This window comes from Phytophthora infestans, genomic scaffold (assembly GCF_000142945.1).
Source record: "Phytophthora infestans T30-4 supercont1.3 genomic scaffold, whole genome shotgun sequence".
Taxonomy (NCBI): Eukaryota; Oomycota; class Peronosporomycetes; order Peronosporales; family Peronosporaceae; genus Phytophthora; species Phytophthora infestans.
In genome coordinates, this window is record NW_003303756.1 from 4,346,209 (window position 1) to 4,415,818 (window position 69,610).

The window sequence follows — 69,610 nt, forward strand, 5'->3', positions numbered from 1 at the left end:
ATCCGGAAGTAACCGTCTGAATATTATCCCCTTTTTTCATTCACATGTTTTTTTTCTGTGCTTTTTTTAGAGCCCGTTATTAACCTACCAAATGAAGCGTCGGATTTTTTTGTCGGGCTCTGTGGGTTTTCTTTTACTATGATTGGATGCTATTCAGTGGTGTCGGATTTCTCCGTCATTGTCTGTACTAACTTTCAGAGAGATTTCGGACAGTTACCTTACCCTTCACTTAAATTTAAGTCATACTAAGTTCGCCCTCACATGCGGTTGTGTGAGCTGCAGCTCATCATGTGGCTGCGTTCTCTTTCTTCTTATTGAAGGTCTTAGCTGCTAGATTGCAAAACACAACGAGTGCTTCGTAGACTTCGCGATCACGAGCACCACTCAGCAGCAGAGCATTGCTTTGCCCTTCCACTGCGCTGGTTGTTCTTTCGCTGAGCAGAGCACATGCTGCACCGTACGCTTCTACCTCATTCCACTCAGCGGATGCTGTGGCATTTTTATTTGGTGTGATCAAGCTTTTGTCAAAAAAAGGTTCAGCTTATTGGATGGATTTTACGCAATATTGAGCAGCCGGCTGGGATTCCAGTTTTCCGTGGACTGTTCGTGTGCGAACACCGGGAAATTGGTCCTAAATCTCGGATAGCATATCTTCATACTCAAGTAGTGTTGGTGATACTTGCAGCTGAAAGACGAGACCTTTGATACTGTCGATTTTTGGCTCGACTAGCCGCATGTGTTAAAAATGTGCAAAGCGCAGAACTTGAAATTTATTTTATTGCCGCGGTTGCTCAGTCGAACTTGAGCATCTCTATGCTTTCCTCTATCTGTAAACGTTGCTTGACCGTGTATCTGTAATGGGCCCTCCCAAGTTACATATGTAGGTAGTTTTATAGATTCTTTGTAGTGGTTCACACCATTACATAAGTAGGTAGATTTGCATTACAAAAGTAGGTGCAGCAGCACACGTGTAGCGTGTGCTGAACTGCCGTCACCTTATTGGTTGAAATATGGGAAGCCAGACCCATAATCAACCAATAAGGAGTTGACGTGTATTTGAGTGGTCAGGGCAAGCTGCCCTGGACCTAAATAAAAACAGAGTTGATTTTTTTTCAGACTAAGCACTTGGTTTCAGTATCACTGGACTTGTACGCTTCCTCATCACTACGTGTAAGCAAGTAACGGACGCCCCAGGCCCGTTACACCTGGTAGCACTTTGTAGTCCTTCCCATGACCAAGTTCACGATGAGCCAAGGCATGACGTCTGAAACTCCAGGGCCGACCCTGGAACATGCTGCTTTCCCTCATCTCACTCGTGTTGAGTGGGAAGCCCTTCACCGCCTCGCGGCGGTGTCTGGTGAGGCTGTAATCGCGTCGCTGCTGAGCTCAGCGACGTCCGACCAACAACGCCAAGCAGCCCAAGAGTTCATGGAACGCGAGCTAGCCGATGCGAATCGGCGAGCAACAACTCCCGCGCGTTCCTCGAAAAATGATGTCGTGAAGCTAGAGACGTCTACCTATTCCGGTGAAGGAGCGAATCGCCTCCCGCCGAACCGGTGGTTTCGCGAGATCGACATCGCGATTGCTTCGAAAATGATCGAAGCGCAAGGGTCAAAGGTCAATTTCTTATTGTCCCGGTTGTCCGGGAAGGCCAAGGAATGGGCCCTCGGTAAACTTGTCGTTGATCACGACGCATTCCCCACTCTGGAGTCTCTCCGGAAAGATCTCAGGCTCGCGTTCGAGCCACCTCAAGACGAATCCCGCGTGCGTGCCGAGTTCTTCGCCCTTCGTCAAGGTAAAATGACTATGCGCGACTACGTTCAAAACACTCGCCACCTCGCGTCATGCATCGTGACAAATCCGATTGACACAGCATCGCAGGTCCATGTATTCGCATTCGGCATGCGTGAAGGCATGACACGGTACTGCCTGACCCGAGCGGAACCTTCCTCTCTCGAGGAAGCATTCTCCCTCGCATTACGCGAAGACTACGTTGTGGCGGCGTCTTACGCGCGCGCGATGTCAACGGCAGCTCGTGAGTCAGCCCCCGAGCCCATGGAGATCGACGCGATTGACGCGTCGAATAGTCACCGTCAGTCGACCTCTCGTAGTCCCAACGGCCGTCCTAATCGCCCGCTCACTTGCTTCCGCTGCCGGAAGATCGGTCATCGCGCGGCGGAATGCCGCGCGCCAGCGCCGGTACTCGCGCACACTGCCGAAGTCTCACCTGCCGTTCAGTCAAAAAACGGTCAGGGCCAGTAGGTGCGGGGCGCCCTACTGGCTGGAATGGAGGTCCGGGTCCCCCGGTGGCTACCCAACCTTCTAGCCCTCCTGTGCTACACGCACACTTTAATGCCACCACCACGTCGGGCGACTCGAGGCTGATCATCGTCAGTCTTCATGTCGCCGGCGCCCGGCGACCACTTCGCGCACTCCTGGACTCAGGAGCGTCGAATAACTTCTTTCGCAAATCGTGCTTATTGATGCTTCCAAGAGAGATCGCAGTCCGTAATGGTCGAGGTCAGGTCGTCGTCAAACTTGCTGACGGAAAACCACGCCGCGTTGCGCGGCGCGAGATCACGTTGCCGTACACATTCGACGGCTTCCGCAGCAACGACGACTTCGTCGTGATTGAGATGAACTACGCGTTCGACTGCATCTTGGTATCCCGAGGTTGTCACGATATCAACCAGAGATTGACTGGTTGGCTCGGTCGGTTAAACACCGCTCTGGCTTCGATGTGAGTGAGGTGTTCACACACCTCCTGGTTGCCCAGAAGGACTGGCCCCATGTCAGAGTCGTGGACCGGTTGTCCACAATGCAGGTTGAGCAGAGAGCGAGCGATGGCCCTCTCTGTATGTCTTGCACAGCGCTGTTGCGCGAAAACCCCTCGCTGCGAAGCGAGATGTTAACACTTTGACGGTAGAGCAGGGGCTCCCGCAATCCGAGCAGCGGTCGACCATGAGTTCCCGTCACGCAACACGTCGTCGAGCATGAGTTCCCGTCACGCAACACGACGGTCGAGCATGAGTTCCCGTCACGCAACACGACGTCGAGCATGAGCTCCCGTCACGCAACACGGCGGTCGAGCATGAGTTCCCGTCACGCAACACGACGGTCGAGCATGGGTTCCCGTCACGCAACACGGCGGTCGAGCATGAGTTCCCGCAACACAACAAGGCGGTTGAGCATGGGTTCCTGCAAAACACTCTAGCGGTTGAGCAGAGGTTCCCGCAACGCGATTCGGCGGTCGAGCAGTTGGAGCTCCCGTCATCCACAGCGGTGGTCGAGCAGTTGACACTCCCACCGGCTACGACGGCGATCGAGCAGGGGCTCTCGCCTGTCGATGGCGCGGTCGAGTATCGAGAGCTCCCGCGTACTACCGACACGGTTGATGGTGCCCCTCCGTGTCTAGAGGGGAGTGATCCCTCGTCCAGCGATAGCGAGTCTTCTGTCTCGAGCAGCGGTTCGAGACGCCACAAGAAGAAATCCAAGCGACGCCCACCTTAGGCGACGTGGTCAGCCCCACCGCCGATATCGCAGTGAATGAGTCCATACACGTCCTGGAACACGTAGAAGGAGGCGCCGTTCGCTCACGCACACTTGACATTGAGAGCCCACCTCGCGAAGCTTCTTCCATCACACGCCTTCCGGGTCTTTCCTGGAAGCATTTTCTGCGCGATCTGAAGTCAGGAGACATCGAGCAGGTCTGCTTGATCACCGAGTCTGCCTCGGCGGAAGAGATCCACACGGTCGCTACCGACAATCTTCCACTTCGTCCAAAGAACGCTGAGCCGAAGTCGGCGCGCGAAGAGCGCTTCGCTGCCCAGTCGTGGGAGTCACTCCGCGACTCGGGCAATCCAGTATACAACACCGTCCGCGAGTTTGCGGATGTTTTTCCCGACAAGATTCCAGCTGAGCTCCCTGCTGACAGAGGCATTCGCCATGAGATTGATCTCACGCCGGGGTTCAAGTACTGTGTGACGCGACAGTGGCCCCTCCCACGCGATCAGGTTAAAGCCATTGACGACTTCTTCGAGAGCCGCCGCAAAGCGGGTCACGTGCGCGAGAGTACCTCGCCACACTCGAGTCCGACGTTCTGTGTGAGGAAGGCCACGGGTGGTTGGCGCATTGTTCACGCTTTTAACAAGCTACGCCACCATTCCAGCACACACGCCGATCCCTCGGAAGGATATGGTACTTGACACCATGGGCCGCAGTGTTATTTTCAGCACCATCGACCTGACCGATGGCTTCTATCAGATCTTGATGCGACTCAGCGACGTCCCGCTCACAGCGGTGAGCACTCCCAGCGGGATGCTGTGGGAGTGGCTTGTCATGCCGCAGGGCCTGAAAAACGCACCAGCCACGTTCAATCGCATGGTTTCCCACGTTCTGCGCCCACTTCGCGACTTCGCTCCGAGCTACTTCGATGACATCTTCGCTCACAGCCTCGCTGAGGGCGATCTCAGCGCCACAGAAGTTCACTTAAATCACTTACGACAAGTGTTCCAAGTCCTGCGCGAAAACAAACTGTACGCGAGCTTGAAGAAGTGCATCTTCTGTGCCCCGAAGATTCCGGTGCTTGGCTGTTATGTGAGCAAAAATGGTGTCCGAGCGGATCCTGAGAAGGTCTCGTCCATCTGTGCGTGGCCCACGCCGCAGAATCAGACTGAATTGCGTCAGTGGCTTGGCCTCGCAAATTATCTCCACAAGTACACGAAAAATTATGCTGGTCTGATCCAGCCATTGTCTTCATTGCTGAAGAAAGACATCACGTGGTCGTGGACTCCCGAACATCAGTCAGCCTTTAATGCAGTGAAGAAAAGCTTGGCGGAGGCCCCAATCCTGTCGCTTCCAGATGACGCAAAGCCATTCCACGTTGTTTGCGACGCGAGCGACTTCGCCATCGGCTGTGCACTGATGCAGTTCGACGACGAAGGTCGCGAACGTGTCGTGAGCTACCAATCCAGACAGATGAAGCCCGCTGAGAAGAATTATCCGGTCCACGACAAGGAACTCCTTGCGATGCGCTACGCACTGATCAAATTCAGAGTGTACTTACTCGGTGAGCAGACATTCGCGATCTACACAGATCACGCGTCGCTGCGAACAGCGACGAAGAGCCCTCATCTCTCTCAGCGCATGGCACGATGGCTGTCATTCTTCTCCAAGTACAACTTCGTCGTTCACTACAAGCCAGGCAAGAATAACATCCTTGCGGATGCCCTATCTCGGCGCCCCGATTACGATCCACGCCGAGATTTGGGTCGTCAGTCACTTGAAGACGTGGACGACGACGAATTGGACTGCGCCACATGTGCGGCTGCAGGTGTGAACCTGATGACGGCGGTATCTCCAATACTTCCCCTGCGGGAAGAGATCTCTGCCGCGTATCGAGATGACTCGATATATGCCGGTATTCTGAAACACCTTCGCACACCAAGGGATGCCACGCTAAAGACACTGAGCCGCTCCACGCGCGACCAGATTCACAGATACCAACTTGACGGTGATCTACTGATGTACAGTATCGATCGATTTGATGCTCCTCGCGTCGTTGTCCCCAACGACCCCGATCTACGCGCAAGAATTATACACGAATTCCATGACGCTCCAGTGGGTGGCCACTTGGGCCGTGAGAAGACTTTCGCAGCGGTATCCCGCGACTTCTACTGGCCACACCTAAACAAGTGGGTACGCAAGTGGGTCCGCTCCTGCGAAACTTGTCAACGCGTTAAGCCGTCACCGTCATCGCAAGCTCCGCTGCGTTCTCTCCCTCTGGCGACAGAGGCGTGGCGCTCTGTGTCAATGGACTTCATATTCGGTCTCCCACCCGGTACTGACGGTCGTACTGGTGTTCTGGTCTTCGTGGATCGCTTTAGCAAGATGTGCCATCTCGTTCCGGTTCTGGACTCAATCACCGCGGCCGATACCGCGGTGCTCTTCGTCGACGCTGTCTTCCGACATCACGGCCTTCCTGAATCAATCGTCTCTCACCGCGATCCCCGATTCACATCGGCGTTCTGGACGAAACTCTTCGACCTCCTGGGCACCAAACTCCTCATGTCGACGGCGGCGCACCCGGAGACTGACGGGCAAACGGAACGCGTCAACCGCGTGCTAGAAGATGTTCTGCGCAGTTATGCCCCGTCCTTCGAGAACTGGAGTTCCTTCCTGCCTCTTGCGGAGTTTGCACTCAACAATGCCGAGCACGCGTCGACGGGATTGACTCCGTTTTTCGTCAACAACGCGCGTCATCCACGTGTCCCCGCACAACTTGCTGTGGGCCAACCCACGGCGACTGATGGCTTCACTCTGGAGGGGGAGGAATGTGATAACCCTGCCCAACCGGTTCCGATACTGGTTCAACCACCGGTTTCCGGTGAAACAACGGTTCTGCCGTCTACGAGTTCAGCTACTCCTGCAGTAGACATCAACGCGGTGACGCGTTTACAGTTGAAGAAGATTCTCGCACCCGCGCAATCCACGTCGTCGCCGTTAGTTGACTGGACACACCGAACGCTGATCGCTCCAGCACATCCACACTCGACTGTGGCTAACTACGCGCCGAAACCCCCAGCGCGACCCGCTGACAAGGCAGCGGTATCCGACTTTGTCCTTCATCGCTAATCGGTTACCCGATTCGTCCGTGACGCGCTACAACTCGCGGTTGACAAGCAGAAGGAAAACGCTGACAAACGTGACCGCAAGAACACAAGCGCATTCAAGGTTGGTGAGCGTGTATTACTCTCAACAGATGGAATTCGTACCTCTGCTATTACGAACCTAGGCGCGAGCAAACTCGCGCCGCGCTACATTGGGCCATTCAAAGTACTACGAGTTATGTGTGATGCCTACACACTAGACATTCCTACGTCGCTACGACTACACCCGACGTTCTACGTCGGGCGACTTAAGAAGTATCTTCCCGCGATGATCCCGGAGGCGGAGCAGGAGCATGCGTTGAGCGGCCCTCGCGATGAGCCTGTCGAGCCAGCGTCCCATCTGTCCCAGTTCCCCGCTCGCGCGGAAGAGCTCCACCCCTCGGTCCGCCAAACACCTGCGCCTCCAGACTACGCAGTCGCTGCAAGAGTTCACGATTCGACTGCCGCAGACTACTTGCCGTCGCCTCGGCGTTCCGAGAGCTCTCAGCCGCCCGCTCGGCCTCCTCCTGTGCGTCCCGAGAAGTGTTCAGCGCCTGCTCAACGTCGTCCTGGTCAACCAGGTCGCGTCGAATTCCACCGCGACGGTCCTCCGCCCATCGTTGACTCGAATGGAGAGACGTGCTGGATTGTGGACCGTATTGTTGATCACGAAGATTCCCCCCTGCGTGCGTCACTCGACCAAGTCGTCGGCTCAACACGCGGCTCCCGCCGCGCGGAAGTATAAGGTACGATGGCTCGGGTTTCAACCTGCTGATGATACGTGGGAGCCTCGCGCCAACTTGCTTCGTGACGTTCCTGATGTCGTCCACGACTACGACTTCAGCCTTGAGTCAAACGCGGCCGCGAGCGACCTCGCGGCGATCGAGAACGCGATCGACTACGCGCCCGACGAGACGTCGAATGCGCAGGAGACGGGCTCTGTCGCGAACGCTGTCGGCGCGAGCCGCCGCGAATAGCCGCTTGGGTGAACTCGGAGAGTGAGCGCTTATACTTCTCGATCCAGGCGTGCTCGGTCGGCATGAGCGGATACTCGACAATATGCTGATCCCACTCAGCTTGCGTCGGGCGTCGCCCGATGTCACACGAACTGCAACCTTCGCGTACTTTGACATAGCACAAACGGTCTTCGGTCCAAGCGTCGTCGCAGACTTTCAGGCGCAGATCACCGAGTGAATGCTCGGCTTGTAAGGCTTCGCGATCACCGAGCCAGCCGACGACACTTTCTCCAGCCTCATGCATCCGATTCCACCGTCGGATGAATGCGCACCATGATCTCTGCAAAGCTTCGTACGTCGCGCCGTCGAGTGTTTTGTTCCGGAGACGCCTGAAGCGCCGAAAGTGGTCCTGCATGGTGTCCAACGCGTCCGGGGTCACCGCCCCGGACAAGTCGTACAGTGCCCACGGCTTCATATCCTCGTTCATTACGCCGGGCCGAACCCCAAGTCGACTCACGCTCTCAGGTGCGATATCAGCGGTCCACCCACTGTTCAGCGTCGTCGCCGACGCTGGAGCCGTCCGCGTTGTTCCGCTTCCTGCCTGGCTCGCCGCCCCCGTCTGCTGCGCCATGTTGTTCTCGTCCGCGCAAGTTGTATTGTACTGCTCCTGGGCTTCGCAGGAGCTCCCGCCCGTCAAGTTCTCAAGCGCTCTCTTCTCCGCCATTTCCCAGTTTTTCCCGATTGTTCTCCGAAGCGCACCCCCGTTAGGTGATTGCTGTCTTAAGAGGGGGGTGATGTAATGGGCTCTCCCAAGTTACATATGTCGGTAGTTTTATAGGTTCTTTGTAGTGGCTCACACCATTACATAAGTAGGTAGATTTGCATTACAAAAGTAGGTGCAGCAGCACGCGGGTAGCGTGTGCTGAACTGCCGTCACCTTATTGGTTGAAATATGGGAAGCCAGACCCATAATCAACCAATAAGGAGTTGACGTGTATTTGAGTGGTCAGGGCAAGCCGCCCTGGACCTAAATAAAAACAGAGTTGATTTTCCTTCAGACTAAGTACTTGATTTCAGTATCACTGGACTTGTACGCTTCCTCATCACTACGTGTAAGCAAGTAACGGACGCCCCAGGCCCGTTACAGTATCTTGATCCCGGCGGCGATGCAGTTCGTGAAAAACCACCAACTGTCTCCTTGCAGATGAAAGCAATCGTGACAGGGGTAATTTTCCAGACGCCATATTATCCGATCTGTAGCACGCACATACCATTAAAGCTGGAGCTCTTCGTATGAGCTCCATCGCACTCAAGCACCGGTATCCAATTATCTTGAGCAGCAACCAAATAATCGAAGTAGAAAGGAAAGCTAGAAAGAAACGACATTTGTTGTCAAGTTGACAGCAGACTCTGGAACCAGAATTGAGGCCTACGAATGCTCTCAGAAATGAAGGGTGCTTGTCGTACCCTCCTTCTTCTACTGCCATTATCTTCTTTTCTTGAGCGATAGTTCTGTAAGTCAGCGCCGGTTGGTGATCAGCGCTCACGCTGTCAACTTGCTTTAGAGCTGACGCAACTCGTACACGAGCACATCTAAGTCCTGTTACCAATGCACTTTTAAACCAAGGCAGTTTAATTAGTACATTGGAGGAGCACCGCCCCACGGAATCGCAGCTTGTCGAGTGCACAATGTTTAGAGAGTTGAAAACCAGACGATAGGCGGGCAGAACGCAAGTTCTGTGTTTTAACGTTTGGATGGCTGCTTTGTGGTGAAAGAACCATGCCAGTCGCATACGTTAGACCTACAGCCCCAAGTGTTCTTGTGCCCCGAGTGACCTTTTGATCGATGGACTTGTTCACGTTAAACGCGTCCGCGCGATAAAAAAGCTGTACAGGCCAGCGCAGTTGCAAACACATTACACTCCGCGCCACATTAGATCACGCACCCACGTCGGTGGCTCTAGCTCACTCAAATTTTAGAGTTTGGGCGTGTTATTTAGATATGTTGCTCCTGCTATCGCACAAAATAGGCTACATGTGCTAACGATTTCGATTTTGCAGTTTCCACCAGGGCTTCAATACAAACAATTGATTTCGGCACTGCGACACATTAATCACGCACGGCTTAGAATACTGAACTCAAATACAATGCATCGTAATGATAGTGTCTAGTGAACATGAACGCATCAATAATGTATGGGGCGGGAGGTGGTGACGGACGAGCAGGCGGCGGACGTGCGGTCATCGGACGAGCAGGCGGCGGACGTGCGGTCATCACCTCCCGCCCCATACATTATTGATGCGTTCATGCTCACTAGACACTATCATTACGATGCATAGTATTTGAGTTCAGTATTCTAAGCCGTGCGTGATTAATGTGTCGCAGTGCCGAAATCAATTGTTTGTATTGAAGCCCTGGTGGAAACTGCAAAATCGCAATCGTTAGCACATGTAGCCTATTTTGTGCGATACACCGTTCACGCTAATTAGTCGGCCTCTGACTAATAGTGGTGTACGACTTCAGAGTCCCAAAAAATGTCCGACTAATCGAGGTATACTACTCATTGTGGTGTATGGCTATTTATGGTAGAATCCTAGAAGGTTAAATTTGAGCCGACTCCCCAGCTTCCGCGTAGCCCTTCTTGAACTCATCTTGATATTCAGTGACGATGTCCTGCAGGTCTCGGCCAAGCTGATCGACTTTCCAGTAGCCACAAGAGCCAACATCTAATCCACACAAAATCATGGACTTCTTAACCCAGTTGAGACCATTCTTATCTCTCTCGCAATTCACCAGTTGTACGCATTTTGCTGCGGTTTCTAAGAAGAATCTCTTATCTGGGTTCTGCAACGACCCGGAGCCTTGTCGCCAATCTCCACGTCGGATTGCAGCCATATTCCGCTGCTCACAGAGCCGTCGCCAGTGCTCCTTAATTCGCTGCATGGGAAACCGGTCAGCCGGTTGTATTAGGTATGTAGCATTAGCTGGAAAAAAAACTGGACTTTTGTGCGCAATTATTTCGCTACAGCGACGACATCGTCTCCACTATGACCGCTCGCGTTGTCCATACACAGTGTGCGTTCTTTGACGAAAGGTCCTCCTGGCCCCCGACAACGGACTTCATGCAGCCATTGCTGCATCAAACTGTTGTTTATGAAGGCTGTAGGTGAAGTTCGATACGCCGTCCCAGGAGTTGAATCGGGCAAGCCTTGGATTGGATAATTTGCATTCTTATTTTTGAAGATGATCATTGGGCACTCTATTTGTGCGTTGGTTCCGCCACGAAGAAGCACACACATTGTAATCCCTTCGCGTCCTGAAAAACACAAAAAAAAATAAAACGAGAATAAAAAAAGAATTATGAACTTACCAGAAACCACGCTACGATACTTGACGTGGGAGGCGCCATGGAAATCAAGAGTCTTGTCATCATCTAAGTCAATAAAGAAATGACTTTCATCCATGTTGTATTGCAGATCGGGGTCAATGAGACCGTCGTCGAATTGACGCTTTAGACGCCCTAGATGCTCTGCAACAGACGCGTGAATGACGCGCTGCTTTTCGCCGCTGACTTGCTTTTTGCCCTTAAGGCGGCGGTAGACAATGTCATGTCGGTCTGCGAAATCTTGGACTCGACGAGGTGTAACTAGATTAGTAAAGTTTTTACTGTTATATTTAAACGCCTTGTTGTACACTGGTTGAACACTGTCCTCAACCAAAGTCACCGCAATGTCTAATAGCAATCGCGATGACATTTTCACCCCCGCTTTACGTAAGCGATCAAACTCAGACAATAGGATAGGATACAGCCAGACCCAATGCTCACCCAGTTTAGGATCCCTCCCGACAGCTGTCTTCATGACAAATTGGTGACGGTTACCAGCTCCACTGCGCGCGAACTTTCGCTAGCGCTCTCCCTCAGGTTGCACTAGAGCATGGCGCTTGCTCCACCAGTCTTGGATCTTGTTCAGGTTGACGCGGCGGTCATCAGAGTGGAAGTAGGCTGGAAAGGCTTCGATGGCTTTGGCAGGGAGGGCCTTCTCTCCGTGTAATGCTGCTGTCACAGCCATCCACTCCACACACTTGATTCTGTCACTGACAGCGACAACATGCTGCAGAGAACGCTTGTCGTCGGTGCTCATGCGCAGTGCTAAAATACGAATAACAGGCAGTTATTAACTGCAGAGGATCTCGACAGCGACTGAGTGGCTGTGAACAACTGAACGACTAAATCTGGTGTATGACTAAAAATGGTGCACGACTAAAAATGGTAATAGTACTGTCTTGTCCTTTATAAGTACGAAGTATGACTTTTCGAACGACGACTAATTAGCGTGAACGGTGTAATAGGAACAACATATCTAAATAGCACGCCCAAACTCTAAAAATTGAGTGAGCTACAGCCACCGACGTGTGCTTGATCTAATGTGGCGCGGAGTGTATGGATGCTGATACTATGTCTTCCGAACTTGCTAATAAGTAAATCTTGCCTGCCTCCATGCTTGATAAGTTGTTGTGTGGAACCAATTCAGCATTGTTGAATCTGCATGTCTGATTTGAGGATATCTTCCTCGCAACCAATTAAATATGCGGACTTTCTTCAGCATAATTAACCAATCAAAATGAAAAAAAATGCCATGTAGATCAAATTGGGCCACTTACAAAAATACTGATGTATTTGTGGCCAGTCGTGATAAATTATCCAGAAAGCGTTCCCAGAACACACTTTTTTTACACCAAGCGTGTGCAATTCGGGCATAGCGTAGAAGTACACTGAAAAAAGCGGTACATGTATCCCAGTGTAAGTCGCAAGACGATCTACTTTTCTAAATGATCGCTATGGCTGTCGCCAGGCGAGGGGATAAATCAATTGGTCTATCCCCCGAAAATGAATTGCAATCAAAAGGAGAGATTGCACGACCGTTAGATATTGCAACCCAATTGGAGTGGAATCTGAAATACCGACAACGAATGCTGGATATTTTTGTAGTATCGAAGCCCTAATAGTGGCATAATTCCTCCCCTTAATAGCTCGAAAACTAAAACCAAGTTTCGAAAACGAAAAAAATTCAAAGCTGTTTTTAGAGATAGCCTTGGTGCTGGCACTGAATCTTTACACGACGTTACCAGCCACAACAGATGCAAACATAAGTGCTCCGAACCATTTGTTCGAAGCAAACCGTGCCTGAAGGTTAATGGGGTCGTCAAGTTTAGCAGTGTTTACTTGCCACGCCAAATGCGCAGCTCCTCCGGTAAGCCCCAAGAAAAACGGCCAGTCTAGACCAGCCATGTATCCCGCAGTGCCAAACCCGGCGATCGTAGCAGCCGAGAAGAGATTTAGCACCGGCTTCGTCTTGTCGCCAAAAAGCAGAGCTGTCGAACGAACACCAATCTTAATGTCGTCTTTCTTGTCCTGGTGGGCGTACAGCGTATCGTACACTAACGTCCAAGCCACACCACCAGCGTATAGCGGCAAAACCACGGGCCACTCGCATGATCCGTGAACCGCGGCCCATCCCAGCAACGCTCCGTAGTTGAACGTGAGTCCTAAGACTGCTTGTGGCCAATAAGTAAACCTCTTCATCGTCGGATATGTGGCAACGAGTGCGAGCGAGGAAGCACCCATTGCGATACTGTACCAATTAAGTTGCAGCAGTACCGCTAAGCCCGCCGACAATTGACCCGCAAGAAAGCCCCATGCCTGAGGGTATGTGAGCTTTCCCGCAGCCAGCGGTCTCTTGTTAGTGCGTTCCACCTGCTTATCAAAGTCCTTGTCCCACATGTCGTTGATGGTACATCCAGCACCACGCATAATAAATGACCCAGTGCCAAAGAGCGCCAAGAGCTTCAGATCCGGCAATTGACCCGCGGGGGCGGCCATGGCGATACTCCAGAAGCAGGGCCATAACAGCATAAATGTTGGACCCGGGCGGTTAATGCGCGCAATCTGGATGTATGGAAGCATCCACTCCGGAGCGTGACGCTCGGCCCACGTGTCCTTCTCCATGCGAAATGCGTCCTCCTTGGGTTGCAAAACACCAGACTTGTCTTTTTCATTGCTTTGCTTGATGTGAGGCAACGAAGGCGATGGGGACGTACTGAGCCACGATCTCTGATTACCAGAAGACGCGAATGCTTCACAACGAGTGGGTGGCTGCAGCGCGACGGAGGGCGAAGCACCAAAGCGGGAAAAACCAGAGCGAGTTGCTGGCCGGAAAGAGAGCTGAAGAGCTGACAGCGACGCACGGGGGCGCCCTGCGCGAGTGAGCAGGAGTCTGGCAGCCATGCGTCCACAAATTCAACTGTGACGTTATGTTAGGATAATAGGTAAAATCGCGATTGAAATATGACAATAGATGGTTTGACCGACTCGACTTTGCTGTATATTTTCTGTTGCTTCTGCTACATGTTGTACATGTATTACAGTACATGTTGGTTGGCCACTTTAATCTCAGCAACGCTACAGAAACTAACGCTACTGAGATTACTAAGCGCACTTCCAAGAGCTTGTGACACAGTGTATTTAGAATGATATCAGAGTTTATTTTCTTATATGCCAATGTAGACAACAATTTCAATGTTCTTATGGCGATTCCACAATTGTGGGACAGGTATGTGACCGCCCTGAATTGAGAGCGATTTCACGGATAAAGTTTAAACAGAGCGTTGGTCGCGGAATTCTCCACCCCCTTCCCGCTGGCAGTCATTTTGAGTTCTAGTTCCGTCACGTCAACTGAAATCTGGGAACAGTGCAGCTTGCGATGGAGTGGAATCACTCTCGCTATCAATCCCCGAGAGCGTTTCTGCAACAACCGCTTCGGCCTCGATATTGGTACTACGACAACGAAGAAGAAGGAGCTCAACAGGTCTGGCAGCGTGATGTATCACCGCAGCCAAGTCGTTACTCAAATAATGAGTTAGCCTCTACTCCGCCGATCCCCTCGCTCAAGATGGAGTCTCCTGGTCCGAATGGCAGCAATGGGAACGGCCCCATGTCGCTGCAGTCGTTCAGCTCGCTGGGTATGGGTATACCTCAACTTGAGGACTCAACTGAGATCCAGTCATTCCTTTTGCCACAGAACGCTGCATTTACGATTAATCCAGCTCTATCGCCAGTTTTGCCGCCACCGCCTTCCCAACTACAGCACCAATATGGGGCGCAACTCCCACTTCAGCTCTCATCGCAGTTTTCGGAATTTACAGCTGAGCCGGCAAGCTATTACCCGTCACCGATGCCGGTTCCTCCACTGCCAACGCCTCGGGATACTACTCGGTCGTCCGAGGACTATTTTGCTGAAGGTGAAATCGACAGTGGATTTTGATTAACCGGAAAGAGGTTTTACTAACGTGGTATATTTGTCTCTGTCCTCTGATTGCAGGAATTCCAACGCTCCACAGCGTGCACGGTTCGGTACCGACACTACCACTGAGTTTTGGATCTCTGGAGCAAACGCAGCAGCAGCAACCGCACGCTGCATTGGAAGATCAGAATGGCGGATTAAGCGAGCCATTCACCCAAATGGCCACCGCTCAGGAGCCCAAGTTCTCGCCGGACAAACGTAAATTATGCTGTGTGGAAGGGTGCAAGAGTCAAGCTCGAGCCTTTAACCGTTGCAAACGTCACGGCGGGTCGAAGCGCTGCTCGAGTCCCGGTTGTACCAAGAGTGTGCAAAGTCGCGGGCTGTGCATCCGCCACGGCGGTGGCTCTCGTTGTCAGGAGCCCGGTTGCACTCGAGCGTCGCAGAGCCACGGTCGTTGCAAAATGCACGGAGGTGGACGCCCATGCATTGTGGCAGGCTGCGAGAAGAAGGCGCATTTGAAGAGACTATGCCGGCGACACGGTGGCGGTGCCAAGTGCTGTGTGTCGGGGTGCGAGAAGTGGGCTCAGCGTCAGGGCATGTGCATGACGCACTCCAAGGTGGTGGCAACGCAGCCTACCGCTATCGGCATCATCGGCGACGTTGTTGCCTACGGGTCGCCGCCTCCACCGTCCGCTTCAGACTCGCCACCTCCATCGATGCACATGCTCACCGAAGTGTAGGCAGTTGTATTTGCGATTTTGAATTGCGCTTCGCGCAGATTTTCCCGTACCGATTTGCCGTTTCTTTGTTTTGTGCAGGGTTTTAATAAAAAGAAAAAAAAACGTGGATAAAACAAGTCCACATAAACTAAAGCAGGTTTATACCGGTGTTGTTTGCCGGTATATCGAGACAGGGAAGGGCACTAAAGCGAGGCACCTCGACGTTTTTTACATTTCCCTCCCCAAATTCAAACTCCGCACGAAGGAGACCTTCAAGCACCAGCCCACCAGTTCTCGAGCGACAGCGCGTGTGCCAACCAGCGACAATCGTGTCACTAGGCTATCTACAGTTATAGCCTCTACCCCGCAGTTGCGAACAGCGATCACGGCCTACCTCGCTTTAGTCAGCCGAGGCAACATGCTCGACACTAGCAGCTGTGGCTCAAAGCCCCTCGATGCCGAGACGTTTCGAGTGGCAGAAGAACTCATTATGCTGAGCAATCGCGCGGCGTCTGCCTCTTCCATGGACGAGAAATCCAACGATTCGCCCTCCAACATTTCAGGCTTTTTCGATTACGTACGAGGGTGACTTGTGTGCCTTGCTTGTACAGTGCGAAGGATGAGAGCGAAGTCTTATCGTGAAAATAATATCCTTTTTTTTTCGTTTAGACGCCAAAATCAAAGAAACAAGTGGCAAAAGTGACACAAGTGAAGAAGGGACGCTCGCAGAGGTATGGAGAACTACAGTGGAAGGTTCGAGTGCTGCTCTTTAGATTGACGTGTGAGTGTGTGTGTTTGTAGAAATCAATACCCTTTGCCTTTATTATCGAAGAAAGTACGAAAGTGAAGAAGATGCTGCACTAATCTGTATAGTTTAGATTGATAAATCGTTTTGTTGGTGGTGTCGAAGGCAAAGACAAAGGCGCGTTCGTCCCGTGGAGCTGCACATAAGAGCAGCGATCGAGACGGCGTGAAGCAGGAGCCTGTACTTGTACCATCTGTGCAGTCGGCAGTACGTTGCAGATTAATTGTTTCCTAGTGTTTATAGTAGTTTTAACACGTGTGTGGCTTCTTTTTTGGCAGCAGGACATTATTAACTCGCGCTGTGATCTCTCCCAGTCGGAGCTGTTGAAGGAGCATCGCGTCCGTTTCCGCCGCGTTCGTCGGAGGTAATAAACATGTGATGGCACGGAAGTGGTAGTGACACGATTCAAACTAAAAATGTTTCTATGTGACCGCAGGTGGAACATCGAGCAGCGTACCAAGAAGAAAGAGTATCTGGCCCGGTTTCACGTGCAAGGCATCCCTCTCGTGCAGCACCTTGAGGCGCTCACGCACTGGCGGTAGTCGGCCGGATGCCCCCCTCAGAATCTATGCGCTTCATGCCAAAAGGACTGGCGAAACATACTTCAATATGAGCTGGTCGAGGAGCGCGCAATTCAAGTAATCGACAGCAATTGATTTTGGAAAGTTTTGTGCTCAGTTTGGTGCCCAAATCTCCCAGATTGAAAGGTCGGTAATTGCTGTGCAATGGGGTTGTTTCCACGACTTAGAACACACTAGTGAAGATGTTGACAACACCACCGCTTATCCAATGGTGGAGCATCCCAGCATTTGTACCGTAGTACTGCAGTCATCATCATTTTGTTCCACCTCCATACTATATACCCTGCGAAACGTAAAAAGGTTTTGGAAGGCTCTTCAGATCGACACGCAAGCGGAAAGAGATCCCTCTATAAATAAATTCACACAAATTGCATAAAAAATGAAGTACTGCCGGCACCCGCGTGGTGAGATACGTACCGTCTCTTACGCCCCTCTAAGTTTCTCAATTTGTTCTTCTTCCCCCTATTTGAAAAGAAACTCAGAGTCAAAGCGGAGCTGTTTTTCGACGACGAGATTGCCGCGGCAACACGATACGCAGCGTGCACCACACAGCCAAGCGACAGCAGAAGCCAGCGAAGGACAAGACGGCGCTCGAGATCGCAGCTAACGAAGCGCTCTTCGGTCAAACCGGAGGAAGCGCCGACGAAACGTGGACATTAGGGTTGTCATCCACGAGCAGAGGCGGTAGCGGAGGCGGCGGCCCGTGGGGCTCGGCTGACGCTAATTGGTTTGGTTCCAGCCCTTCACAAGCAACTACAGCAACAGCAACTACAACAGAAAGCTTTTTCACTCGCAGTGGCATCCACAACCCAACCCATAGTGGCAACAGTGTCGGCAACAGAGAGTTTAAAGCGAAAGGAGGCGGCGACTCGTTGCCGCTGCCAGGCGTGGACGCCCCTTCAATGGGCAACTACGAACGCGATGGCCACTTTCGCATGCCAATGGCGCTTCGGATAACAGGTCAGCAACAGGTTTCACAGGCCGCGGCAACTTCTACAACTTCCCACCATTTGCCACACAGAGTGAAGAACACCCCGCTTTCAGGCAACAGCAGCAACTCTTCGAGTACAGTACCCTACTTTCACCACTTTCTGGACCGAAGCAGCAGCAGCAGCTCCACGACCTCGTTGCTCTTCAACCAAACGAGCAGTGTTGCAGAGAGTTTGCCTGTATCTGCAGGGAAAAGACCGCGAACAGGCGCCACTAACAGCACAGCCAGCAGCAACTTTTTAGCACCGTTAGGGTTTCCCTCTCCACTGTTTGAGACGGAGCACCCATTACCAGATTTCAGCACCAATTGGGGTTTTAGCAGTCGGAATGTGCCGAGATCCGGCTTGTCGACGTCAACTGCTCCACTTTCCAGTAGCGCCACCATGACAACGACCAGCCACAGCATGAGCAATGTCACTACCACGTCGAATTTATCAGGAATTGGGTCCGGATTCTCGTCGCCGAATGGGGCGTCGATGTTTGCAGGCGTGGACTCTTTTTTGCCGGATTATGACACGTCGTTGTATTCGCTCTGGAATGCTCCGGGAGGCGGCAGTGTGATGGGCTACGAGGCGGAGACCGACGCAACACAGGGACAACAGCAACAGGTCCAGCCGCCATTGTACATGACCTCAGATGACGAGTTGAAAATGGACTATCCGCAGCTTCCAGAGTTTAATCAAGACTTGGATTCCTATCTGAACGACACCATAGAGTCCGGTGCTTCCTCCACGACTGCACTTGGCACGACTACTAATAATGTGATGAAGATGGACCATTTAGTGACGACTGACAGGAGGGCAGGTGCTGGTGTGACAACATTGAGTGCCAGAGAGCCCCAATTGGAGAGGCTGCTCGCTCCAGCGGCTGCAACAGCTACTGCGGAGTTTCTAGTCAAGCGAGATCGTGGTTTAACGGGCCTAGAGACGACTGCGCGCATGTCCAAGAGACCTCGTGGAGCTTACGACGACGCGTACGCAGCTGCGCCGGTGAGTAGTGGCTCAATGGCCGGCTCTACCCCGAGTAGCAGCGCTGCCTCTTTCCGAAGTCTGACCAAGAACCCAACCATTGAGCCGAAGCGGGCTGTGATGCCGTCGTTGGGATCGTATCACAGCGGACAGTCACTGTTAATGCTCACACCCACGTCGACGAGCACGACGCTTATGGTCTCAACTGGTTTTGATGCTTCTACGACACCCACGACTGTAGTCACGTCGACATCGAAAACTGCAGCAGCTGTAGGCAGCACCAAGGCGTCGAAGCGTCCACGCAGCCGACAATGTGAGTTCCCTGGCTGTCCGAACAGAGCGCGATCGCACCAGAAATGCAAAAAGCACGGCGGTGCGCACCAGTGCGTGTTTGAGGGCTGCACGAAGAACAGTCAGAGCCGAGGACTGTGCATCGCTCACGGCGGTGGCTCTCGTTGCAAGAGGGAAGGCTGTGTGCGTGCAGCCCAGTCGAAAGGTCTGTGCAAATCTCACGGTGGCGGTGAATACTGCGCCGTGGAAGGCTGCAACAAGAAGGCGCATCTGAAACATTTGTGTCGTACACATGGTGGAGGCGTCCGCTGTAAGTTTGAGAAATGCTCCAAGTGGGCACAACGCAAAGGGTGGTGTATGGCACACGCGAAGGAGTTTGCGGCGACATGATGACGAATAAGTTTATTGCTTGAAGAGAGATAACAAACAGGGTAGTATTAAGTAGCTGGTGGCTATTTTTTTTATTGAGAGAGCACAAGTGAGCTATTATGGACACATAAACCTTCACTACCATACTACTACTTCGAAGTAGTAATAAAGCGAAAGTGGGCTTTATTGCTGCGTAGGAGATAGCATTAGAGAACGTCGACTGAACCCACTGTAACTCTGATGTACAGTGTATCACTCCACAACATACACAGACGCGCACTCGTAAGAAAATACTTTTTCAAGTGGACTCCAAAAAAAACTTGAGCGCGTCAGAATACTGACTGGGGTTGCGCTCTGACCTTCCGCTTGCACCTTTGCTTCTTCTTGCCCCCCTCGCCTTTAAGACTTCGTCTTCTTTCCCGGTGCGTTCATACCCTCCGACGCGGAAGCTCGACGTTATCACTCTAAACTATGCTATAAGTAATTCAAAACGGTCTGCTGTGTTCGCGCAACAGAAGGAGAAGCCATCCCCGAGCTGGCAACAGAAGACGGTCCCGGGCTGCTCCCTGGGCTCGGAAGACTCTCCTCGTCGTGGTCAGGATCATCGTCAGTACTCGATGGCGACAGAGGCGTGGGGTCAAAGAGATTGTACAGCTCGGACCACGGCAGCTCCTCCGTCGAGACAACTCGTCGAGCTGGTTGCTCCTCCTGGAACAATGAGTGCGTTTGAAGTCCTCCGGGAACTTGCAGGTGGTTCATATGTACCTGTTGGTGCTGCTGGCTGATCATCATTTGCTCTGCCAGTCGCTGAATCAGTTGCTGCTGGTGCCGCAACAACTCTTGCTGCTCGCGTTGGTGTCGCTGGAGCTGTTGGTTCTGCTGGTCGATGAGCAGCTGCTGCTGCTGGTGCCTAAGTTGCTGGGGCTGTTGCTGTTGTAGACCTGGGTTCTGTAACATGCCGCCACCACCCATCAAGTCGTCAAGACCACGGTAGTCGAAGCCCGACGATGCGCTGTCCACAAGGACAGAGGACACAGGAGGACATACCGCCATTGGTGAGGATATCGAGCCGAAAATATTCTCCATCTTGAACGGCGGTACATCTGTCATTGGCGACGTGACGTCCACAAAACCTGTACAAGTAGACGCCGAGGGTGGCGTCATGCGCACAGCGGAGGAAGAAACACTGGGACGACGTCCATTGGTCATGTCTTCCTCAGAGGGCGAAAAGATCGGGGAAGCACTTAAACAGCTGGAAACAACTGTCGACGCCGGTGATGCCGGGGGCTGAGACATCAGTGCATGTGCTGAAGGCGAGGCTGCTCCTGTCCGCGTCGCACGCTTTCGCTTGAGATTTCTGTCGTCCAACGTCTCCTGGTTCTCGAAAGCCTCGGCTTCGGGCTTGATAGCGGCGTGACTAGCTCTTCGACTGGAGTAGATAGAGAAGCCGTCTGAGCGTAGACGCTCGAGACAGTACATGTAAGAGCCCATGGGTTTCATGAACAGCACCTCCAATACATGTTGCGCGTCGCTCCCAGATAGCCCCTGGCCACGAGGTGCAGTCCAGCCGTAATGCCAGGCCTTGCACTCGGCGTTGAACTCGAAGATCGCTGACTGAGACGAGGTCTCCATAGCAGCACCACGTAAAATCCCAGGGAACAGCGGATTCATCGGGTGCTGCTTGTCACGCACCCACGCGAGCACGTCTGTCTTCTCAATAGTCTGTCCAGGGAAGACCTCGGGCCCCGAGACGGTCTGGTCAAACGTGCCCTCGAGGTTCAGAAAGCGTGCAAAGGCCAACACGGCCGGACGTGTCGTCTGAATGGGGCAAATCTTGACTCCTCCTGACTCCGTCACGCGACTGACAGCCACGTGCACTCGGATGGAATCTCCACAGAAGCCAGAGCTCACGTGGCGGCCATTTCGACAACAAGGGAAGCAGCGTAAGTTCTTCTGTCCTCCTTTCTTGTTGTTGCGCTGGTAGCGCGGTCGGAAGAGCTGGAAATCCTTGGTAGGAGCCACAAAAGACGCGCGTACGTTCAGTCCGTGTGGATTCTCGCACGAATCGTTGCAGCACGGGCCAGGAACGCTCTGATACACGAGATTTTCATCTTCTTCGGGGTCGTCGCCTCTCATGGGTTTAGTGTTGCCGTCCGACTCGATCCAAGTGCCGAAACCTGCTTCAATCTGGTACGTAGGGGGCTCCAATAGTAGCGAGTCGCGTGCTGCCAATAGTTTGTAAAAGTCCACGCCGCTCTCGACCGTTGATGGGTAGATCTGGCGCATTGCCTGTAATCCAGAGTACTTGACCTAGAATAAATATGGAAAAGTTAGCAAATTACGACTAAAATAAGGCACGAGTCCGTCAATTCAGACACGTACGATCGACGTGTAGGTGAACTCTCCAGGTGGCGGACGCACCACGCACGTGGACACGTGACCCACGGTGTGTGTGGTCTTGAGGATCATGCGAAGTAAGCGCTCGAACTCTTCTACGTGGCGAGGGTCTACGCACATGCGTGTGACCATTACGGCCTAAGTAAGAGACGCATGTACAGTTATCATTAATCCGAATGATCGATCGGCCGTGAAGTGTCCGAGATGCGTCAGAGAGGTACAGGCACAAACCTCTTCATCGTCCTTGATGTTTGTGGATTGCAGCACCTCCTTAAGCATACGGAAAGACAGAAAACTGCGCGTGAGCTCGGCGCTCTTGGCCTCTTGGTCCCCCATCGCGTTGAGCTGGTATTGGGTGCTTGGGTGGAAGATCACGGGTCCTCTTCTTGCCTTTAAGTGCTGCACTGTACTGTATGTATGATGTTGTCCTGTGCGCGCTTCGTTCTTCGTGTGTAGGGTGAGTGGTGCGAAGAGGGACCATCACTCTGTGAGACTTCGTCTGGGATATCTGATACTTAAAATAGCGGAACCTGTGCTACATAAATTAGATATTTTAGGAGTGCATTGAAAGCATAACTACTACCATTTATAAACCCTCCATATTTGATCGATGCCTTTGAAATTGAATAGTTTGCAGTGAAGGTGACGACGTTTTTCTGTAACGGACATCAATTCACCAATCACAGCGCCACATTGATTAAACTTCCAAAATAATTACAAGCGTGATCGCTGCTGATTACGGATAGTGATCAGAGGTCGCAAACGTAATTTTCCGGTTAACTGAAAGCCCTTGTCATCGAGTTTCGGATGACCATGGCCAACCGTACGGCCTCTGACTCCCCCCCCCACATAATACCAGTGTGCGTCTAGGAGCGCTGATGCTCTTGCAATAGTGCTCCAGCGGCTACCGGGTTGTCGACAGTGGCGCTGCTGCTCGTCTGCTGCTCATTGTGCTCCAGCAAGGCCTTGCGCATCGAAGCGCACAACTCCAGCGTCGGCAGTTGTGATATAGTCGGCTTCGTAGCCCCCTCAGCTTGGCTGGGGTCGGTAGCGTCCTCATTGTTCTGCCTATGTGAGGACACTGATCTGGTATGGAGACACGATGCAAACCAGATTCAGAACACAGTTGATCAAAAAGGAAATGCATGCTGCCTCGACAACGCAAGGCACCTACCTACCTCGACGTCTTCTTCGCGTTCGACTTCTTCCGCGAGTTGTTGGGTTTCATGTGAGCAGGAGTTGGAGTTGTGCCGTCGTCGCGCACCGGCGACTTAAAAAGAGTGTTCGGACATTCTCTGGGCGAAATCTTCCGAATTCCTAGCAGCTGGGCAATCGAGTACTCGAGTTTGTCAGGGGTACTATCTTCTGTTTCTCCACTTCCACTCAGGACCCGGTGGCTCATTAACGCTCGCTGCTTTCTCACCCGATTTTGCTGAGCGTTTTGTTTCATTGGTCCGATCCTCGGTGTTGGCAACAAATTCCTCGCTAGCTTCTTCTGACGGCGACTTTGTCAAAAACACTCCAGCGTCACTAGTGTTAGCCTGGTCCTCGAGCTCATGCGATGCATTCTCCGAGTTGAGCTTTCCTGCCAGAATATCGGCCAGCGATCCCAGCTCCACACGCTCATATCGAACGCGATCCTGCGTCATTTTATCAGCAGTGTTTGCCTGAACCTGTGCTATTTCACTAATCTCGTCCCGTGCAACTTTCGCCATCTGTGTATCCCTGCTTACTGGAGCAGCTTCGGTTGCTTCAACTAATTTACTCTTCGGGCTCACGTCGGATACAACAACCTCAGCACCACCGTCGTCTTTGTCGTCACGCTGAGCTGTCCCCCAGCCGTGCAGCGCTCTATCCTCCATATCCACACCTCCTGCATCAACCTTCTTCTTCTTCTCGTCACAGACCAAATCGTCCGGAACCGGAGTAGTAGCATAGTACTCATCAAAGCACCTCTTGCAGTAGTAACATCCGTCATTCTCGTCCAGGATAGCCTCCTTTTCAGCTCCTTCACACGTCGTGCATGGCGGTACCTCCCGCTTTGTCTCCTTTTCCACCGACTGCAGTGTGTTGATCAGCTTCTGCGCTTTCCTCTTCAGTGCCTCTGCCCGCCTCACCCCTTGATACAGCACTCGATATCCCCCCAGAACGTCCCGGAGTGAGCACTGCTCCACTATTTGCAACGCGTAGTCCAGATTTTGCACGGCCTCCTGCAGCAGCTTCGACGCCGTGGGACTTCCCTTTGACTGCATTGCAATCTGCACACAGGCTTCACCGATGTTCCCGGAAAGCACAAACATTCCTGCATAGTCCTGTGAGGCATACGCGCCACTCAGCGCCTCCTTCCATGTCTCCACCGCATGCTCGTCGAGTCCTTCGTTGGCCAAGATGCGGCCCTGGCGGATGGCATAACGGGTATCTTCCATTGGTCAAAAGGTCAAGTGTTCTTGAAGCAATTTTATCGTAAACATGTCTAATATTCCCCCTAATAAAGCTCTGTAAAACAGTTTTACTGTAAAACTTTTACTAAAACTAGAGGCCTCACTCTTAAAGATGGCACGGAAGGACCCCGTCGAAAGGTTCTTGGAACTCCTGCGTCTGCGCACTGTCAGCGCGGAAGGACCAAGTGGCAGCTACAATGAGGTAACGCAGAGTTGATACGGCGCTAGCATCGCTATGAGGAGCTAATTAGTGCGCTGTCGTCGGTTTTTGAGTGTGCACAATGGCTTCGTGGATACCTGGAAGAGCGTAAATCGAATGCATCCAATTTGCAAGAGAAATTACCTGACTATTAATAATTTGATCTGCTTGTAATCTTTCCAGTTGGACTTCGGGTGCAGATTTTCTCGCCTGTTGATGGCAAACCAGTCGTTCTGGTACGGACACCCCAATTTCACTAGTGCAGTGCTTTCCTGTTTATGACGTTGAGGTGTTGGTTGATGTAGGCGACATGGGAAGGCGAAGACCCAACTCTTCCTGGCATAATCCTGAACTCTCATTATGACGTGGTGCCAGCAATGGCCGAGCACTGGCAGTACGACCCCTTCGATGTGAGCTTGGCTTTCGTGGATGCTTACTAAAAAGCGATAATTTGATGGGAATTTGCCTGCTGCGTTCGGGACTAGGCAAAAGTGCTCGAGTATTTACGGGCGAGGGGCTCAGGATATGAAGAGTGTGTGTATTCAGTACGTGGAAGCAGTGCACACTCTCATGTCTTCGGGGTTCAAGCCCAAGCGCAACATTTACCTGCTGTTTGTTCCGGACGAGGAAATTGGAGGTGCCGCGGGAATGGCCAAATTTCTGGAAACCGACCAATTCAAATCGATCATGCCCGTTGCTTTCGCATTTGATGAGGGGTTGGCTAATCCGGGTGATGCATTCACCGTCTTCTACGGGGAACGGTCTCCGTGGTGGGTGTATGTTAAAGCCGAGGGACCCACGGGCCACGGCAGTCGATTTATCAAAGACACAGCTACCATGAAGATCATTGACATTTGCAACAAGGCACTAGCATTCCGTGACGAGCAGGAGAAGGCTCTTGGAGCGGACAACGGGTGTAAACACGGTGATATGAAGAAGAAAAAACTTGGAGACGTCACAACGATTAATATCACGGCGCTACAGAGTGGAGTTTCTCAGGATGGTGGGAAAACCCACGCACTTAACGTGATCCCGACGGAAGCTATCGCTGGTTTTGACATTCGCGTATCGCCTGAGATGGATATGAACGCGATGAAAACTAAGCTGAATGAATGGTGCGCTGCCGAGGGGGTATCCTGGGACTTTGCCTCGTGGACGGACCCACTGCACGACCACTACGTTACTTCCCTGGATGCGGACAACGTGTGGTGGCAGCGTTTTCGGAAAGCGTGTGCCCAAATTGGAGAAACGCTGGAGACGGAGATTTTTCCAGCGGCTACTGACAGTCGCTTCCTGCGCCAGTTGGGCGTCCCAGCAATCGGCTTCTCACCCATGAAGCGAACCGAGATTCAGTTACACGAACACAATGAGAGCCTCCCTAAGGATACGTTTCTACATGGCGTTAGCGTTTACGTGAGTGTGTTCCAAGAGATGTTTGCTTAGGCCCAGTCTCAACCAACCGGCATCGAACTGCACGGTCCACAAGTTCGTTTCTTCCGGTATACGCACTGGTATACGAATACAGTAGTATGCCTTAAAATCATAGTCAAATGAAACCCTGCTTGTTTGCCAACTAACCATGCGAGAGCCTGTGGCGAGGCATCACACGGCAATTACCATACATGCGCCACCACCGGCTAATAAATTATAAATGAAAGCAGTAACAATTTGAAGCACTTCCTTATTTAAGTGTTGAGCTCACTTTGCTTGTTTCCAAGCTCGACATCTCTACTTCTTCTTAAGAGAGGCGAGATACATTCCCAATGATTTCTGCACCTTGTCTGTCTGCGCAAAGTCCGTAAACGCCTCCAGATCTTTCTCCCGGATGGAAATCAGTCGGTCCGCCGTCTCCTGGCGCATCAGTTGTTTGGTCTTGATACGCGCCGCGTCTACCGTGTCATCAGCAGCAACAAATTAGCCGTCCATAGGTTTACTGCTGCACTTAAGATCAGTGTACCAGTAACCTACCTGGAATAGCGAGCCACTTGCCCATCGCAGCCTCGGCACGCGGGAATACTTCCTCCACGGCCACAGCCTCGTCCACCAAGCCAATGGCCTTCGCCTTGGTCGCATCCACCTGCAGTCCGAGTCCCAGCATCTTCTCAGCCTCACGGTGGCCGATAGTATTGACAAACGTGTCACGGAACCACGTGGGGGCTACAATGCCCAACTGTGTCTCGTTTAGGCCGATCATGGGCTTGCCACTCGTCATGATGCGGTAGTCACAGCACATGGCCAGCAGACAACCTCCAGCTGGACTATGACCTTCGATGGCAGCGACTGCAGCAAGGCGCGTCGTGTACAGACGGAGGTACAGATCTTGAAGAGACGTCCAGAATTTGGTGATCTTCGCTGGCTGTTTCAATTTTAATGTTGCGGTAAGAAATGTGATTCAGACACACACACACATAAAGTACAAAATTTTCACTAGAGGTCTACCTGTGGTTGATACATCTCCATGATGTCCAGACCAGCGGAGAATACCTTCTGGTTGGAAGACGCCAGGATGAAGCCGCTGCAACAAAAAGGAATTATTCATACACCAGACGTGTCAATCCATGGATCGACGCGCGAGTTCCAATGGTATCGGATCGTACCGCACGCTCTTATCGTCTTCAAGCTTCTTGATGGTCGCATCCAGCTCTCGGATCAACTGTCCAAGTACACAACATATACATTAGCTACAATCGACTCTAGTACGTCTCTGCAGTCCCACGTACAGTCGTGTTGAGCGAGTTGACGGGTGGGCGGTTCATCCGCACGACCGCGTACTTGTCCTTCTTCTCCACCAGCACCAGCGGTTCACTCGACGAGGAGAAAGCGCGTGTCGCCAGCGCACCCAGACGTGGCGGATACAGCAGCGCAGGCTTCATGATGGTAGGTAACATGGTGGTCGTCGTGGGGTCTCCGATAATGAAGCAGAGCTCAAACGTGGATCTTGGGATTCCGACGTGTGACGTGAATAAGCAGCTTCAATTCTATCATTTAGCATAATAAACTATTTATAGCAGGTTTTTAAATGGCTACAGTTTTCACGTGCGTCACACCACAAGATTGTTTGAGCAACGTCCATCGATCGGTGGCGCCCATCATAATCCCATTCCAACGCAAGGGCGCCACTCGATCATGACGACGCCAAGCGGTAAGACTGTCGGCATCTGCGGCGCCACGGGTGCTGTGGGCATCGAGATCATCTCGGTGCTGGCTGCGCACAAGTTCCCGGTCAAGCAGCTGGTGCTGTTCGCGTCCTCTCGATCGGCCGGTAAGAAGGTGGAGACACCATTCGGAGAGGTGACCATCTCGCTCTTCTCGGTGGAGAAGGCGGCCAAACTCGACTACGTCTTCTTGGCTGTGTCGGGCGATTTCTCACTGCAATACGCCAAGGAACTGGCTGCGGTGCCCAATGGACCCGTGGTCATTGACAACTCGTCGGCCTTCCGTCGCGACCCGGAGACTCCGCTCGTCATCCCGGAGATCAACGGTCACGTGCTTATCCAGAAGGACGGAAAGCCGCAACCCAAACTCATTGCCAACCCCAACTGCACCACGGCCATCGCTGCCATGGCGCTCTGGCCGCTGCACTGCGAGTTTGGCATCAAGAAGCTCATCGTGTCCACATACCAGGCGGCCAGCGGAGCTGGAGCCGCCGGTATGGAGGAGCTGGCCGATGGCGCTAAGGCCTTCTTGGCTGACGAGCCTGTGACCTACAAGGTTTTCTCGTACCCGCTTCCGTTTAACCTCATCCCGCACATTGACAAGTTCCAGGAGAATGGCTACACTAAAGAGGAGATGAAGGTCACATGGGAGACGCGCAAGATCTTTGGCGAGCCCAACCTCGCTGTGAGCTGCACGGCCGCCCGTATCCCCATCATGCGCGCGCACTCGGAAGCTCTCTCTATCGAGACGGAGAAGCCCGCTAACATCGCCCGAGCCCGTGAGATTCTGGCCAAGGCGGACGGTGTGGATCTCGTCGACGAGCCGGAGAAGCTGCTGTATCCCATGCCCAAGAACGCCACCAAGAAGTTTAACATTGAAGCCGGCCGACTGCGCAAGAGCTTGGTCTTCGGCGACCACGGCCTGGAGCTGTTCGTGTCTGGTGACCAGCTCCTGCGCGGTGCGGCGCTGAACGCCGTGCTGATCGCCGAGTTCCTCGAGAACCCGCGCTCGACTCCGCAGTTTACTAAGAAGCCTACCACATGCACGCTATCGAAGGACCAGCAGCAGATGGTGCTGGGCCTCGTGGCCGGTGTCGCGGTGAGTGTGGCCTCTGTACTGGCCTACGGTCTAGTCAAGAAGAACTAAGTCAACTAAAGACACACAGCTCCGTACAGTTTCTGATCTCTTCACTCTTACTTTTACTTATCGATAAAGCGCCTCAGTGATACTTGCTATTGGAGAATTTCAATAAAGCCGTGCTGTTCGGATTGCAGGACGCACCCGCAATCCCTAGAGCATCGCTATCACATTGGAACTTCGACTGAGTCGATGTGAACTGCATACTGCGAAGGTGGCGAACAGTAACCCCATGTTTTAGCTTTCGTGTTGATTCGCTTGGCCCGCTGTTTAAATCACTTCGTCCTCCCTCACTCGACGACGGACTCAAACGACGAGAACTTGGTCCAAGACGCTTCCTGTATTTGTGCGCAAGGTGCGACTGCATCATCCGTCGCTGGTTTGGATCGATGTCTTTCTTGTCCAGCAACGCTATGACGTCAAGGCAGCACGTGAGCTCAGTTTCAACCCCGTGTTTCTAATCGCAGGTGGGCCTACCTAAGCGTGTGGAGGAGAAGGTAATGGTTTTTTCACGGTACTTTGGGGTTCCAGTAACCTCGTTGCCTCGTAGATCCAGTTCTACCAGCGACGAGACGCCACCAACTAGCGCAAAAACCTCTTCCAGGTCGCTGATGAGGTTCTTGGAAAGGTCAAGTTGCTCTAAGCAGCGCAGTAGGGTAAGCGACTTAGTGGAGACCACACGGCAATTGGAAAGATCCAATACTCGCAGAGATCCCTGCAAGGTCAGTATAATACCGTCAGGTAATTTCTAAACAGCCATCAAAGAGTGCAGCAACGACCTTACCGCCACGGCCAGGATCGTGTCCTCTTCGAACAAAAACTGCGTGTCAAGAGGCACATGTTGATTCGCCAAGTACAGTTCCTGCAACCGCGAGCAAGTCGTCAGACCCTCGAGCCGCACAATGCTATTTTTCTCGAGGTACAGCTTCTCTAGTAGCCTCAGAGGCTCCAGATTCTCAATTCTTTGCAAGCAGTTGCCTTGTAGATGGAGGTGGGTAAGCTGTGGAACCACGTCGAGGTTCTCGATAACCTCTATCTCGTTGTCATAGAGGTAAAGCACCTTCAAATTGGGGCAGTAGTGCAGGTTCTGGATCTTACGGATAGCATCAGTGTTATTGCCACCTTTCATTAAGGCTTTGCTGGCATCTCCGTTGAGTGCCAGGTGCGTGATCCGCTTGAGGTAGTGAGAGAGATGCTCCTTCTTGCCCACACTGAGCTTGGTGGCACTCAGCAACACCTCGAGAGAGATCTCCCTACCGCCAGTGCGTTGCGTTAGGGCATCGTGCTGGTTGCTGTTGGCGTCCAGGCTCTGCATGGTTTCACGAGCTTTGGGAAAATGAGACACTTCAACTTGTCGGTGGTATTAATAACCCCTACTCAGAGATGTCTATTGATAGGCAAGCAGGCGGTTACATTATAGCAGCGTCCCTGTATACCAGCGTCCCCACCTGGAGCTCAAATGTAAAGCGGGGAGAGACGACCAACAGACAAGAGCTACCTCCACTTAGTTTTGGACCCCAACATGGGAGAGGAATGGTATCTGCCACGCACTTGTTGTCAGATGGCGAAATGTGTTCTGTTGTGGCGCTGTTTTAGCATCCGGTGGTAGTAGTCTACACACTATGCGACATGAAGGTTTTGGATTGGCCGAAATGGGCTTTCTCGAATCGTTTGGCAGCATTTTCGAAGACTTTTGACCAATCATCCCCTTTACACCAAACCTTTTTGACTAATCGGAACTCGCCACAAAATTTGAATGGCGCGCAGCGATGGCGACCCCCCATTTGCTTTTGAGAGCAAGAAGCCCCAAGGAAGAAGAACGGAGCAACAAATATGGCGGAAGGTTCGTCTCTGCGCAATACTCAGCACTGAAAACCCGCACGCCGTCACATCAGCAAGAAAGGCCATCTACTGGTCCGTCTTCTCGTGGCGCACGCGTGGCTCTACGTGCTTTCCAGCCTTCTTTGGATGAGCAAACGCTTTGACTGACGTGGCCTGTATCTCGTTTTGTCAACTCATAGGAAGATCTACATACGTGCCGCCGCACATGCGTGGAAGCGGCGGCGGTGGCGACCGCGGCGACGACGATCGTCGTGGAGGCTTTGACGACCGTCGCGGCGGCTACGGCGGCAATGAACGTCGAGGCGGATCACGTGAACGCGGCTACGGAAACCGCAGCGGCTCTCGCGAGCGTGGCGATGGCCCTCCTCGTGCGACGAACTCGCGATGGTCTGGATTTGAGTCGGAACGTCGAGACGACCGCCGAGGAGGCTACGGTGACGACCGTCGTGGTGGTTACGGAGGCGGAGGCGGCTACGGTCGCGGCGGCGGCGGCGGTGGCGGTGCCCGCGTGAACGAACTAGGCTACCACGGCGACGTTCGCCGCAACGAACGCCTGGAGCACGAGCTGTTCGGTGACGCCAAGTCGTCCGGTATTAACTTTGACAAGTACGACGACATTCCAGTTGAGACGAGCGGCGAGAACGTGCCCGATCCGGTCACCGAATTCGCGGAGGAGCAACTCGGCCCCGAGGTTATCCGCAACCTGGAGCTGTGCAAGTACTCGAAGCCCACACCCGTGCAGAAATACTCGATCCCGATTGGTCTGGCCGGACGTGACATGATGGCATGTGCCCAGACAGGTTCTGGTAAGACGGGTGGCTTTCTGTTCCCCACGCTAGCGGCCATGCTGCGTGTGGGCGGCACGCCTCCACCCGACGTCGGCCACGGCCGCTCGCGCAAGATTTTCCCGGCCGGTTTGATCCTGTCGCCCACGCGTGAGCTGGCGTCTCAGATCCACGACGAAGCGAAGAAGTTTTGCTACTGCACGGGTATCGCGCCCGTTGTTATCTACGGTGGTGCAGAGGTCGGCCGTCAGTTGCGTGAGTTGGAACGCGGTTGCGACCTGCTTGTGGCCACTCCCGGCCGCCTTGTGGACCTGATGGAGCGTGGCCGTATCTCTCTGTCATGCATCCGCTTCTTGATTCTGGACGAGGCCGATCGAATGCTGGACATGGGTTTCGAGCCCCAGATTCGCCGCATTGTCGAGCAGGAGGACATGCCTCGTGAACGTCAGACCTTCATGTTCAGTGCCACGTTCCCGTGTGAGATCCAGCGCCTCGCGTCCGACTTCCTGCGTGATTACATTTTCCTGACGGTTGGCCGTGTCGGCTCCGCTTCGAAGGATGTGAAGCAGACAGTGGAGTACATTGAGCAGTACGACAAGGAGGACTACCTTGTGCGTTTCCTGAACCAGGTGCAGGATGGTTTGATCTTGGTGTTCGTGGAGACCAAACGCGGCGCTGATTTCCTGGAGGACATGCTGTGCCGTGAAGGCTTCCCGGCCACGTCAATCCACGGTGACCGCTCGCAGCGTGAGCGTGAACAGGCCCTGGCCAGCTTTAAGTCGGGCCGTACGCCCGTGCTGGTGGCCACTGATGTGGCTGCCCGTGGTCTAGATATTGATGGTGTGACTCAGGTTATTAACTTTGACCTGCCCAACAACATCGACGACTATGTCCACCGTATCGGCCGTACCGGTCGTGTGGGTAACGTGGGTTACGCTCTCTCGATGATGAACGAGAAGAACCGTAACATCGCTCGTGAGATGTACGAGCTGATGGCGGAGAACGGCCAGGAGATCCCGGCCTTCCTGGACCAGATGGCCAGCAGCGGATTCCGTGGTGGAGGCCGCAGTGGCCGTGGCGGCCGTGGTGGTCGTGGCGGCTCTCGCTTCGGTGCTAAGGATTTCCGAAACGAAGAGCGTGGCGGTGGTGGAAACCGTGGTGGCAGTGGCGGCTACGGCGGCGGCTTCGGTGGAGGCGGTGGCTATGGCGGTGGCTACGGAGGCGGTGGCGGCGGCGGTGGCGGCTACAGTGGTGGCGGCAGTCGCGGTGGTGGCTCCCGCAGCGAAGACAACAGCGCCTGGTAACTTAACGGGCGGCACGAAGATGGCAAGCAGTTGTCCGCCATTAGAAGACTTGGAGCAGTGAGCGAGCGATGTCGTGGAGCTCCTCTATTTTTCATAGCGCGGAGAGTCGGAAGAAAGCTTCCTTCGATGTACAAGTAACGTCAGGTGCCCTCACAAGCCTTGCCCGCCGCTGTCCCTTTTCTGTGGGGCGCTGCGAGCCGGGATATTAGGATGCTTGATGACCATTTTGCTAGCGTGTATTATAAGGCAGCGCTCTTCTTAGAAAATATACCATCTTACCTCAGTGAACAAACACAACAACAGTAACCCGAGCTTGTCCTCCTGCTCGACTCTTAAGCTAAGCAACGTGTAGCGGAGCAGCGTTGGCCGCAAGAGCAAATTGTTGCTTGAAGATCGCAAACGATACGCTTAACGTCAACTGTACACGGAACGTGGGCCCCATGTAACATGGCATGTTCCCCACCTGCAGATCTCCCGCTTAGGCCTTAATAACCAAAGTAAGTCAAGTCAAATTAACAGAGACCGCCAGACTGAGATGACCAAGGTGCCTCGAGCCGTCGTGAACTTCCTGTCCGACACAGTCACGCGCCCCTCTGCCGCCATGCGCCAAGTGATCGCGGCTGCTGAGGTGGGCGACGACATGTTCGGGGCGGATCCGTCCGTAAAGCGGCTGGAAAAGGTGGCGGCCGAGCAGCTCGGCAAAGCTGCTGCGCTCTACGTGCCTTCGTACGTTCGATCCAAATGCGCGATTAAGCTTAAAACGCAACGTTCTCTATGTGCTCTTCTTGCGTTTAGTGGCACCATGTCGAACCTCATTGCCATTGGCACGCACTGCCGCCGAGGGGATGAAGTTATCTGCGGAGACAAGTCCCACATCTTTCTATACGAAGGCGCTGGGGCAAGTGGTGAGCACACCACCGCTATGGATCGTATGCTACGTTAGCTGACTAGAGGTTTCTGTCTTGTCTGATCTCTTCAGCGTACATGGGGGTGAGTCTGCACACGGTTCCTAACCAGGCGGACGGAACGCTGGACATCAAGGACATCCACAACGCAGTTCGGGACGACGACCCGCACTACCCGCGCACGAAGCTCGTTGAGATCGAGAATACGCAGAACACCTGTGGAGGACGGGTCCTACCTCTGTCCTATATCCGTGAGGTCGAACAGCTCTGTCACGAGCGCGATCTTCGTCTCCACGTCGACGGCGCTCGACTGGCCAATGCTAGCGTGGCGTCTGGCACCCCAATGGATGAACTGGTTCGCGGTGCTGACTCGGTCTCGCTATGTCTAAGCAAAGGATTGGGCGCTCCCGTGGGCTCTGTCCTTGCCGGGTCAGAAGAATTCATCCATCAGGCCAAGAGGTTCCGCAAGTCGCTCGGTGGTGGCATGCGCCAAGCTGGTATCATTGCATCGGCAGGGCTGTACGCGCTTGAGAACCAGTTCGATCGTCTCGTGGAAGACCATGTGAATGCGCAGGCACTCGCTCACGGCATCTCCAGCATCCCTGGGGTTGAAACTAACCTGGACACTGTCGACACGAACATTGTCTTCTTCGCATTGACCCCCGACGCCAAGCTGAACGCCACGACGCTGGTGCAGAAACTGGAATCCGAGAAGGGAGTGCTCGTTGGCGCCTACGCCGACGGTAACCGTGTGCGGGCGGTGACCAACCTGCATATTTCCAGCCAGGATGTTGAGTATACCGTGGCGTCGATCCGTGCGCTGTTGAGCTGAGATCATGGCGGCTTGACTCTACGTGCGCATTGATGACAAAAGCGACGGTCTGAATCTTGGTGCTACTCATTTGCTGTCCACATGCGTGTGCTGCACCACTCCTTATCGATCACGACGTAGGGACTACGTCATAGTTCCACCGCACGAATGTTCCTGCTAGTTAGTCTCGGGGGTTTGTATGTGATGCAAAATACTGTAAGGAGCTTGGGTAAAATCTTGTTGGGTATGGAAAGGAAAAGTACATGTAAAACCCGTTTTCGCGTCCTTTTGCTCGACTGTCGTCTATCTTTCTGGTGCTTGTCATGTCGCTGCGATCAGCGCAACTTGCATGCTATTTTCACCAACTCTCGCCCATCTCGCTACGTCAGCATCAGCGCCGCCACCAGCACTTCAGCCTCCCCATTTTCAGACCATCCAGCTCCAGATCAAGACCATGACCGCAACACGCCGCGTAATTAACTTCATGTCGGACACCGTCACGTGTCCGACGCAAGGCATGCGCAAGGCCATGGCAGCCGCCAAAGTGGGCGACGACGTCTACGGCTTGGACCCCACCGTCAAGCAGCTTCAAAAGGTGATGGCCAGCATGCTCGGCAAGGAAGAGGCCATGTTTGTGCCCTCGTACGTACATTGTTTGCTGCTTGGTTCCATTCCTGAAGTTTGCTCATCCCCCTTCTGAACTTTACTCGTCACTGTGCCTCTTCAGTGGCACCATGTCCAACTTGATCGCCATCGGCACGCACTGCCAACGCGGCGACGAGGTCATTTGTGGCAACAAGTCGCACATTTTCACATACGAGGGCGGCGGTGAGTCTCACGCTGCATTTGTCTTTTTTTCTTCTTTTCGCTACGAGACGGGATGCTCACTGCTTCTTCTTCTTCTTCTTCTTCTTCGAATGCACAGCCTACATGGGCGTCAGCTTGGCAACCCTGCCGAACCAGCCGGACGGGACGATCAAGCTTAGTGACATGGCTCACGCTGTCCGCGCCGATGACATGCACTACCCGCGGACGTCGCTCGTTGAGATCGAAAACACACACAACACGTGCGGTGGGCGAGTGCTGCCTCTCTCGTATATCCGTGACGTGGAACAGTTCTGCAAGGATCACAACCTGAGCCTTCACGTAGATGGTGCGCGTCTAGCTAATGCCAGTGTGGCTTCTGGAGTCGCTCTTGAGGACCTGGTGAAGGGAGCTGATACTGTCTCCTTCTGCCTTAGCAAGGGTCTGGGCGCCCCCGTCGGCTCTATGCTAGCTGGATCTGAGGAGTTCATTCATCATGCTAAGCGGCTGCGCAAGTCTCTTGGCGGCGGTCTGCGCCAGTCGGGGATAGTTGCCGCTGGTGCTCTCTACGCACTAGAACACCAGTTCGACCGCCTTGCGGAAGATCACGAGAACGCGAAGACACTTGCACATGGGCTGTCCACAATTGCAGGTATTGAGATCGATGTGGACAGTGTGGACACCAATATGTTATTCTTTAAGGTGTCTTCCGACTTCAAGATCGACACGCCCACGCTAGTGAAGAAAGTTGCAGAGGAGAAGGGAATTATTTTCGGAGGGTACTGGAGAGGTGACGAGATCCGTGCGGTGACCAACTTGCACGTAACATCCGACGACGTGAAGTATACAATTGCTTCCGTACGTGATATTGTTGCGGCCAGCGAGACCAATTTTCAGGTTGCTTAAAGAGCTGGACCTCACGTGACTCGATAAAAAGTTGTCATAGTTCAAGAATCTAAACCTAAGATTATGTTAGAATTCACGGAGAAGACACCACGTGACATATGGAGAATTCTAAGCGTTAACCTTAAGAAACATCTCGTGCCCCGCGAATGGTGATGTGCTTTTAGCGCTCGTCTTGGGATGTTTATCGCCAGGGACCACAATAAGAGAGCGGTTTATCAGCAAGGACCACAAACGAAGCAATTGGCAGATAATGTAGTAGTTTCAAGTAGATCGTCAAAACCTTGCGTGTTCTCAGTCTCCGATTCTCTGGGTGCCGCTCACCACGCCACCGATAGCACCGAGGGAGTTGGCAGTGCGCGGTGTGGTAACAATACCCAGGGCTGTTAAAACCGAGGGAGGTGTGCTGGGCGTTCGGTGCCAAGAGATGAAGCCGTTCGCAGAGGTACGTACGCATTTATTTGCGCTCAATTCATTGTGCATGCACAATACTGTTTGTGTATATCCGCTATTGTGATGGATGGCATCGTACGAGGACGTCGAGCTGTTCCACAAGGTATTTAATGCTATTGGTCATGCTGATTGCCAGCCTCTCACACTACTCCGTCTTGTTAAACGTTCCTCACTGATAAATCCAACATGTTGGCAACTTCTGCTTTATTAAATGTGAATTTGGAAGTTTGAAAAGTACTTAAAGGCTAATTCCCAATACGGTTCGTTCTTCTAGCATTGAAGGAAGAAAGCACTGCAGATATCTAACTATCAACTGCAGCTTCGTATCCGCTATGAATTCCACAGATTGCGAACGGACAGCTGCAACCTACAAGATACTTTCCGGGTTTGATAGGGACGCCAGTTTCCTCGCGTTCCTGGCTGACAATCGTGCATCTCTTGGCATTGTGCCCAGTCTCACCACATTGACCACAGCGGTATTGTTGACGCTTTTTCACTGTTGCTGCACTCAATTGCGAAGCAAAAAACGCGTCTATTGCATGACCATCATCTTCTGCATCGATTGCCTCGTCACCTCTACCACCTCATGCTGCTGTAGCTCGTTCAATTCCTGCGGAGGCAGTAGGCGGAGCATGTAACCTAGGTGTACATCCCTTCCCATTCCCTTCTCCCTTGTTTCGCTCCCGTTTGAATTTGCTACTTCGGTTTGCCTTTTGAGCTGTTCGCTGAAGCGACTGACCGGCCTGTCGATAGTACGGTGGAGGTCTAAGCGCTTGGCTAACTTCATATGCAGAATCACTAGGCATGTGAATTGACAAGGTGGACATCGCCGCATGCAAGTTGGTTACCAAATACGCGCTGTGGAAATACTGTTGGGATCTGTATAGCAAAGGTGTCGCCTTGTTCTCAGAAGCTAGGCGAAAAAAAACAGCTAGAATATGGCGGCACGGGATCTTTAGCTGATCCGACACAACACACTTCGAACAGTGTCCAGACGCCATCTTGACCTCATACAGCGTGGCACACCCTGTTCTTGCTGACGCCCCAAACGCATCGAAGACCAGAAAATTTGGTGCTGCAGCAGGCATCACAGTGAGTTTTCCTACGTTAGCTTGCTCTTGCTTCATGAGTTTCATTGCGTGTGGTATTAAGCCACACCCATCTGCCTTCCATTCTGCAAATAGTGCTACACGCTTGGTGCACACAGCGATCGACCGAAAACAAAATGCACGTAAGGACTCGTATACACGTTGCGTCCGAGCGCCACCCCAAAGTAAGCCGTTATTATCGCCCTCCACGCCGCTTGTTGTTCGAACACCGAAGAGTGGTAAGGCTTTGCCATACGCTTCGATACCAGTCCATTAAGTATGTAGCCAGTTCTGATCTGCGACATTTTCATATTGCCAACTATAGCCCAGCTTGTAGGGTGTATTCTGTGCAGGTAGCTCCAAACAAATTCGTGTACAGTCTTATCTCCGACCACTTTACTGATTGGGTCAGGGTAACTTGCCTCGATGTGAGAAATTGATTAATCAAACGCAGCAGTTGTATGTGAGGCTTGCAATCGAAACACGTCATTGTTGACGTCGGGCTCACTCACACTCAATGACTTAAATTTGTCTATTGTGTTGAAGCGTAAATGAACACAACAAAACTTCAGATGCAGGTTAATTCCCCACTGCGCCAAGACCAGTTGCGCGCCTAACTGCTTGCCTCTGTCCGTGAAGGTGGCGCAGTCGTCAAGGTGGATACCAGCAACTTTACAATTAGTAAAGAACCAAGCAAAATTGTCTATAGTTTCCTTGTGAACGTTGGCTACGGCGACAGGAATGTTTTTCTTATCTCCATCCTTTCCAATAATCGACAAGCACACTCCATTATACTGAAGGTGCTTCATGTGGGCTCCATCCACCTCCAAGACCGGCAACATTGCATCTTGTATGCGTACGATGCTGCCAATAGACAGAAACAAGCGGTACAGTAGAATCGGTTTTGGGAGTCCAATTGAAGACACACGTGCGAGCCAGGATTTCACAACGCGAATGCCTTCAAAAATCCAGGCAACATGTCAAATTCAACTTCAGGGATCAAAGTAAGACTGGCTTTAGCTTGGCGAATAGATCGGTACACGACTGCAGGCTTAGCCCGAAGATTAATACCATCAACTTTGTCTACATTATTTACTACCGAGTGAGCGCTGTGCTGTGATTGTCAAAAATCGCAGCAGTAAAACCAGTGAGCTCTTTAAGTTGCCGCCCGTGTACGTCTAACGAAGTTGTACAACACTGAGAGTGCACCAAATGCAATTAAGATATATACCAAGCTCCAGAGGGTACATGCGCGAGCTTCGTAGCTCGCTTCGGCTTGGTCACGCCGGACTCGGTTTTTGATGCCCTTTTCTTCGTCAAAGCAGCAAACCAGTCACAACCATGTGACGTGCACACAAACGTCTTCATATTCCCGTATGAGTACTTTCTGTAGACGCTCATGTTTGCATTGAGGGCGTAGTCCCTAACGAACGCCCCCACAGCAGCAAGATCACCGAAGAAGGCATGTTGAACGAGCTGGTCTTGGCCATGAAGGCGTATCAAGTCGAGCTTGGTCATGACTAGGGATGAGGAGGTGGGTTTCAGAATTGAGAGGCCTCCACCGTGCGTGTATATCTATAATATGGTACCTACGCCAAGAGCACGAAGACGGCCTCGCTATATTAAGACTATGAACCCCAATGAAATTTATCCTAAGAGAAAGGATCAAACATTTCCGAGCCAAAAATAGGCTGCTTGATTTTATCCTATGGCTCCTTTTGCGATAGGATAAAATTGTCTACATTCACTCTTCATCGCCCCCTTCAACTTAAGCGATTCCGCGCGGATTGCTCCAACAAGCATGGCCGACTCCGATGCTGAAGAATTGCTATCAGAGCGTGAAGATGACGGCGAGCTTGATAGTTCGACCATCTCAAAGTGGAAATGCGTCGAACAGACGTCATTAGAGCTCGGGATTGATGATGTGGAGCAATACCTTCTCGCGAAGACAAGACTAGAGGTCCCCCGGGTGGCTGAGCGTCTGATGGCGCGTATGTACGGCAAACGTTCACGTCCTCTCCAACCTGAACTTCCTGTTAAGGACATCGTACAATTGTGGCTAGATCCGACCGTGCTGATGCTGACAATGCAGCATATCAATGCAAATCTGGATACCAGCGAGTTTGCAACGGTGAATGAAGTAAAAAACATGCTTGAAGTGGAGCTGTGGTTGTGCTTCTACAGTATTTCGCCGACAAAGTTCTATGCTGAAGAAAACAAGAGGTACTATCCTCCTGCAAACAAAGCAATGAATCGTAGGCGATATTACACGTTGTTGAATGCACTTGAGACCCCAAGTGCGGCTATTTCTACTTCTTCAGACTTTTGGAATGCCCCATTTTCACCGGACCGCCATTTATCTCAAGCAATGGATGCATTGCGTCGAGTGTGCTCCGAAATAGGATTTGTAAACGAAGTTTCGATTGCCAGTCTGGATGGTGATTTGCTGAGACTTCGCTCGAAATCGGTTGATGATCTCGGGCTGACGAGAGCTCGAAATCCAGCAGAACGGTAAGCATGTAATGCACATGTTGCTATATATGCTCATAGTACGCACTAACACGATCATGTGCCTAGATTCGGTCCTGTACAACACGGCATCGTGTCGCTGGTCACCGGATTATTCTTGTGAAGTCATGTGGCGTCCAGAGGTGAGACTGTGGTTGACGTGCTGCGAACTCGGATGCGATCGCTCTGTGGTGTATCCACGGATAGCCAAATTAAACTTCCGGGGGTTGTCGTTGCTTTGGATCGTGGATATCAGTCCAAGGAAGTAAACCACCAAATTATGGAGTGTGGCGGCATAGTTATCGGGACTCATAAACGTGATCGCAGCTTTCCGGAAAACTTGGTACTCAGAGGCAGACAGTGATGACGGAGAAAGGTGCCAAAACCACAAAATGGGCTACCATGAAGCACTCTGTCAGATCTACAGAGAGCACTTCTACGATGTGCGCTTTGGCTTATCGTTCTGGGCTTGGTAGTGTTGTACTATGCAACACTTCACTTAAATCGACTGGTCCTGGAAAATGGTCGTATATTCCATTGCCTAGACCACAACAAGCTCATCATGACATCTAAGGAAACGAATTTGCGAGTTTTGAAAGACGTGTGCTTATTCTGACGGAATATCAGAGAACTCCCGACGGGTTTCTCATACGCCAATTTCGCATTACTGGACTTGTTGCAGTTCAGATTCTCCGCGCAATTTTGCTAAGGCTTCTGAGAGTCCTGACGAGCTAGAACAAGTCTCCGAGAATCGGTGCAGTGTTTATCACAACTTGACGCAGCAGACTTCCGTTCAACTGGTGCAGAAAATATTAGGTATTATGACTATTCAATCTCTGGTGCATCCCGATCTTCAACTGGTAGTGAGATTCCATCAGAGTCGGCTCTCAGCACAATGAAAAACAAGGAGTTGCAACAGCTGTGTCGTGAGCAAGGACTCACAGTGTCAGGAAACAAACGTGAGCTTATCGGCCGTCTTTTGAACGGGGAAAGTGACACAAATTCGAAAAAGAACACGATTAAATCTCCCGCTGCAGCGCTACTTAGCGCTTGGTTCTTAGCTCTAATATCGTCTACGGACATGAAAGTTGGACCTAAGAACGAGGAAAACATTTGCTCACGTGTACCAAGGTTTCTTGAAGCACACTCAAACTTTCGCATTCTTCACACGAAGTCTTGTGGTCTGCTTTGTTGGGACGTTGAACGACTGCCACAGCTACGTACCTTTATTGATTTGTGAATATGATGCATGATACAGCCCTGACGAGCGCTGTTTGGCATTTTCTCCGGATGATATCGCATTGGTAACTCGGCCTTCTAGTAATATTTCGTTTTTTGCTGTACTGGAGTATAAAACGAAGCCTAGAGGCAATACTGTCGACACAGAGCGAAATATTGCAGTGCGATGCGGTAAACTCGCAACTGTAGAGCTGAATTCTCATTCTGATAGTCGGTACTTGAAGACGTTGATTTCCGACCAAGGGCACCGATCTCAGCTGCTACACAACATCATTTCTGGGACTCTAAGAGATGGATTCATTGTGTATGCGTCGTCAACAGCAATACTACGTGTCGTTCACGTTGTAATTGGTGACGATATTGTGGATGCTTATCGACTTGCTCTCCGGAATATCAAAAAAGCATGCATGGACTGGATCTACACACCCGACGCTCCCGTACCACCGTTTACAGTAGACGAATTAGGACATTGTGGAGACGTATCAACGCTGAAGCAGCATCTCGCGTTATGGCGAATAGTTGTGGCTAAAACCGAAGAACGTGGAGGCCCACTACCTGCAGCAAAACACATAATCCCCAGCGTGATAGCGATCTGGAATCGAGTCAAAGGAGGAATCGACGTATATTCCCGGTACCTGAAGAATATAAAGCCATCGCACGAGGATTTACCACCCCTCGCTGCTATTTGGCTGCGGTTTTTGATGACTTTAGTTTACAACGCGTTCCAGTCAGCCCAGTTACTCAGCGTACGTTGTACATGCGATCAATACACTGTACATGTACTCATTTCTGCGTATGCTTTGCTTAATTCAGGGAACCGCGTTCTTAATGGACGAAGATAGGTGCAAGTCCTACAGCAACTATTAACAACACAAAAGTGAAAATGCATCATTTCGAGATTTTTGCCGAGATGCCGCAAGCTGTTTGGGAGGAAACGCTTATGACGACGACAGTATCGATGCACCAAGACGACCGCTTTCTGAGTTTGATACAAATGTCTTGAGCGCGAATGAGCTGGGAAGCATTCTTTTGAAGCCGCATTCGTTTGCGTACCGGGTACGTGATCATTTTGACGATGACCCCGAATGGTGGAAGCTTCGAAAGTCCAGTTGAGAGCTCACAACGAGGTATGATCAGTTCATTCATTTTGTGGTTGTGAAGCTAAAGCATTGACACTAACTACGTTTCTTCAGAGGTTGCTGCTTTCCGGAAAACAACTTCGATGTGTGCTGTGCTGTGAACGAGATCATGGTGAAGAGAACACTACCCACCATCGACTAGGATACAAGACTAGATACGAATGCTCCTTATGCAAGGTTGCTCTTTGCCACACGTCACGCTGGGAGAACGATGAATCTTGCTTTGACAAATTTCATTCATCGGCCAAGCTGCCCGATGCGTGTCAGCAAGCAGCAACAAAGTCCAGGCAAATTCGTGCTCCACCCCCGTTGCGTAAAAGATCACCAGCATCGGTTAAACAGTTTGAGCGACGAGTCACCCGACACAAATCAAAGCCACTGCGGCGATCGGTAAGCTTGTCTACTGAGTCCGCCGCATAATAGTTTATCCTAGGAACTAGGATAAAACTCCATCTTTAGCAAAGGTTAAGCGTCACACTTAAGCTTGTCTTTACATCATCAATGCGCATGCGTTTGGGCTGAGGTCCTCGAACCTTGCTAAACGAAGTCTTGACGTCATGATGAGCCTAAAAATTTTCAATTTGTGCTCTGGTTGCTCCAAGAGAGGCCATCAAAATTGATCCTTCCATTTATCCTACCAAAATAGCTCACTGGGGTTAAAGAGACTACATTATCTGCCAATCGCTTCCTTTGTGGTCCTTGCTGATAAACCGCTCTCTTATTGTGATCCCTGGCGATAAACATCCCTCGTCTTGTACTATTGTGATCCAATCGATTTGTCCCCAGAAAATAGCGCTTTAATAGCAAGCCGACGAGTTAGGTGAAAATGTAGATGATGGCGATGATGTGCTTAGCCCCCCCCCGCACTTATAGGTTGTATTTGACGGCATGTGACCAAAAGGTGCGCCATGTCCTGTTTTTCCGCATATTGTATATACAACATGTTAAAGACACTCAGGGTTAGGCTGAAAAATGCACAGAACACGCACAAAAAACTCCTCAGATTTGTCACAAAGATTGCTGACCCTCGCCTCGTGTAACCCACTGATTTCACACATTCGAGAAAAAGCAACGGTGGCCAGAGATGGTTGGCCGACGCAAAATGCGTCGCGAGTCAGAAGCCTTCCTCGGAAGGCAAAAGCTCGGAGGATCGGGTGCGCTTGACTGCCCAACACACAGCATACCTGAACGGAGAGAGGGAGACGGATGCTGACTTCGGGAACGAGGCCGCGGGGGCAACGCAGATGACTACGGTGGCCGCGCCAATGACGAAGGTAAGGCAGACGACGCCGGCTATGACTCGTGGGCGATCCATTTCGGCGCTTCCGAGCCGACCACCTGTTGGAAAGACGGCGTCGTACATTGCACTACCTTCTCTCGACTGACAGCAGTACATCTATTGAAACCTGCGGTAAGTTACTTTTGGGTCGTGTCTTAGTGATGGCGGCTTCCTAACTTATGCTGTTGTTGTTGTACCATCGAAGGGCGGCATCTACGTGGCGGCAGAAAGGAAATCATACCCTGCCCATCAGCGATGCGCGACTATCATCGCTGGATGGGCGGGGTTGATATCCACGACCAGCTAAGGCTACAGCGCTATTCGCTGCAACTCTCGGTGCGCTTTTGAAAGTACTACAAGACGGTCTTCTTAGGCCTAGTCGACATGGCACTCGTGAATGCCTATATCATTTTCCGTGAGGCTCGGAAAATGGTTAGTGGAGGTGCTGATCATGCCGAGTTTTTAGCAGAGTTACAGGCGCAGCTTTTGCAGGTCACTTCAGCTGACTTCATTGATGAGGTATATACTACATGTTTGCCGGCGATCATGTGGTAGATGTTGTAGCGTATCTGACTCAATTATTATCATGCAGACATTTTCACCGGTACCTTCCGACCAAAATGTGGCCTCGATATCGGCTGCCCACAAATTGACCGCGTTTCCAGAGTGGACCCAGAAATCCGGGAAGGTGTTCGGAAGAGGCCACAGCACCAGTGCAAGGTCTGCTCGATTCGCAAGCAGAAGGTCGGCCAGCGCAGTGCAACGCGGTTCTATTGCGAGGCATGCAGCGACGGCAGCAAGTAGTAAGTGTGACAGTGGCTTATGCAATCGTACTTTGACTAATTGTGCTTCTTCATGCACAGTGTCTACCTCTGTGACCGAGTCCGGCCGGGCCACTACCCAGGCAACACCATGACATGCCACCAGATCTGGCATGTCATGTGGAAGAACGGAGAGGAGCGGCCTCACCCTCGTGTTGGTCGTGGAATCCAGATACGCAGCCCGGCAAAGAAGCGCCGACGCGCCGCTAGTGATCGGGAAGAAGGCGGCGGCACGGAGGAGGGAGGCGCTGGCAGAGGTACTGTGGAGGGGGGGGGGCGCTGGTTCCGACACTGATGGCGGCGCTGAAGAGAGAAGTGGTGAGGAGGGATATGCTGGAGAGGACGATAGCGAGTAAGAGTGGGCTTGTCGATGAATACCTAACCTGATTTATATAAATGTCTTGCAATCATTGATGACTGTACACATAGCCATAGCACCTCGTACATGGCATGTTCGAGACATGTAAAGGTGACACTTCTAATATGTTGAGTATACGTCTTCTTCAGGTTTGTTGGCGCAGCGTGGGTGTCTTAGACAGCATGTGGATACATAGCGCTGCGAAGAAGCTCGCAATCAATGTATCACCGAGCGTCTGATCTTCCCGCAGTGCAGAAAACGTATTCGTACTTACGGAGGTCAATAAAAATTCAAGTTTAGCCTATTTTTAACATGTTGTATATACAACATGTGGGGTCGTGGACAGGGGCCGAAAATAGCCGTAAGTGCGGGAAGGCTAATAAGACATTAAATGCAGGTATTATAAGGTAAAGTGTAGCGGCAGAGACGACTCGTGAGTAGTCATTCATCACTTTAAAACTTGCATTGGGGCTGTTTCCGTTAGACACACCAAGTGGCTGTAGGTGGAAACTCTCGCATTGGACGCACTGGTAAACGTGCGAGAGCTTGGTCATCGCCTTCTTGACATTTACCGGCGACTTATACACACGGACGAACACACGCACGTAGAAGTCGAACAATGTACTCTGCCATTTTCCGTTGGAGAGCAATTACGTTGCACTACGCATACAGCGTCCCCTGCGAGCAAGTTGGGCGAATCTTTGGAGTGTCTGAACGAACCGTTCGCCGTTGGTACAAGTGCTTCAAGTAAAGCGGCCACGTTTCTCCAGATAAGAGTGGGAAGAAGAAGACGTACAGCTCGCAATTATTAGCATTTGTAGGGCGGTACGTAAAGGACCATCCTTGGTTTTTTATTGAAGAACTTCAGGTGCAACTACGTGCACGCTTCGGCTCTGATTGTAACGATCTGTCTGCATCAAATATACTTCGGCTTCTAAAGTTCAATCTCGGATTAAGCAGGAAAGTAATCGAGCAGAGAGCGCGAGAAGCAGCTCCATGGGAGATTCAAGCAGTTAAGGCAAAGATGCATTGCTGGTACAGATATCCGGAACAGCTTTTGTTTGTTGACAAAACGTCTAAGAGCGGGCTTGATAGTATGCGACGGTATGCCTGGGCAAAACGAGGAGAGAGGGCAATTGTTCGTACACCATTTTCCCGTGGAGAAAGAGTGTCTATCGTTGCGGCGTGTGATATTAGCGGGCTCGTGGGCTGGCGTACTACTCGGGGTACATTTAGCCGCGTCGAATTCCATCGAGCTTTTGTCGATGCCGTCCTGCCAAAGCGGAGCCCCTGACCCCTACCGCGGCCCGCTGTTGTGCTGGACAACGCTTGTATACACATGTATCCGGAGCTCGAAGATGCTGTTCACTCCGTAGGGGCGATTCTACTGTTCCTGCCGCCCTACTGTCCGCAATTTAGCCCCATCGAGGTCATGTTTGGACAGTTAAAGCGATGGCTACAACGACACGCTAATCTCGCGTTTCCGCTGTACCCTGAGAAGGGTTTAAAAGTGGCTTTGGATCGGTGCCTCAAGCACGACGAGGTGGGTATGAACTTGTTTAGGCATTGTGGCTACGGCGATTCGGGACTACGCGAAGAAGTGTTTGCCCTCGTTTTAGAGAGTTTATCCGCGGGGAGGCGGAAGGGAGGAGGGAGTGGTGGTCGGGATGTAGATTCTCACGAGCGAAGCGAGGAAAAATATATAAATGGTATTGATTAGACATCGGTCCCCCATTTCTCTAGTCGCTCATATGGTCTACGTCTTCCATGCCCACAGAGGTTCTGGGGGTGGCTGAAAGTGCGAAAGCAGACCTTCTGTGATAGGGCTGTAGTTTGGTAGCTCGAGCAGCGTTCGAAGCTCACTGATATTAACTGTTAGCTGCATGTCCCTCGATCCGTTTAGCTACACGGTTAGCGTACCGAAAAAGCTATCTGCACCTTGATCTTCTTGACGTGAGGTACTCATTGTGGCCAAATGCTGCATCTGTCGGAATGTAGCGCTCTCCGGTATACTAACACTGGCATCATCGAGCTGATGGGCTTGAATAATTGCCCAATGGGTACGGGCGATATCGCCAACACGAATCTCTGGCCTTTCAGCCATATAGCTATCGATGGCCTCCATGGCCTCGACAATGCGAGCTGGAGTGGCTCGACGAATGCCTTGTCGTGCTTCCTAAGCTGCGTACATCAGCACGTGCACAACAAACGGACCATTAAAGGTTTTCTGCTTGTGGTAGTTGGCTCTAGCCTTGGTCAGCATTTCATGCCAATTTTCACTAGTTAGCGCCTCGAGCTGCGCTTGTTTTGCATGTTGATCTGACTTCAAGTATAGCTTCTTGTCGGACTGAGTCGTCTTCGTAGAGTAGTTTGCCAAAGCTAACTTTACCCTCTCGTCTGCTAAAGCGTACACTTGCTCAAAGCCATCTTGTTCTTCATCAAAGTCGAAGTTGGCATTTTCAACGGGCACACTTGTTCTACTAGTGTGGCCGAACTCGCCAACCTTAACTGCAATAGAAGCCCTTGGCTTCGTTTATATACGTTACTCAACTTGAAATGCCCAGCCGTGCATGGGCATTTCGAGAAATCTATATTTATTTGAACGTCTCAATCTATTATAAAACGGACTTTAATTCAGACGTGTGGATCCTAACAATATCTGAAAATCCGTTTATATTTCGAAATCACATTTATCACCACCTTAAATCGTTCTATTAGCATATGATTTGGACGTCTTGATTGGTTTTCACAATACTAGTAATATACAAGTGATCTACATGTATACATGTATTTAATACTACTACTTGTTAGCATGTAATACTTCGTACCGTTGATTTTTCTCTTTTTAGAGCTGCTTGGAATTATGTCTCTCTTTTTTGAGTGAGTGTTTATGGCAAACGAAATGGCCGACGACCGATATCGATAACCAGATACCTATGCGCGAGCTGCTGAAGCAGTGACGACAGTGGGAATAAAAACGTTTTTATAAAAAAACGTGTATTTACGCCAGTTAGACGCTATCGATGTTCGCTCAAGGGTACAGTCTACTGTACCTAATTTGTGTCTGCTGTCAAAACTAAAATGTACCTCAGCATCCCAAGTAGTGGCCCCTCGGATACATGTATTACCTCCTGAGGGGGAGATAAAAATACTTCTGTTTTATGGTACGCCACAAACCAAATGATTTGAATCACCAATCCGTTCGGCTTTAAATCCGAGTACCACTCACTAGTAAGCCATGTGCCTGCATCAACCGAAAGGAGATTACCACCAGTGCACTAATTGACAATTAGTAATTGCACCCCTTTCTGGGATGGAAGATACAGCTGCGATCCCAACGCATTTGACTCAGCGAAATTGCTCATAGGTGTTGCGTATTGAAATGGCATGCTTTTAGTCCACAGATTGAGTGAGCGTACACTTGTCCAGTGAGCTTGGCAAAGACTTGTAACGCTCTTGCACTCGAACGATCAGCCACAATACCAACCACAGCCACTGTGCAGTAGTCAAAATTCGACTCGAATCTGATCAACCGAGTATATACTGGATCCTAGACATGTAGAAGTACTTCGAAGTAGTGCAGTGCAAGTGAGAGGATACAGTACCTTCAGGCTAAGTGTAGACGAACTTGGAGATCATTGTATTATGTAATGACAAACATGTAGTAGAACTCAAATGATATAAAATCAAACAAAAATCTACTTCAAATACAAAGTTAATGCACACAGCCGCTATCATTCGCAGCTACTCATCAATCCTACGTTGCGCCACCGGGACAACGTTTGGCTTCAACTTCACCGCTTATCTCTTTAGGTGGCTCACGTACTTAAACGTGAAGTAGATGGCCATCTGCAGCATGGCCCAGATCACCATGAGACCAACCATAAAGTTGTATTTGCGGTTCGGTCGGAGGTCGTACGTGTCCTCGATGTACTGCGTCACCGTCGTCTCCGCCGTGACACCATCGTCCGTGACCGAAATAATGTCCTGGACCTCACCGAACTGGACACTCACCAGCACCGACAGCGAGTAGCTCGACGGCATCAGGCTCGTGAACCACTTGTAGCCAGCCTCCATAGCCGGACGCAGCAGCAGGTAGCCCGAAAACAAGTTGAACAGACACGACAGCGCACCGTCAGCAACGTTTGCAACCTTCTCGTTCGGCATCGGAGCAGACATCCACTGACCATCGTAGGTACAGGCCGACATGTAGAGGTAGAATACGATGAAGTCGCCTCCTTTGTCGCTCCAGCCCACCAGCCACTACTCAAGCGTCTCGAACAGAGCTATCACGACGATCAGGTAGGGCACCTTAACGAACCACAACGACAGACTGTAGGGCAGCGGGTCGTAGTATTTTGACATACGTTCACGGTAGAACACAGCACGCTCAGCACAGGTCGCTTCCAGCACCGTCATGAAGTTAATGACACCGATGAAGTCCATACTGTTGTAGATGAGACCAATGTGCGAGTTGATGCGCTTGACGCTGTCGGCCTCGGGCTGGTAGAAGGTCGTGCTGAAGATGACACCGAAGAGAGGGAACATGAAAATGCGCATGAATCTGTACTGCGGGTTGCGCAAGTACGTGAGCTGCTGTCTCCTTCAGCTGGTCCAAGAATCCAGTGGCGATGGGAATGTAGTTCAAAGTCGAGTGGCACACGAAGTCGCTGGAAACCTCCGGTATCTGCAGCGTACATCTCCATCGTACCGGGGATCGATGTGAAGTACTCGACCATCTCGTGCATCTTGACCGAGTCCACGCCAAGGTCACCGAAGTACAGACCACCGCCGTTGCCACCCCTGCTACCATCAACAGCACCGGGCGTGGCGACCAAATATAATGGGTAAGCAACCCAACCTTCCATCCGAAAAGAAGGACATGTTGTGACGACTGGTGAGAGCACGACGCAGAGGAACAACGACGAGGAGCGAGTCGCGTGGCGAGGAGCGAAGCGGAGGAGGGCGACGAGAGTCCAACGATGGGGACTCGAAGGTAAGGCGTAGGAGGCTACTGATGTGCCTCGAAGAAAGTAAATTGGAAAGTGAGATTGAAATGGTTAGTTGTTTGTCGGCTACGCGGAAGTGCTTGTTAGCATTCCCTTGGTATCCTATGTAAGTATATGCATTGCACTTTATTCGATTCTAAGTAGTCCTTGAGTAGCGTAGCGTAGTAGTGAACCGCGGCTCATTTGAACCGGGTCAGAATCTCCATCGTGAATTCAAATGAAAAAAGAATGAGTGTCATTGAAGTTCCATATTTGGCAATACTCGTCCAAACATGGTGATTGTCTTCCGGTCAGACTTGTGTCTGCCTGGCCGCTGATTGGCAACTTAAGAAGACATTTAGCAGTCAGCAAAGACAAGTAGGAAGAAAATAGAAGAAAGTAAGACGCATTGGTACCAACGTCATGGCCATCGCTGGCTGCTACAATGGTGCGTCGTTACATCCTCCTGGACTTGACTTCTTGTTGACGCTTGTTAAAGTCGGAAACGAGAACCTCCCAATGCGACACATGGCGGATGTCGTTTTCGCGCTCCCAGGTTGCTTCGTGATCTGGCAATCCGTGCAATTTCACAAGCCATTCAGGTTTGCGATTGAATTGACGCTTGCGAAGAATCTTCTCGACGATGTGCATCGTTGCACCAGTGTCGTCGTCAATAATCCGTCTTGAGGCCTTTGGGATAGGACGAGTCCTAAAACGCGACGGGTTTTCAGCGTAATGACTCAACACGTCCACATTGAACGTGGAGTTCAGACGATTCATGCCTCGCGGAAGATTCAGCTTGGCCACATCCGGGTTGATCATTTTCACAATCTCGAATGGTCCAATCTTGCGAGCAGCGAGCTTAGCTCGTTTCCCATCAATGTCTTGAGTATCATGGGCGGAAGGAATGTGACGTGTATCCAGCATGACTAAATCTCCTTCCTTGAACGTAATCGATGATCGCTTCTTGTCAAAGTACTTTTTCTGACGTTCTTGGGCTTGACGATGATGCTTCTTTGCCAAATCAATGATCTCTTGGCGTTTGTCTTGGAACTGTTTCGCATATTCAACAATTCCACGCTGAATTTGAGTCATGGTACTGGGATTGCTTAAAGGATTCAACGGATTCCGTTCTTTGCGTCCAGTATCAACTTCAAAGGGCGACATACCGGTAGATGCGCTGACGAGAGTAGCATGAGCATACTCAATTGCTCCGAGATTATCCGACCAATCACGTCCGTGGTACGATATCATGCAGCGTAGAGCGTCTTCCAGAATCAGATTCTGACGTTCGGTTTGTCCCTCGGCTTGGGCACGATAGGAAGTTGTCATGTGCAGCCAAATTCCCATTAGCTTAGCCAAGGATGACCAGAACTTGGAGACAAACTTGAATCTCGAATCTCGATCGCTGATGATGATCGACGGTAAACCGTGATGGCGAACAACGCTATCAAAGACGTGATACGCAGTCTTTTGTGCATCATCAGTCCGGTTGCACGCACGATACTTCGGGCGCTTGGGCAGCTTGTCGACAACAGTCACGATCGCATCAAAACCATTGGAATCAGGTAATCCAGTGATAAAGTCCTTTGAGACGACAGACCAGCATTCCTCAGGAATCGGAATGAAAATCATCCTGCCATTCTTGCGAGCATTGCTGTGTTTCCAGCGAGTGCAAGTTTCACAACTTTGCACATAATCGCGAACGTCTTTGTCCGAGGTGGGCCAATAAAACCATTGCGAAATGCGAAGGTAGGTTCGATGAGCTCCAGGATGAGCAGCAATATTGGAGTCATGGAAGCAAGAGATGATGGAAGTTCGAAGATGATTGTCCCGAGTAAAACGGAACACACAAGCGCATCATCGTCTGATACTTGCGGAAAAGTAAACCATTTTGTTCGACAAATGGTTGTTGCGGATGACATCATGAGCAGATCCAAGCGACCATTCCATGACTTGAAGTTTGCGGAAACGGTAGCGACCAAATTCAATAGTCGCTTGACCTCTCTTCACAGAACGCGCTTTCAAAGAAGTTCCATCGAATCGAGTGACTTGTGAGACACCAGACGTAGCGGTGTCAGCGACTAACCCTGGGCGAACAACATTGCATATAGCACCACTGTCGAACATGATGACGACAGGTTTGCCATCACAAGTCCCTTGTTTACGAATGAGCTTGTTCTCACGATGCATGGACGACAAGGTGGACGTGAAAATCTCTTCCACTTCAACAACCTCAACCGCGTCATCGGAACGGGCCATAGACGCTCGTTCGGCAGCAGCAGCAACAGTGGTAGAAGCAGAATAATTAAAGTTCGCGGCAGATTGCTCGTGACGGTTCTTTCGAGCATACTTCTCCTTGTTCTTCAACTTGAAGCACTGCTCAATGACATGACCAGACTTCTTGCAGTAACGACATCGCTTGTTAGACGACGAGGAAAAAGCAGAACGGCGGTTTCTAGTACTATCTTGCCCAGCTCACTCATGCCGGTCACTTGCATGATGGCTTCACGGAAGCGAGAGATGTAATCTTTTCAAGCTAGAGCAATTTTTGTGCTTGAGCGCGTACAATTGATCACGCAAACGCTCTTGCAAATCCGGAGGCACAAATTCATCGGTCAACCTGGCCATAAGGTCCTGCATGTCCTTGATATCACGCTTGCTCCGCTTGTACCAAGCGGCAGCATTCCTTTAAACTTCGCAGTAATAATGGCCAAAATTCGAGAGCTTTGGTTGTCGTTTTGCCTATCGATGTTCTTGGCATCAAAGTATTGAGCAAGTTACTCAAAGTACAAATTAACAGTGTCTCCCATCTTGCCATGAAATTCAGGCAGATGGATACCTTTCCCCTTTCACTTCACGCTTACTCATGGCTTCAAACAGTTGTTGCTGCTTGTCAACCATTTTGATTAGTTTCTGCGTGATAGCGTCAGTAGACCATCCTTGAGGATTTGAGGAAGTCATGGTTGATTGTTGAAAAATTCCGCGATGAAGTGCCGAAAAAGGAAGTCGGGTACAGGTGGACAGCGACGAGGGGTGCAGATACTGCATTGATCCGGTTCTTATAGACCAGACACTCACAGTACACGCGCAATCAACGATAACGTTGATAAGGGATGCGACGTTAGGTACGGGTACTAACTTGATCCGATTCTTATTAACCAGACGCTTAGTGCAGTACACACGCAAAACTTCCAAACGGCAAGCCGTATGAAATGCGGTCGCATCGAAGAAATCCGACGAATGACGAGGCGAACAACGACGGCACACGCTCAACGAGCGGCTTTCCACGTGTCGCGTAGCGAATAGAGAATGAAGAACCCCTCCCGAACGAAAAACAGCAAGTGCTACCAGATGTGACGACTGGTGATAGCACGGCGCAGAGGAACAGCGACGAGGAACGAGTCGCGTGGCGAGGAGCGAAGCGGAAGAGGGCGGCGAGAGTCCAACGATGGGGACTCGAAGGTAAGGCGTAGGAGGCTACTGATGTGCCTCGAAGAAAGTAAATTGGAAAGTGAGATTGAAATGGTTAGTTGTTTGTCGGCTACGCGGAAGTGCTTGTTAGCATTCCCTTGGTATCCTATGTAAGTATATGCATTGCACTTTATTCGATTCTAAGTAGTCCTTGAGTAGCGTAGCGTAGTAGTGAACCGCGGCTCATTTGAACCGGGTCAGAATCTCCATCGTGAATTCAAATGAAAAAAAATGATTGTCATTGAAGTTCCATATTTGGCAATACTCGTCAAAACATGGTGATTGTCTTCCGGTCAGGCGTGTGTCTGCCTGACTGCTCATTGGCAGCTGAAGAAGACATTTGGCAGTCATCAAAGACAAGTAGGAAGAAAATAGAAGAAAGTAGGACGCATTGGTACCAACGTCATGGCCATCGCTGGCTGTGACGTTGGTGCGTTGTTACACATGCAGCCCACACAAGAAGGCGACCGCACGCCATCGATATCGACATGTGACTAAAATCAAAGCTTGCATCGCGTCGACTGGTGCTTGCTGCGGCTGCAGCGAATTCGTGCAACACCTTTCAAAATCGAGCCGCAACTTTCGGCCAGGGGTTGGCTTATTTAAAAGCAGTTCGATGGCGTTGGTCTTCAGGTCGGGCGTCACCTTCAGCTCCGTCTTCTGCGTATGAGCGTACGTGGCGATAAACAGAGTGCCGGACGTCTTGACGTCCTTTGTGTTGCCCTTCGCATGCCATGGACAGCTTCTTTCATTGTGCGTTATACTCCAACCAGGATAAAATGGCCTACGTCTTGTACGGATTAAACTCACTTTACAACGAGCGTGAAAATAGGGTTGAAAAGTGAAGTGCAGGCGTTTCGTGCACAATCGTAAAGTAATACACTGTGAGGTATAATTTAAACGTGCGTCAAAAGTGCATCTGAGTTTTGCATGGTAACTAAAATTCTGAATTTCTGGCAGAAGATATTCCAAATTTTAGGCTGTGTCGATGCCCGCACTCACTTCAACCCCGCACTCACTTCAACTTAGACGCGCTCAACAAGACCAAGGACAGCGTCGCACCTGAGCGTGACAACAGTACGGTGAGTATATGTACGGATGTGCGGTGCTAACGGCAGTCCACTTGCGATTATGATTAATTAAACCACGCCAAGGCGCCCACACTGCTTGTGGAGTGAGGTCCGAGTGACCGTTCCCAAGGGGCACATAAACAGTATCCCGATGCTGAATGCTGTCACTGCCAAATGGAGATTCTGAATGTACAGCCCGAGCTTGCGCTGCTGAGCCACATTATCGTCTGTCCCAGGATTCGGAGGAGGAGAGGACGAAGTGGTGCCGCTTCCGGGACCTGGAGCATCGGAAGGCAGAAGCCGCTCGGAAAGCACGCAAAACGCTCTGAAAAAGAGCTCGACAAGGAAGCTTCGATGACGAGGATCTTGACAATGCGTTGGAATACGATGCTGCACCTCCAGAACTTGACAGCGAGACATTTTAACGGAGCACGCAGTAACGTTCTACTCAGCGAGCATCCCATTCCGTCTAATTGACGATCCTGCGTTTCAAAGGGCTCTGTTGCAAGGTAGACCGGATCATCTCGAGCTACCGACTCGTGCATCGCTTTCAGAGGCATGGCTCAAGCGAATACAGGCTGACGAAAACGACGAAGTTCTAGTAGTTTGAAAAAAACAAGGAGATTATCGTTATGGAAACGGATGGTTGGACCAATATTGCTGGTGCACACATTGTAGACTTTATTTTAAAAGGAGATAAGTCGCGCCATCTGCTGTTTAAGACAGTGGAAATCGGCGAAGACGAAGAAACGGCAGAGTTTATCGCCGAGCTGATTTTGGACGTGATTGACGAGGCTGAAAGTTTTTTTGGTTAGAGGAAAATTGTAGCCGTCACTACGGACAACCCGAATGCGATGAGGGCCGCCATGGACATTTTGGAGGCAAAGCGACCCGAGTTACTTTGCAGTGGATGTGGAGCTCATGTCGGGATTTTGCTGCTGAAAGATGTGATAAATTTCCAGCTCATCAAGTCTGTGCTTGGTAAAGCCAGATCACTGACAAAGTTCGTCAAGAAACGACGTGCCTTGCTTAAGCGTTTTCGCAAGACACAAGTAACGTTCTCGCAGCACAACAACACTAGCTACCGGTGATCCTTAACGACGCATGTTGTCACGCGCTGGTACTCGTGCAACGCATGTATGGTGAATCTTGATCACAACAGGAAGATCGTCAAAGCAGTTTTCGCTGACATCGGCTTTATGAAACGCTTCCAAGGAAAGACAAAAAAATCTAAGCGTCGACTCCTGAGTGCAAGTGACTATGTGAAGAACGATTAAGAAACTGAAGCTGCGTACCAAGCTTGCCGCTCCAATTGTTGGGTGCATTGCAGTCTTCAAAAGTGACAATTGCTCACTCTCAGTAATCTACGCGGCATTCGAAAAGTTGATCCGAGATCCGATATACACCGGCGTTGTTAGAATCCGTGGTGTACCCGACACCGTCCAAACTGAAATACTGACACACATACAATATTGATGGAACTTCATTTACACGGATACCATGGGGGTGGCATTTCTCCTAAATCACACGCAGAGTACGTCGCTTTTCGTTGAAAACGAATTCGACGATACACTGGACCAGCTGGATGTTATGGCGACGCGCTACATGCTCGACGATAGGGAACTCGCTCTCCTGCAAGACGAGATTGGGCACTTTGTCACTATAAAAGAGTCGTGGCTCCTGTAAGAACTTGAGAAACAGACCCGATACTCCCCGATTAGCTGGTGGGGCACCCATACCAAGATGTTTCCGAAGTTGGCCAAGATACCACACAAGGTGTTCGCCATCTCAATCTCGTCAGCAGCTGCGGAGCGCTCGTGGAGCACACACGACTACATCCACTCGAAGGGACGAAATCGACTCAGTTTAAAGACTGTGCTAATGCTAGTGTTCATTTACTCGAACATGGGTGATAAGGGCCCAAGCGAAAGTACGACATTTGCGACACCTTGGCTAAACAACACTGAAGTCGAAGCTTTCGAAGATGAGCTGGGGGTCGGAGATCTTGTCGAAGATGAAGCTGCAGTCGCCGAGGATCTGGAGCTCGACCTGGAACGTGTTGTCGATAATCGACATTAACCACGGGCTGGTAGAAGCGATGATGCCGACACGATACCAGCTCCACGGCTTCTTCGGTGAGCTCGACGAATGCGTTGCAGCTCGTGCGCTAAATAGTACTAAAGTGCTACGTAGTAGCTAACATAACGAGCAAAAATACTAAACACGGTTGCTTGGAATGCTCACACATTGCTTACCAAGGTGGCCGCTACATGCGGTCATGCATGGTTTTAAGTAGCTAAATAATCTCTAAAAATAGCTGTGTGAGTGGTCGTAACGTCTACATCTTCTCGCAGTTGATGTCCTTCGGAATTTGCAGCGACCTGCTCCATATATGGAGCTTAGCTAGAACCCTGATCTGGTTGGTCGACAGCTAGAGCAAATTTATCCACGATATCTGCACCTGCTTGTTCACCAGCCTGGACCAGGTCTCCAGGTCGCTGTATAGCAATGTTATCGGGAAGAACTTCCTCCAAATTTTCCTCTGAAAGGTCAGGTTTATTCCAGACAGCTTGATGCGCATCTTCATCCATTACACCCACGCGATCAACGTGATCTCGATCAAGAAGAGACGCCCCCGTGACATTTATATCTGTGTAATTTGAATCTTCACCGACAGCGATAGTCGCTACCGCGTTGAGATGTATCTCTCGATGGTCTTGTAGTGTCAGCTATCCAAATACAATCGCGCCGGGCTCGATCTCGGCTGCCTTCTGACCCTGTCTCTCGCCGGCCTGCCGAAAACGCACCCCCCTTCTGTTCGATGCCGGGGAACCGAATCTTGGATTTGGCTTAGGCATACCGGGACACGGCAGCTCCATAAACTTGGCTGGAATGATAGCATGGAAACAGATTCCATACTTCTACCAAATTGGGCACATGCAAGTCCTGCCGATAGCATCTACTATCCACCCAATGCTCGGCATGCCCTGCCACATTATTCTAGCATGGTTAGCCGATTTGTATGACCGACCAACATCTGAGGCCTTGTCGCGAGGCAAAACATCAAATTCATCGCTACTGGTATCGTTATAGGCGTAGGCATTTGTGCAGCTAAAGCGCCTGGTCCATAAAAATGCGGACAAGCACCAAATCACGACTTTTGACTCGGTGGACAAGAGAAGCGGCTAAAAATTTGGATTTGTTCACACGTCGGTACACGGCTTTCATCCGTTTAGATACTTTGGCTTCAGTAGCAAACGGAGACGAGGATGACTCGAATGCGATTCGCGAAGATTTAAGCGATATACCAATTCCGTAGGGGTTGCCCGTTTGCTGTTGTTTACTTGTTTGAGAGTGTAGTGGTACCCTAGGCTTCTAACGGGTTGTTGGTAGTCGCGTATCCGGTTGGGGTGTGGTACGCTTGCCACCAAGAAAATCTAGGATTTAGCCCCCCCCATTTTTTGTTATGTGGTTAGCTACTCCAGTGAATCGGGTGCACAATGCCGCAGCCCCTTTTCAAGAAGTGATTACGAAAGCACGTTTCCGCAAATAATGTCCCGCATCCTTCGTAAAATGCAAATCGTACAAATCACGGAAAATGAGATGCTTCGACACAAATCCAACCCTGCTTCTCGGCGGTGTTTGTGCACATTCTGCGTGACGTGAAACCAGCACATCAGAATAGTACTAGCTGGCATATTAGCGACACATGCATTGTACTCTGCACACTCAGCATCCATCATTACAAATCAGGACTAACTTCCAAACAAAACTCCTTCAAAATCACGCGCGCTAAGTATGTGAGACACCAAGACATAAATATCTTCCTCGCGCCGTTGGGAAACACAACAGTACACAACAAGCATGATCCTCCGCCGCAATCTGAAATGTCAATCACAAATACCGGGTACTTCTGCTTAGCGACACTGTGTCCAAGTGCAATACAGTTGTAATGTCAGGATTTTGTTGGACTTCAACATAGCGTTCTAATAGCAGCAAACATGTCAATCCAATCCGAAATGGGATGCCTCTAGAACCCGTTCCTAACAAGGGATTAACACCACCATTTTCCATCGTCGAATCGCAAAGAATTACCAATGAACTACGATCTCGATCCGTCTCCTCCAAATCATACATCCGAATCCTGCAAATCTTTAAAACAGCAGCCATTCCATCAGGTTTGTGCTTCTTTCTCCATGACTTGACATACTTCTGCACTTTTTCAAGCACTGGTACTGGTCCTGCAATGCGCCCTTCCCGTATCTCTCGACACACAAACGAGAACGCCAATTATGCCAGCATAGTAGGGTTGTCGTACAGCTTAGAGTCCATGTATTCTTTCATCTCTCGTGTTATCTTAGCTTTGACTGGGGACGGTGGTGCTTTATCGACCATTGTGTGTGTGCCTCGACTCAGCAAATTTGTGATATCAACTTCTTATCATGTTATCTTTTATAGCGAGCCCTACCTTTTTCACCGGATGCTATGCAGCGCTTAGATGCACACTTTGTTAGCTTGCATCGCATCTCGTGCCAATAATCAGCCAATACGTCTTCTCCACGGTCAACATGATTCATTGTGCAGTGCGTTAGATTATTTTTATCGGTTGTATAGGTAGGTAGCTGCTCTTTGATCTCTTGATAGCATCCATCAGCGCTACTTCTTCATACTTCACGCATAGGAAGTCGTCCACGACGTCCCGCGCCGCTCTCCGTCATTGTAGAAGAAGGGAGATGTATACCTTTAGCCAGTGAAAATCGCTGTTTTACTTCTTAAATGCTATAGAAAGATCGTAGCCTGGATTGCATGCATCGTTTGCGTATTCTTTTGCATAGATGGTTTGCTCCTTTGTTTCTGTGTTGAAACTACTAACAGTGTGTTTAGTATCCATTTTAGAATATGAGTGTCTTTTCGATTTTTGTGTGCGAGTCTCTTTTATTTTTTGTACGTTGCTCCAATATTTTGTGATCATTTGCAAGTACTGTGCTCCTACAAGAGGAAATGGACTGGTAGTGCTGCAGAGTCAGCGTCGCCTGCTCTTTCGTGGCTCAACACGAACTTAGACATAGATTTCATATTTTAGTATACGCAAGCATATTAAATAATAAAGAAACTGAATACGGTACTACACGACTGAATTAAAAAATAGTTATTATGAGGTTTGTAGGCTTTATATCGGTTTGCAACAAACATCTTAGACCCTCGATTTAATCCCGGTTGAGCTGTACGTACGAATTCACCCCTGTATGATGGCACGGAAAGAAAGCGACAAGATGGCGGCCAGAGGTTTGCATATGAGCACGACCACGACGCTGCTCTGCCTTCACTCGCTCGTTGAACAAGAAGGTTACAGAATTATAGACTTCATTTAGATTTGCGGGTACAGAAGTCACTGCAATCAAGAGGCTCACGGCACCAAAGAAAAAACCAGAGAAGGGAGATGAGATGTTTACGCTGTAACCTAATACGACGTCTAAGCCGTATGCGCACTGAAATTCGACTCATATACAATGCATATCGACGTGCCGAAATAGAACGGAGGGGACACCAGTGCACGGCAAAGCTGTAAAGGCCAGCCATAAGGAAGCAGAACTAATTACTGCTTGCATGTTTTGTTATAGAGGAAAGTGACCGCCGGACACCATTGTACCACGCGAAAAATATCCCTAATTGTCGCAAAGAAGAGCGCGGGGTGCGTACATATCTCATCACGTTAGATGTACAGCCAGTTTAAACTGTCAATGTGCCCATTAGCGCTCAACACCTCTTCAGTGCAGCCTTCATGTCAGCTGTGACATATTCATTGAACCTATTCGAATTTAGCGTTTTTTTGTACAGATCTGAAGTTGCTAACCGATGCTAAGCCTGAGAAAGAGCATATTTCCTTAGATTTCGATGGCCAGCCGAAAGGGAAGCGTTCGATGGAAAATATTGCTCTCTCTGGGATAAATGTGAAATCTCAGCGACAAAAACTTCTGAATTTGCACGGAGTGGCTCATACCCCGACATGATGAGAAAGTGTACTTAGCTCACATCTGTTAAGAGGAGAGTGGATGAGAAATGAGTTTCGTGTACTAACAGGGAGAATATATGTGCATGCTGAAGAAGGACGGGCTACACTTCCAGTTGAAGAAGTCAGCGAGTTGCTACCGCTTGCATACGAGACCAGCTGATGTGCACGTTACGCATATTGCATTCGAGACATCAAAGTGTAATCAGAGTGAGCTTGGGCGTTGGCACATGCGCTTTGCCCAAATTACTCTGCGTGCAGACTGCTATCGCAACAAGCCGCAGCTGATATGAAACAGCTGAGTAATCTCCCGGACCAATCACAGACGGGAGATGGCAAATGCTGGACGTGCACGGCTTTGTAGCAAAAGCGCATTTTGTACAAGAGGACATAGACAAAGCGCGCAAGGGAGCCTTATTAGAGCTCATATCAGATATGTACTATTCTGATGTTAGCACTTAAGACAGCTATCAGCATTTGCAGCTGATTTAGGATGAAGCTACCCGCTACGTATGGGGTTTCTTACTGAGGGCAAAGGAGAAACAACGGATGTAGTGATCTCTCATCCGCCGCTACTAGCGCAATGCCATCGCATCAATATTTTCTTTTCAGACCAAGAAACAAAACTTATGAACAATAAGATGCAGACATCCCTCAGGGAAAGAGAGAGAGATAAAGAGTTCCAGTGCATATAGTCCGAAAGAAAACGGACTCGTGGAAACGATGAATGGATGCTATTGGCCCGGGTGCATAGCTTGCTGAGGACTGTTCGTATGCCGTCCAGTTTGTGGGGGCGAAGCTTTCTTCTTTGCGGTAGAAATTACCAAGTTTAGCCCGCCAGCTGCGTTAGGTGGTGAGACGCCGTTCACACGTCGGTTTGGTGACGTAGAAAAACTGAAGATTTGAGGATGTTTGGAAAATGTGTTTACGCCTAAGGTGCTTTGAGCTAACAAGTTGGAGAACCCTGGCAAGTTGGCACTCTTACCAGGATACGCTAAGAGGTCGGATGGTTTTCAAGTCTTGAATCTACGTACTGGTGATGTTGATATGCTACGATCTGTGACATTTGATGAAGGGTGGGCTGTCCAGATCTCGTATGTGGAGCATTTTCTCGAGAACTGATACCGACAAGGACACTTCGTACTTCCAGGCGTGATTCCTTTGGTGAGTCTCCCGGTGATGACAGCTGAGACACATGAATAGCTCGCTGCACCTCCCGCAAAGCATCAGCGTCTTTCAGTTTTGCAAAGCGGTTTTGCCTCTAGTGTAGACGTGGAGCAAGCTTTGGTTAGCATGGAGAAACCTATGGCTGAACTGTCAAGTGCGACTTTAGTGGAAGCGGCTTGGGCTGCTAGCCAGCTGTCACCTACGGGTGCACTGCAGCACGAGATTGAGATTGAAGATACAGTCAATATGTCAATGCGTCAGATGATGTTGAGAGCGTGCTTAACGCCGTTCCATTCATTAAAGAGAATTGCCGTGTTTGATTGAAGTGCGTGATGTAGAAGACAGTGGTGATACTGCCGAGGAGGGAGAAGTGATTGCATCAGGAGAGCCGGTGGAGAGCAATGACAGCTCAGTGGGAGGAGATTCTCTGTCATCTAGTGATCAAGAAGATACTGAGGAAGAATGTATTGAGTAATGCGTTTCTTTCCGGCGCTCTACGCGCATACGTAGACCCAATGCTGGATTTTAGACTATGAAATGGAGATACCAGAAACATCGGATTATCGAAGCTGTCAATGTGATACTGAAGCCGACGTCCACAAAGGCTGCTTTGAATTCTTCTGATGCGGGCTAATGGATTGAAGCGCTGCATACCGAGTTTGGTGAGATCATACGCAACAACACATGGGAGCTAGTGGAGAGGCCAAAAGGTGAAAATGTGCTGAAGAGAAATTCTCGAGGTGAAGTTGAACACCATCGAACCCGGAGTGCGATTAAAGGTTGCCAGCAACAATTTGTTAGAATTTCTGGGAAACCTTCGCTCCGGTCGTGTGTACAGAGGCCGTGCGGCTAGTACTCTTGCTTGCACTACACTACGGATTGCTGTCTCGACATATCGATTTCGTAACGGCGTTCCTGAAGGGCCCGATTGACTGCGAGATTTACATGGAGCAGCCGGAGTTCTTTGACAATGGAACATGGCCTGTATGCTGATTGCTTATGAGGCTTTATAGCTTAAGGCAAGCGCCACCTATTTGGTGCCAGATGCTGGACAAGTATTTAAAAGAATGTAGGTTTCAAAGGTCAAAGATTGATAGTGGAATCAATTATCGTTGCGTTAATGGTAGTCCTATCTTCTTGACGCTTTGCCTAGACGATACTGTCATTGCGGCTACGTAACAAAACAGCGATCTTGAGGTGTCAGATTTAACGAAGTGCTTTAAGATCAAGGATTTAGGCGATGTTAGTCGCTTGCTATCGATGGAGATCGAGGTTGTCCCTATAAAGGTACTTTCGATATCGCAACAAGGATACATTGACAAGCTGCTAGAGCATTTAAGATGATTAATTCTAAAGCGATGCCAACTCCGCAAGCCAAGGAATTTTTCCTTTTTTAGGGGACCCGGATAGAGAGGCTGTTTATGTGAATATTGCTCCGGATGTGGACTATCAATGAATCGTGGGGTCTTTGCAGTATCTGGTTAGTTGTTCGCGTCCGGATATAGCGAATGCAGCTCGGACTCTGGGCAAGTTCCTTCGTGTTCTGCTACACGAAGGAGCACTTTGTGCTGACCAAGCGTGTTCTTCGCTACCTGCAAGGCTACTCGTGAGTTTGGACATGTGTGGTACAAGCCGGAATCTCCGGGATTACAGCTAACTGCTTTTGCGGATGCTGACTTAGGACTACTATTACTGACTATGTGCTGCAGCTGATTGGATGCACGTTTGCTTTAAGAAGCAAGAAGCATACGATAATGACGGACGACACCTGTTGTGCGGAATTCGCGGCAGCTAGTGAAAGTTCGAATATGGCTATGTGAACCTAAAATCTATTTTAGGAGCTGAAGCTCTAATGAACCAAACTTACAATTATGTACGGGGATAACCAAGCAGCAATTCAAGTGATCACCCTAAGCCAGTAGTGGCTATGAGGTAAATAATGTGGATATCAAGTTTCACAGTAAACGTTTTCAGTAAGATTCGTGACTTCATGAGCGCGGCGTATTCAAAGGGGAATATTGTCCCAGTGAAGACAATGTTGCAGACCTTTTCACAAAACCATTCGGTCCCAAGCAATTATATAAGTTCCATAAGCGCCTGAGCGAGCTGCCGATACCGGACACCAAATAAGTGGTGGTGTACCGCGAGCACGGAGCTGACATCTTGCCGAGTCAAGAAACACGAAGTGAAAATATGGAGTTGAGCTGGCAGTTGGACTGTCATGCTCCTAGTTTCTCCTGTCTCACGTTGAAGCTGAAGTTTGGTCGTGCATGTTACATACTTCAGCTTATTATTGTATAGTCTATTTCACTGATAGCAGAGACTGTGCTCTGTTAACGTGACACTGGCACGTTTGTAGGCACTCACAGGCTCATGATAAAGATCGCTTGGCTCGATCACAGATACATTTGGAAAACAAGGGAATAGGACGAAAACATATTGGTGTGAGCAAAATGAACCAGCCCAACTCCGTCGACATCTTAGCTACGTTTGCGATACACGAACAAGCAGCAACCATATTCGGTGCGCAGTTGTATTTGTAGACTTGTACCCTAGTACCATGATAAGGACCGTGTTTTTTTTTAACAAGTAGCGTGTAAGCGTTTATTCGCTGATTTTGTATTATTAATTATAATACCAAATTTAGGAGGAGCTCACAGGGTCTTAAAGCAGATTTTAGCTACATTTGCGAGACACTAACAGGCAGCGACGGTATTCAGCATGCGTAAATGTTTGTAGATTCGTACCGTGGCTCAATTAGATGGACCGTAGCCAGTATCGTGTCCATCTTTTAATCGCTTATAAAACATCAAAGGCGATCATATATTACGATAAAATAGAGAGAGAGCTAGTTTGACTACCAGTACTTAATGGGTAGATTATTCCGATCGTTTTTTTGTTGTTGTCGTTTTCTTGGTGGTGACGGGACGCTTAGAGCCCGTTTGATTCGGCCTGGGACTTATTTGAGCCGGTTTGGAGCCCGTTCGATCCAGCTCGGGGTCCGTTTGAGTGTTTTACTCAGTGTGGCCGGTTTGAACTGCCTTAGGAGCACTCTGGTTCATCTGCGTAGCGCAAGTGATAGAAAAGGCTAAACTACCCGCGGTGTCGCCAGCAGACCCGGTGATCAGGGTTTGGTGCTGTCCAGCATCGGAGGAAGTGGAACACCCTTCGGATGCGACAGTAGAAGGTGTGGGTAAACTTGGGCTCTCGTTTGCATGATTGGCTTCCAAGGCTTCGCTAGTAGACCTGGGGATCCCGTTTTGGGTGATTTGACGCTGTCCAGCCTTAAAAGACCCTTCCACTTCGACGGGGATAGGCGCAGTTTTCGACTGCAATAGTTTCCTCGTTGATGCGCTCCATACGGCTCATACTTCCTTGGGGATATACCGCTATCGGGATTTAATTTGAGTCCTGTGACATGACTAAACTGCAAAATCGACCCATCTCAAAAATGTATGTTCTGGATAGTCGTTGGCTCATCTTTGCATTTGTAAGGAACCACATATGGTGTCACAGGAAGAAAAGGGTAAATACCTTTTCCGGAGGGAAGACGCTAAGCTATCCAAGGTTGCCTTTGCTTAGCGAAAAATGCCGGCTTGTTTGCGGTCCGCCATTGTTAGCTACATGTACCATCCGCGCTTGAACCATTTCGCTCCGTAAAATACATGGAAATTGATTTGGTGGCCGCTCTCTCACTGAGGGGGGGGGGGTTAGCGATCCAGAGTTTGCTTGCTTGACCGATTAAATTTTAGTAGGCGTGAGAGAGCGGCGATTTGCTCGAGATCGTCGTCGCTGTCGCTGTCAGTTTCATCTCCATGTTCCCTCGCGTCTGTGTTCGCGCAGTTCCTGGTGAGTCATTCTCAGTGGAGGGTTTAAAATGAAGATCTGCTGTTGTGAGAACCAAGATTATGGATTTGTGCGACTCTCCAAAGGGATACGAGTATTAGCTAGATTTATGTGTAAACTCGCAAGCTCTTTTACTAGATGATTAAATGGGAGTCGTTGCTCTAACCTTCCTTACGAAGGTCTTGCTTGGGTTTTGTAGCGTTGAACGCAGTAAAAAAGAATGTTAACGTTTAAATGTAATAAGCGCTCTGTGGCGGATATGGCACCAGCGATACAATTTGTTCTCAGACGAAAATAAATTATGTGGGCACCACCTATACATCTATACATCTGTTGGCGGGATGGCTCTCACAGGCGAGACAGCCGTTGCATAAACACGTCGTGATATAAAATTTGGGCCGTAGTCGAATCCTAGCTCTTCTCCGGCGGCAATGTTTTTCACGGCCACAATTGCGATTTGCAAACTCCATCGACAATCCACTCTTCGGCTCGGCAGTTCGGAGCGCAGATGTGATTAATGAAGCGCGACGCGTTTCCAACATATGAATCACCGATGTATAACCTATCGCTGTAGCCCATGGTAAACTGCTGGTTCGGCGGGAGCTCTTGCACTCGGTATCGTCTCCTATCTCGCCGATGTATTCAATGACAATCATCCCACAAAGAATGTGTTCTTCTGCGAATATCCCGTATTTTCTACCCGCTGTAAATGGCACTGTCAGCTTTGGTGGTGCGACCGCCCACATATCATTTCCCACACTTGTCTTGAAGACCGCAAGAGGCACGTGAGCACGCAACCTGGCGGCGCACTGCTTTACACTTTGCTTGACGCGCCGAACAGGGCCTATGTTTCTGGCTAAAACAACATATAATGAAGTGGTCTGCTCAAACGAATCGTCTATGTTAGATACGGGGGTGCTTCGAATATATTCATTGAGGGTAGCCTGAATCAGCTTTGGCTTGGCGCTCTCGTCTGTCTTAGGGGGGGGGGGGGCTGAATTTCTGAGTGACTTTTTCTGTTTTGCACGCGTGCGTCAAGGTACTTTGTCTAAAGGGTCTCGTACTCACCCTTCCTGAAAATGGTGCTGCGAATGCCGCGGAAATGCTGCGAGCTATCCAGATACCTGGCTCAGCGTATTTACGGAAACCTTCTGGACTTCGACCTAGGCACGCAAACAAATGCAAAGACATACACAGGTATACTGGTTTGGTAGGAATACGAATATTGGAGGACATTTTGTACATGTAGTTGCCTTTTCTGCCAAATACCGAAGAGATTTTCTTTATGCCGGCGTTGCCGCTATACATACACCGGTAGGTACATTTATCATAGGGTGAAACACGGAGTTTATAGATCAAGGCATGGGCCAAACCAAAGGAAATATATCACACTTGCTTTAGGGGCCGCTTGCCGTCTTGATGCGCATCCCGGTGCTACACGACATTGAGAGAGTTGTAATTACGATCAACGATATTGTCGACCCATCTCCTCGTTGAGGGTTTCAAGCTGATATGAATCGGGGATATACCACGCTAGTAGCTCGTATAGTTACGCTTCGTGGTGAAGGGTGCCAGACCGCTTCATGGCCCGCCATCTGTGCAATGAGAGATGCAGCACGAGATAGTGACATTACGACCATACGAGATTTTGCTACTGCTTTTCCCGATCTTGTTACAAACAAAAACCTCAAGAAGCCGCTCGTTTTTGGTTGTTCTGACGGGCGACCGCGTGTGTTGGAGTCAAGCGGCTGGTTGTTCTGCTCTCTAAGGCGGGCACATTACCGTACTACGCTGTTTAGACGATATACGTTTGTTTTCTGTAAATCGAAGCTTACTTATTGTGGCAATTGTCGAAGATCAGGGCGATGTCACGCGTTGATTCGGGCTCGTCGCTGTACTAAACATCTGCTCACACGAATTTGTCGTTTATGTAGTTTCTAATTGCCCGATAGACTTGGCGAAGTGGATATGGGGTGCATTGCGTGGCAGGTGTGCCTGGATGCTGATGCAGCTAGGGGCGACCTATCCTTTTTGATATGGACTCATTCCTTAGGAGCCGTAGCGTCCTGAAGGGCGCCAGGTTGTGCTGCAAGATGCGGTAGCCTTATCACTGTTTGATGGCTCCACCGAAATCGATATCAGGGATGTATTGCGGCTGCAATGGATGATCCAGCGGGCGAAGGATAATTGCACATATTGAAGTGGGGACGTCGTAGCGAAGGGTGTTCGGAAGCATTCATACTGGTTGCCAGGGGCGGGAACTTGTCTGTTGGAATGGCTTTCGGTTTGCTACCCCGAAAAATATCACACCGATACCCTTGCCCATGCTGCTGGGTTCGGTCAGCTCTACATCGTTGAGTGATTACACAGTTGGGCTATTACTGTTGAAGCAATAAATTGGGCAGCTTCGAGTGGCCATCATGAAATTGTTGTTAACCTTCATATCTATCGGATTGACGGCTGCACGCAATCTGCTATGAGCCAAGCGGCGACCAACGGTTATTTAAACGTAGTTCGGTGGCTTCATGAACATCGCTTGGAGGGGTGCGCCACGCTTGCCATGGAAAATGCTGTCTTAGGAGAACATTTTGGCCTTCTGGTATGGCTGCAACATCATCAACGTGAAGAGGCGACGGTAAACGCCATGGCGGTGCTGCTGCTGCTGAGCACTTGAATATAGCCAAGTGGCTACATTGTAATCGAGGAGAGGGTTGTACACCAGCGGCCATGGATGTGGCTATCGCAAACGGTAATTCTAAGTTTTTTACCTGGCTTCATACCACCCGCAGCAGGTTGCACCCCGCGCGGCGTGGATCATGCTGTAAACGCTTCGAATACCGAATTAATGCAATTGTTGCTAGACAACCGACCGAAAGGTTGTACCTGCGGGGTGTTTCAGTAGGCTGTTAGCAATGGCGATCTGTATTTGGCGAGGTGGCTTGTTGAGCATTTTCATGTGTGGAGCGCGGAGCGCACATCAGAACGTGGATCCCTCGATGGATAGACCCAAGCGATAGTCGAGGCGGGTTTTAGAGACATTGGGCCCCGATCCTAACTAAACATATCGTACAGAGGTGGTCAGTTGGCATGCAATTTCTTCTGCCATGTTGCGCTTGAATATATCCGCTATGCGATAGCTATATCAACGCAGAACTATTCTATGAACTATTTGGGGGTAGGTTTATGTTATAGAAACCATTCTACGGTAAACCTGTTTGGTCGAAGGTTGATACGTTAGACTAGCGGATACTTCAATCTATCTTCAAGCTGATGAAGGGTCGCCTTGACGAGTTAAAACGCGGAATCAACTTATTCGAATGCTCTTCTACTTTCTGTCCAAAGAGCTGTTGATTTGTGGCCGCGTCAAGAACAGCAGTTAGTGAGCACAAACAGATTCTATACCTAACTGCCGTCTTTATTGCTCTTTCTAGCTTTATCTCTTCCGCTTACGAGATTAAAGATTTTCCTTTAGGCCTGGTGGAATGTTCGTGTCGTCTCCCTATGTCTCGCGCCAGATTTCTAAGCATGTCTCTGTGTTGCCAGTCTCGAGGCGTCGTGCTTGACAGCAAATCAGCACCAGCCCGCCAAGCGCGTCGCTGCAATGGGAGCAGTAGTGGCTCGTTCAAACGACCTGGACTTGAAGTCGGAATACGCGAAGCACGATATTGTCTACGCTTGTGCTGCTTGGAGCCTGTATATATATATGCCTTGACATCTTACAGGTTGGAGCGCGGAATAATTTGTCCAAGTCCTCCTCACTATTATGTTAGTTAGGAACTGGGCAGTTCTTTTTTCTGTGCGCGGGACATCCTGGCGCTGAGATGGTTGGCGTGAAAAGCATCCGCAATATCGCTGCGA

At 50.5% G+C, this 69,610-nt stretch overlaps 14 protein-coding genes across 14 annotated transcripts; 9 read left to right on the top strand and 5 right to left on the bottom strand.

The window, feature by feature from the left end:
- Positions 1–11,509: 11,509 nt before the first annotated feature.
- Positions 11,510–13,890, bottom strand: PITG_02846 (para-hydroxybenzoate-polyprenyltransferase, putative; the record flags this gene model as incomplete). Its single annotated transcript, XM_002907683.1, has 3 exons — positions 11,510–11,754; positions 12,342–12,377; positions 12,732–13,890. The coding sequence occupies 3 exons, from the start codon at positions 13,888–13,890 to the stop codon at positions 11,510–11,512; spliced, it is 1,440 nt and encodes a 479-aa protein (XP_002907729.1).
- A 475-nt stretch (positions 13,891–14,365) lies between these two features.
- On the top strand, positions 14,366–15,645 carry PITG_02847 (uncharacterized protein; the record flags this gene model as incomplete). The annotated part of the gene is made up of 2 exons (XM_002907684.1): positions 14,366–14,903; positions 14,984–15,645. 2 exons carry the CDS (start codon positions 14,366–14,368, stop codon positions 15,643–15,645), a joined length of 1,200 nt encoding a protein of 399 aa, XP_002907730.1.
- A 397-nt stretch (positions 15,646–16,042) lies between these two features.
- Positions 16,043–16,971, top strand: PITG_02848 (uncharacterized protein; the record flags this gene model as incomplete). The annotated part of the gene is made up of 3 exons (XM_002907685.1): positions 16,043–16,201; positions 16,708–16,793; positions 16,866–16,971. The coding sequence occupies 3 exons, from the start codon at positions 16,043–16,045 to the stop codon at positions 16,969–16,971; spliced, it is 351 nt and encodes a 116-aa protein (XP_002907731.1).
- Positions 16,972–17,389: 418 nt separating this feature from the next.
- On the top strand, positions 17,390–19,649 carry PITG_02849 (uncharacterized protein; the record flags this gene model as incomplete). Its single annotated transcript, XM_002907686.1, has 2 exons — positions 17,390–17,414; positions 17,485–19,649. 2 exons carry the CDS (start codon positions 17,390–17,392, stop codon positions 19,647–19,649), a joined length of 2,190 nt encoding a protein of 729 aa, XP_002907732.1.
- A 321-nt stretch (positions 19,650–19,970) lies between these two features.
- On the bottom strand, positions 19,971–22,361 carry PITG_02850 (uncharacterized protein; the record flags this gene model as incomplete). The annotated part of the gene is made up of 3 exons (XM_002907687.1): positions 19,971–21,938; positions 22,011–22,163; positions 22,257–22,361. The coding sequence occupies 3 exons, from the start codon at positions 22,359–22,361 to the stop codon at positions 20,103–20,105; spliced, it is 2,094 nt and encodes a 697-aa protein (XP_002907733.1).
- Positions 22,362–22,891: 530 nt separating this feature from the next.
- Positions 22,892–24,451, bottom strand: PITG_02851 (uncharacterized protein; the record flags this gene model as incomplete). The annotated part of the gene is made up of 3 exons (XM_002907688.1): positions 22,892–23,111; positions 23,204–23,387; positions 23,449–24,451. 3 exons carry the CDS (start codon positions 24,449–24,451, stop codon positions 22,892–22,894), a joined length of 1,407 nt encoding a protein of 468 aa, XP_002907734.1.
- A 127-nt stretch (positions 24,452–24,578) lies between these two features.
- PITG_02852 (aminoacylase, metalloprotease family M20A, putative) lies at positions 24,579–26,108 on the top strand (the record flags this gene model as incomplete). The annotated part of the gene is made up of 5 exons (XM_002907689.1): positions 24,579–24,668; positions 24,740–24,773; positions 24,849–24,901; positions 24,971–25,075; positions 25,158–26,108. The coding sequence occupies 5 exons, from the start codon at positions 24,579–24,581 to the stop codon at positions 26,106–26,108; spliced, it is 1,233 nt and encodes a 410-aa protein (XP_002907735.1).
- Positions 26,109–26,317: 209 nt separating this feature from the next.
- On the bottom strand, positions 26,318–27,599 carry PITG_02853 (3,2-trans-enoyl-CoA isomerase, mitochondrial precursor; the record flags this gene model as incomplete). Its single annotated transcript, XM_002907690.1, has 5 exons — positions 26,318–26,554; positions 26,634–27,021; positions 27,105–27,180; positions 27,263–27,318; positions 27,386–27,599. The coding sequence occupies 5 exons, from the start codon at positions 27,551–27,553 to the stop codon at positions 26,394–26,396; spliced, it is 849 nt and encodes a 282-aa protein (XP_002907736.1).
- A 128-nt stretch (positions 27,600–27,727) lies between these two features.
- Positions 27,728–29,000, top strand: PITG_02854 (aspartate-semialdehyde dehydrogenase, putative; the record flags this gene model as incomplete). Its single annotated transcript, XM_002907691.1, has 1 exon — positions 27,728–29,000. One exon carries the CDS (start codon positions 27,792–27,794, stop codon positions 28,965–28,967), a length of 1,176 nt encoding a protein of 391 aa, XP_002907737.1.
- A 40-nt stretch (positions 29,001–29,040) lies between these two features.
- PITG_02855 (uncharacterized protein) lies at positions 29,041–30,273 on the bottom strand (the record flags this gene model as incomplete). Its single annotated transcript, XM_002907692.1, has 3 exons — positions 29,041–29,369; positions 29,436–29,673; positions 29,749–30,273. 3 exons carry the CDS (start codon positions 30,271–30,273, stop codon positions 29,041–29,043), a joined length of 1,092 nt encoding a protein of 363 aa, XP_002907738.1.
- A 518-nt stretch (positions 30,274–30,791) lies between these two features.
- On the top strand, positions 30,792–32,889 carry PITG_02856 (DEAD/DEAH box RNA helicase, putative; the record flags this gene model as incomplete). The annotated part of the gene is made up of 2 exons (XM_002907693.1): positions 30,792–30,801; positions 30,980–32,889. 2 exons carry the CDS (start codon positions 30,792–30,794, stop codon positions 32,887–32,889), a joined length of 1,920 nt encoding a protein of 639 aa, XP_002907739.1.
- Positions 32,890–33,424: 535 nt separating this feature from the next.
- Positions 33,425–34,626, top strand: PITG_02857 (L-allo-threonine aldolase; the record flags this gene model as incomplete). The annotated part of the gene is made up of 3 exons (XM_002907694.1): positions 33,425–33,615; positions 33,685–33,794; positions 33,869–34,626. The coding sequence occupies 3 exons, from the start codon at positions 33,425–33,427 to the stop codon at positions 34,624–34,626; spliced, it is 1,059 nt and encodes a 352-aa protein (XP_002907740.1).
- Positions 34,627–35,059: 433 nt separating this feature from the next.
- Positions 35,060–36,315, top strand: PITG_02858 (L-allo-threonine aldolase; the record flags this gene model as incomplete). The annotated part of the gene is made up of 3 exons (XM_002907695.1): positions 35,060–35,247; positions 35,333–35,433; positions 35,531–36,315. 3 exons carry the CDS (start codon positions 35,060–35,062, stop codon positions 36,313–36,315), a joined length of 1,074 nt encoding a protein of 357 aa, XP_002907741.1.
- A 3,339-nt stretch (positions 36,316–39,654) lies between these two features.
- On the top strand, positions 39,655–40,485 carry PITG_02859 (uncharacterized protein; the record flags this gene model as incomplete). Its single annotated transcript, XM_002907696.1, has 3 exons — positions 39,655–39,848; positions 39,972–40,076; positions 40,431–40,485. The coding sequence occupies 3 exons, from the start codon at positions 39,655–39,657 to the stop codon at positions 40,483–40,485; spliced, it is 354 nt and encodes a 117-aa protein (XP_002907742.1).
- Between the last annotated feature and the right edge of the window lie 29,125 nt (positions 40,486–69,610).